This window comes from Phyllobates terribilis, unplaced genomic scaffold (genome assembly GCF_046119375.1).
Source record: "Phyllobates terribilis strain yellow unplaced genomic scaffold, ASM4611937v1 Scaffold_10__3_contigs__length_209671492, whole genome shotgun sequence".
In the NCBI taxonomy this organism is placed as follows: domain Eukaryota; kingdom Metazoa; phylum Chordata; class Amphibia; order Anura; family Dendrobatidae; genus Phyllobates; species Phyllobates terribilis.
In genome coordinates, this window is record NW_027362770.1 from 186,968,179 (window position 1) to 187,040,267 (window position 72,089).

Genomic DNA, 72,089 nt, shown 5'->3' on the forward strand with positions numbered 1-72,089 from the left:
ATGTGTCTGTGCCCCCTCTATATGTAACTACAAGTCCCAGCATGTGTCTGTGCCCCCTCTATATGTAACTACAAGTCCCAGCATGTGTCTGTACCCCCTCTATATGTAACTACAAGTCCCAGCATGTGTCTGTGCTCCCTCTATATGTAACTACAAGTCCCAGCATGTGTCTGTGCCCCCTCTATATACAACTACAAGTCCCAGCATGTGTCTGTGCCCCCTCTATATGTAACTACAAGTCCCAGCATGTGTCTGTGCCCCCTCTATATACAACTACAAGTCCCAGCATGTGTCTGTGCCCCCTCTATATGTAACTACAAGTCCCAGCATGTGTCTGTGCTCCCTCTATATACAACTACAAGTCCCAGCAGGTGTCTGTGCCCCCTCTATATGTAGCTACAAGTCCCAGCATGTGTCTGTGCCCCCTCTATATGTAACTACAAGTCCCAGCATGTGTCTGTGCCCCCTCTATATACAACTACAAGTCCCAGCATGTGTCTGTGCCCCCTCTATATGTAACTACAAGTCCCAGCATGTGTCTGTGCTCCCTCTATATACAACTACAAGTCCCAGCATGTGTCTATGCCCCCTCTATATGTAACTACAAGTCCCAGCATGTGTCTGTGCCCCCTCTATATGTAACTACAAGTCCCAGCATGTGTCTGTGCTCCCTCTATATACAACTACAAGTCCCAGCAGGTGTCTGTGCCCCCTCTATATGTAACTACAAGTCCCAGCATGTGTCTGTGCCCCCTCTATATGTAACTACAAGTCCCAGCATGTGTCTGTGCCCCCTCTATATGTAACTACAAGTCCCAGCATGTGTCTGTGCCCCCTCTATATGTAATTACAAGTCCCAGCATGTGCCTGTGCTCCCTCTATATACAACTACAAGTCCCAGCATGTGTCTGTGCCCCCTCTATATACAACTACAAGTCCCAGCATGTGTCTGTGCTCCCTCTATATGTAACTACAAGTCCCAGCATGTGTCTGTGCTCCCTCTATATACAACTACAAGTCCCAGCATGTGTCTGTGCCCCCTCTATATGTAACTACAAGTCCCAGCATGTGTCTGTGCCCCCTCTATATGTAACTACAAGTCCCAGCATGTGTCTGTGCCCCCTCTATATGTAACTACAAGTCCCAGCATGTCTGTGCCCCCTCTATATGTAACTACAAGTCCCAGCATGTGTCTGTGCCCCCTCTATATGTAACTACAAGTCCCAGCAGGTGTCTGTGCCCCCTCTATATGTAACTACAAGTCCCAGCAGGTGTCTGTGCCCCCTCTATATGTAACTACAAGTCCCAGCATGTGTCTGTGCCCCCTCTATATGTAACTACAAGTCCCAGCAGGTGTCTGTGCCCCCTCTATATGTAACTACAAGTCCCAGCATGTGTCTGTGCCCCCTCTATATACAACTACAAGTCCCAGCATGTGTCTGTGCCACCTCTATATACAACTACAAGTTCCAGCATGTGTCTGTGCCCCCTCTATATGCAACTACAAGTCCCAGCATGTGTCTGTGCTCCCACTATATGTAACTACAAGTCCCAGCATGTGTCTGTGCTCCCTCTATATACAACTACAAGTCCCAGCATGTGTCTGTGCTCCCTCTATATGTAACTACAAGTCCCAGCATGTGTCTGTGCTTCCTCTATATACAACTACAAGTCCCAGCATGTGTCTGTGTTCCCTCTATATGTAACTACAAGTCCCAGCATGTGTGTGTGCTCCCTTTATATACAACTACAAGTCCCAGCATGTGTCTGTGCTCCCTCTATATGTAACTACAAGTCCCAGCATGTGTCTGTGCTCCCTCTATATACAACTACAAGTCCCAGCATGTGTCTGTGCCCCCTCTATATGTAACTACAAGTCCCAGCATGTGTCTGTGTTCCCTCTATATGTAACTACAAGTCCCAGCTTGTGTCTGTGCTCCCTCTATATACAACTACTAGATGGTGGCCCGATTCTAATGCATCGGGTATTCTAGAATATGTATGCGGCCGACAGGGCGCAATCAGCAGAGCGGTGTTTAAATTTGGCGCCAAAATCGCTGATTGGTCGCGCACGGCTCCCTCTATATGTAACTACAAGTCCCAGCATGTGTCTGTGTTCCCTCTATATGTAACTACAAGTCCCAGCATGTGTCTGTGCTCCCTCTATATACAACTACAAGTCCCAGCATGTGTCTGTTCTCCCTCTATGTGCTACTACAGGTCCCAGCATATGTCGTTGCGCCCACTGCCTGAAACTACAAGTCCTGGCAGCTCTAGCTTAGTGTCTAATCTTATGTAATAGAGGTTGGGGGGCACATACTTCATATCAGCGCCTGTATATCCACCTCAGATATGGAGGAATCATCTATATATATATAATCGTCTTATCCCGTCTGTCTGTCTGTCTGTCCTGGAAATCCCGCGTCGCTCATTGGTCCGGCAGCGGCCAATCAGCGCCGCGGGATTTCTGAAAAAAGATGGCGGCCGTTAGCGGCTCATCTGCGGGACGGAGCTCAGCGGCGATGCAGCCGGGAGATGACCGGCGAGAGGCGCTCATCTCCCGACCGCCGGCGCCGCTGACCTCCATGCGGCTAGGGTGTCAAGGGAGGACCGGGGAGCGGCGCTGCGGGTCGGGATAGTTCTGCTGCGAACGCCCGCTCATGTCCCAGGTTCTCGCAGCGGAAGTAGCCGCACAGGCAGCGGCGCTCTCCGGTCCTCACCAATACGATTCCGCTCCCCGGTCCTCACCAATACGATTCGATGATTGGTCGCGATCTCTCGCTGCGACCAATCACCGATCTTGGCGCAACATTTAAACACCGCTGTGCTGATTGGTCGCCGACGCTGCCCGCGACCAATCACCGATTTGGGCGCCACATTTAAATAGCGCCCGCGACCAATCACCGATCTTGCAGACACATTTAAACACCGCTGTGCTGATTGGTCGCGGACGCTATTTAAATGTGGCGCCCAAATCGGTGATTGGTCGCGGGCAGCGTCGGCGACCAATCAGCACAGCGGTGTTTAAATGTTGCGCCAAGATCGGTGTTGGTCGCAGCCGATATTTAAATGTGGCGCTCAAATCGGTGATTGGTCGCGGGCAGCGTCCGCGACCAATCAGCACAGCGGTGTTTAAATGTGGCGCCAAGATCGGTGATTGGTCGCAGCTGATATTTAAATGTGGCGCTCAAATCTGTGATTGGTCGCAGGCAGCGCCCGGAACCAATCAGCGATTTTGAACACAAATGTCCGAACCTTTGTAACACCATGCGGATACTGTGGGGACATCAGCGGCTAGGGTGTGAAGGGAGGACCGGGGAGCGGCGCTGCGGGTCGGGATACTTCTGCTGCGAGCAGTCGCTGATCTCCCGGCTTCTCGCAGCGGAAGTATCCGCACAGGCAGCGCCGCTCCCCGGTCCTCACTAATACGATTCCACTCCCCGGTCCTCACCAATACGATTCAACGATTTGGGCGCCACATTTACAGTGGATACGGAAAGTATTCAGACCTTTTTCACTCTTTGTTTCATTGCAGCCATTTGGTAAATTCTAAAAAGTTCATTTTTCTTTCTCACTAAAGTACACTCTGCACCCCATCTTGACTGAAAAAAACAGAAATATAGAAAGTTTTGCAAATTTATAAAAAAAAAAAAAACTGAACTATCACATGGCCATAAGTATTCAGACCCTTTGCTCAGTATTGAGGAGAAGCCCCCTTTTGAGCTTGTACAACCATAAGTCTTCTTGGAAATGATGCAACAAGTTTTTCACACCTGGAGTTTGGGATCCTCTGCCATTCTTCCTTGCAGATCCTCTCCAGTTCCATCAGGTTGGCAGGGGAACGTTGGTGGACAGCCATTTTCAGGTCTTTCCAGAGATGCTCAATTGGGTTTAGGTCAGGGCACTGGCTGGGCCAGTCAAGAATGGTCATAGAGTTGTTCTGAAGCCACTCCTTTGTTATTTTAGCTGTGTGCTTAGGGTCATTGTCTTGTTGGAAGGTGAACCTTTGACCAAGTCTGAGGTCCAGAGCACTCTGGAAGAGGTTTTCATCCAGGATATCTCTGTACTTGGCCGCATTCATGTTTCCTTCACTTGCAACCAGTCGTCCTGTCCCTGCAGCTGAAAAACACCCCCAGAGCATGATGTTGCTACCACCATGTTTCACTGTTGGGATTGTATTCGGCAGGTGATGAGCAGTGCCTGGTTTTCTCCACACATACCGCTTAGAATTATCACCAAAAAGTTCTATCTTCGTCTCATCAGACCAGAGAATCTTATTTCTCATAGTCTGGGAGTCCTTCATGTGTTTTTGAGCAAACTCTATGTGGGATTTCATATGTCTTGCACTGAGGAGAGGCTTCCGTCAGGCCACTCTGCCATAAAGGCCCGACTGGTGGAGGGCTGCAGTGATAGTTGACTTTGTGGAACTTTCTCCCATCTCCCTAGTGCATCTCTGGAGCTCAGCCACAGTGATCTTTGGGTTATTCTTTACCTCTCTCACCAAGGCTCTGCTCCCACGATTGCTCAGTATGGCTGGATGGCCAGGTCTAGGAGGATTTCTGGTGGTCCCAAACTTCTTCCATTCAAGGATTATGGAGGCCACTGTGCTCTTAGGAACTTTGAGTAATGCAGAAATTCTTTTGTAACCTTGGCCAGATCTGTGCCTTGCCACAATTCTGTCTCTGAGCTCCTTGGGCAGTTCCTTTGAGCTCATGATTCTCATTTGGTCTGTCATGCACTGTGAGCTGTGAGGTCTTATATAGACAGGTGTGTGCCTTTCCAAATCAAGTCCTATCAGTTTAATTAAACACAGCTGGACTCCAATGAAGGAGTAGAACCATCTCAAGGAGGATCACAAGGAAATGGACAGCATGTGACTTAAATATGAGTGTCTGAGCAAAGGGTCTGAATACTTATGACCATGTGATATTTCAGTTTTTCTTTTTTAATAAATTTGCAAAAATGTCTACATATCTGTTTTTTTCAGTCAAGATGGGGGCAGAGTGTACTTTAATGAGAAAGAAAAATTTACTTTTTAGAATTTACCAAATGGCTGCAATGAAACAAAGAGTGAAAAATTTAAAGGGGTCTGAATACTTTCCGTACCCACTGTAAATAGCGCTCTGCTGATTGGTCGCGGCTGCCAGCCGTGACCAATCAGCGAGATTGGCGCCAAATTTAAACAACGCTCTGCTGATTGGTCACGACCGCCAGCCGCAAACAATCAGCGAGATTGACCCCAAATTTTAACAACGCTCCGCTGATTGGTCGCAGACGCTAGCCACGACCAATCAGCGAGATTGGCGCCAAATTTAAACAACACTCTGCTGATTGGTCGCGACCGCCAGCCGCAAACAATCAGCGAGATTGACCTCAAATTTAAACAATGCTCCGCTGATTGATCGCGGACGCCAGCCGCAACCAATCAGCGAGATTGGCGCCAAATTTAAACAACGCTCTGCTGATTGGTCGCTGCCGCCGTCCGCAAATAATCTGCATTATTGCCGCCAAATTTAAACACCGCTTAGCTGATTGGTCGCAGTCGCCGGCCGCGACCAATCAGCGATATTGCCGCCAAATTTAAACCTCGCTCTGCTGATTAGTCGCAACCACAGGCCGTGACCAATCAGCGATATTGCCGCCAAATTTAAACACCGCTCTGCTGATTGGTCGCGGCCGTGACCAATCACCATTATTGGCGCCAAATTTAAATACCGCTCTGCTGATTGGTCGCGACCGCCGGCCGCAACCAATCAGCATTATTGGTGCCAAATTTAAACACCACTCTGCTGATTGCGCCCAGTCGGCCGCATACATATTCTAGAATACCAGATGCGTTAGAATCGGGCCACCATCTAGTCCTCCATATCTGAGGAATCAATTTGGGAGGAAAAAAAGAAAAAAAAACTGTTTTATATCTATTCTATGTTGTCGTGTGGAGTTGAATTGCTTGTCCCTGTTTCCATGTGGAAGGTTTTTGGCCACATTTGGGGTTTTGGCCACATTTCTTCCATGAAGACCACTTCTGGCCAGACTTCTCCGCACAGTAGATGAGTGTAACTCGGTCCCGCTGGTCGCTGCCAGTTCTGAATTGATGGCACTGCTGGACATCTTCTGATTTCGGAGGTAAGTAACGTGATGTGTCTCATCTGCTGCACTAATTCTCCCTGGCCGACTCCTACGTCTACTGTCTTCAATGTGGTCCATTTTCTTGGTTTCCTTGATGCCGAGAAATACTGTACAGTCAGATACTTATCCATCATGTAATACCATCAGGGAGGCGTCTCATCAGCTCCAAATTTATTCTGAGACTCTCCTGTATACACTGAGACTTTGTTGTATATACATCACATAGGGGACATGAGGCTGCTATACAGGGGCGGACATAGCGCCGGTGCAGCTGCACCGGGGCCCCATGGTGGAGGGGGCCCTTGCAGGCAGGATCGTGCACATCCCCTATGGGGCCCCTGAAAGAGCCCCGTTCTCCCTGACACTGGGCCCCTCCCACTTGTAATAATTCTGGTATGCAGAGCCTGGGAGAAGACACTGGAAAAGGGGACGTGTCATGCAGGAAGTGACGGTGGCCAATGTATGCTTTCTCCACCAGACTGGTGAGAGCGCTCACTGGCTGCTGGCTGTGGTCTCCTGCATGGCGCGTCCCAATGGTGAGTGTTCACCTGTAGAGTTAGGGGGCCTGGCCCGCACAGCACACAGGGGACAATAATGGAGGAAGAGCAAGACTTACAGTGCGTCTTCTGCTCCCTGCACTGTTCCTTCCAGCAGCATCATGTCACAGATTAGAGCTTGGGGGAGGAGGTCTCACAGCACGGGACAGCAGGATAGCAGCAGGGGGCTGATATCAGTCCTAGCTGCTGTGTCCCCATCAGACAGTGGTCTCTGCAGTCATCTCCAGGTGAACTAGAAACAATGTGGCAGACCTACTACACTACTGAACACCTGATATCATACAAGATTAGTGTGACATGCAGAAGTAGTGCTGTTGCTTTAAAAGCATTCAGCAACTATTAGAAGTAACACAAGCCCATGAGACAGGAAGTGTGGTGCTCCAGAAGCATCCAGCAACTAGAGGGGTTAACACAGTCGCAGGAGAAGGGGAGTGTTTTAGCAGAGCCCCAGGGGGATTGTGGGGACGTTGTTTACTGTCTGGCTGGAGCCGAAGAGAAAGGTGGTGTATGTTCTGTATCTCACAGAAGCGCCTCTGCAAGTGAAAAGCATTTAAGTCAGGAGTGAAGCTAAGCACAGGTCAGGTAGAGTTCCTGAACTAACAGTGCAGAGTATTGTCAGGCAGAAAGATAAGAACTGTAAGAAATGGTGTCACAGGGATCATCTCCCTCAGCAAACCCTCCCCAGCTCCTCCATTTCACTGTGCTGTAAAGAATGCTGTCTTCATGAATGTGGCTTTGCATTAGAACTGTTCTGTCCTGTACTACTGGGAAGACTGTGAACTGCTGTGCTGCTAAGCAAACTGTACTGTTTGTCAGTGGAGCCTGTGCAGCTTCTTATTAAATGCTACTGTTCTACCGTTTATGAGGACGCTTGTCAAGTGTGTCTGGTCAGCAAGTGAAACAACCTACGTGTCTGTGCCTGAGGGTCAATACCCCTGTGTGCCTGAGAGAAGCTGCAGCACATGGTCTATGGTCGCCCTGAGTAACGGTTCCTCCAGGATTCCAAAGAATTCATGTAACCTGTCTCGCCCCTATCTGAACCTAGCGGTGTGCGTGTAACATTGGTGGTTCATACAGGGAATCCTGAGCGGGAATTAGCGTGTAGAAGGAGAAGAGGAAAAGTGTCTGGAAAAACACAGCAGCACAGCACCTCAACTCAACTCTGCTACACCAGGTAAAGGGGACCAGCCCTAAAGAAAACTCACTAGCAGCAATGGATGTGGAAATACAAATGGACAGAATTAGTGAGTTGCTTCTTCAGTTAACCTGTGAAGAATTGAGAACAGTAGCAGAACATATAAAGATGTCAGTAGAACAGACTTCTAAAGCACACAACCGCAGGCAACTGTTAGCGGCCATTAATGCAAAAATAGATGAGCTGGGGGAGAAAGAAGCTGAAGACATCATGGGGACATTCCTCCAGGAACTAACACAGTTTCTAACCAGGTTGAAGTTGGAGGATGGAGGGGCGGCACCAATTACCAAAAGCGGGAATCTCCGTCCACAGACTGAACTACAGGAATTGAAAGAACAATTCAAAGCTCTAACAACAGCCCTGCAGGAATCGACCAAAACCTCTGAACGGGTGATAGACTCAGACAGGACCTTTAACCTGCTCAGGTTAGATAAATCAGGGAGACAGTCCTCTCTAACATCACAAATCACCATAAGGAAAGAATTCAAGATCCTGGGACAGATTGGAGAGTGTGAACAGAAAGAGAAACTGTCTTATAGGAACTTGTTGCACCAGATCGATGCAGGCTTACAGAAAGGCTACCAGCTAGATGAGATTGTTGAGGGGGTGATGAAAGCAATCAGCCCAGGACTGAACCTCCGTAGTATGCTAGAAATGAAAAGTCAATTGACCTTGCTACAGCTGAAGATGATTTTAAAAGGGCACTCTATAGAGAAGAGAGTACTTAAGAATTGTTCCACCGACTCATTAACCTCTCACAGAAAAATAATGAATCACCCCAAAATTTCTTGTTCAGAGCAATTGAACTGAAGGATAGACTGTTGTTTGCATCCAGAGATGTAGAAGCGGAAGAGAAGTTTGATGCTGGACTAGTCCAGAAGAAGTTCTTGGGAACGGGATTAATCAGCAAAGATATCAAGTTGCAGCTGAAACTGTACCTAGAAGATCCTGGCATTCTGGATGAAGTCCTAATTGAAAAAACGAATGATGTAGCTAGTTTGTAGTCAGGGAGCAAACAGAAGTTAAAGAAAGGCTCTGCTCCTAAAATCACCAAAATTAGTCAGCTGAAGTTGGAGACCCCCGGTGGCCAATCCGAAGATCATCATAGAGACCCTCCAGTGCCACCTCCGAGAGGGAAGCTTAAATCACCAATAAAAGGGAGGACCGCCAGCTCTGACTGGGAGGAAGTAATAGGAGAACTGCGAGCCAAGTTGATTGAGGTGAAAAAGTTGATTCGTTCCAGGCCAGAACCGGTATCCCTCAGACCCAGGAGTGAGTTCCAAAACAGAAGATACCCGGCTTGTGAAGCGTGCCGTCCATCAAATCAGAGTATGGTGTGTGTCCACTATCTAAGATGTGGTAAGGAAGGACATTATGCCAAGGAATGCCAATGGTCACAGTCGTTTGGGTTAAAAGACAGGAGGTTGCCAGTGCGGGGCGACAGGTATCCGTGACATGGAGGAGGCCCCTGTCACACTGTCACAGAATACTGGAGGTAGGGGGCCTAAGCTGACCCTAAGCTGGGGCCCTGACTAATCCCTCATCCTGGAGGTACTGTTAAAGGTACAGAGGTCCAGGCCGCCAGCGTAACCCCTACCTCCTGAGGATCCCTGCACCACAGTAATCTAGTCCTGAGAAGGACCCCGATCACAACAATTGGGAACCAGCAATAATATGCCCACACACAGTATTTAGACGAACGAGACAGTACAAGGGAAAAACCAAAACCACCTTGCAAACAACTTAAACACAACTACAACAGAGGGAACACCAACGGGAAAGGAGATAAATGATAAAGCGAGGAAAGGGAAATAACACTTCCAAATACACTTATCTCTGCAACTCCAAACACCACGATCCGCTCTGTAAGTCTGAATGAAAAGCTTTCACCGACACCTCACAAACAGACCTGCAGGAATATAAAGGAGTCTCACTAACGAAGCATTGATTGCAGCTGGGCGAGGCTGGACCTCAGCTAGCCCAGAGAGAAAGAGAATTAACTCCTTCACTGCCGAGAAAACACAAAGCACCAACAAGTCAGCTGCGAGAAGTCAGGCTGTGTACTCATGACGATCTTCGTGGCAACACACCCGTGACAGTACCCCCCCTTCTACGAGGGGCCTCCGGACCCTCAGGGCTAGGTTTATCCGGGTGAGTCGTGTGGAAGGCCCGAACTAATCGGTCTGCGTTAATATCTGACGCAGGAACCCACATCCTCTCCTCAGGACCATACCCCTTCCAATGAACCAAGTACTGAAGGGACCGGCGATTAAAGCGTGAATCAATGACCCTCGATACCTGGAACTCCAAGTTACCATTGACAACCACAGGAGGGGGAGGTAAAGGTGACGGTACCACCGGCGCCACATACCTCTTAAGCAATGATCTGTGAAACACGTTGTGAATTTTAAACGTAGGGGGGAGGTCAAGACGGAATGCCACCGGATTAATAACAGAACTGATTCTGTACGGCCCGATGAACCTGGGACCCAGTTTCCAGGAGGGAACCTTAAGTTTAATATTCCTGGTAGACAACCATACCTGATCGTTCACACTTAGGTCCGGACCAGACACTCTCCTCCTATCAGCCATACGTTTGTATCGGTTCCCCATAGTATTCAGATTCTTCAGCACCCCTCTCCATACTGAAGCGAGAGATGAGGAAAATCGTTCCTCCTCCGGAACCCCCGAAGAGCCCCCCCTACTGAAAGTACAAAACTGGGGGTGAAAACCATATGCCCCAAAAAACGGGGACTTACCAGTGGACTCGCTCCGCCTATTATTGAGAGCAAACTCTGCCAGAGGTAGGAAAGAAGCCCAGTCCTCCTGGTTCTCTGACACAAAACACCGAAGATATGTCTCCAAGCTCTGGTTCATACGTTCCGTCTGACCATTGGTCTGAGGATGAAAAGCCGACGAGAATGACAAATGCATCCCCCGCCGTGCACAAAACGCCTTCCAGAACTTGGACACAAACTGAGACCTGCAGGAATATAAAGGAGTCTCACTAACGAAGCATTGATTGCAGCTGGGCGAGGCTGGACCTCAGCTAGCCCAGAGAGAAAGAGAATTAACTCCTTCACTGCCGAGAAAACACAAAGCACCAACAAGTCAGCTGCGAGAAGTCAGGCTGTGTACTCATGACGATCTTCGTGGCAACACACCCGTGACAGCCCCAGAAGCAAATCCAAATCTCACCAAGCCCCAGAACGGCTCATGAGGTAAAACGGCTGCATCAGTACTATCCCCCAAGTGTGTTCCCATCTACAATAGCTGCAAGGGAGACAGAGACATCAGTTACTTAATGCCCAGTGCAGAGGTCAAACAATGTACTCCTGGGAGGAGGATTCCTCAGTCAGTAAAGATAGCCTCATCAGCCTAATCGGTGAAAGGTGCTTTATATTGTGCCAGCTAGATGGACTTCTAGTAAAAACACTGTGGGACACAGGAGCCCAAGCGAGCCTTTTAAATGAAGAATGGAGAAGGCACTACCTGCCACACACTTGCCTTCGGTCACTAAAAGAACTCTTGAGACCAGTGGAACTCCACGGCAAAGCCGTCAACCAGACCGAAATCCCTTTCATAGGCTGGGTGGAAGTGACTTTCCAACTCAGGGCCACGAAGAACAGCAACACCATCAAGCTTTTGGTACCTTTTCTTGTGACCAGTGATCAGAACGTGGCAGAGGATCCTATCCTGGGTTATAATGTAATCAGTGAGGTCATCACGAAACACAAGACAGGGGTGTTGGTGGTGAATGCAATCGCCACATCGCTCGCCATACCCAACGCCGTGGCGGAAAATGTGATTCATAGAGTAAAAAAAGCACAGAATACAATGGACCTAAAAGAAGTCAAGGTAGGCTTGCGCCCAACCATCATCCCTGCAAACCAAATGGTGGGGGTGAGGTGTGAAGTCCGGGTATAACCAGGAAAATAAGTCCAGGAAAGACTGTTCGTGCCAAAAGACTCCTCAGAACTTCCGAAAGGCCTAATTCAAGGTGAGACTGTGCTTACGATTCCTACCGGTGGGTTTGCTCGAGTGACAGTACCGGTGATGAATACTACGAAACACAAAATTAGACTGGATCCAATGACTGTGTTAGGTCATATTGAAACCGTTAAAACGGTATATCCAGCCAGTGTGAGACCAGCCCAGGGGTCTACAGTGAATTCAGTCTCCCCACCAAGGAACAAGAGTTGCCCAGGGGAGGAAATTGCGCAACGCACTTCGGGGTCCTGGGATCCCCCAGTACCCCTGGAAAACTTGTGTGCTGAAGATCTAGTGGTAACAAAACAGATGCTGAGAGAAGAGTGTCATGCGTACTCCAAAGATGACTCTGATATAGGCTGTATCCCGTCATTGCATTTGAAAATCAATTTGAAAGACACGACCCCAGTAACCAGAAGTTACATGTCTGTGCCGAAACCATTACACCCTGAAGTGAAATAATATTTACAAGATCTCATCAACAGAGGTTGGGTCCAAAAGTCAAAGTCATCTTATTCCTCTCCTATTGTCTGTGTTAGGAAGAAGGACGGTACGTTGAGACTCTTGTGATTACCGGGAACTAAACCGAAAGTCAGCAGACACTTGATAGCATTCATCACACCGTGGGGATTATATGAGTGGATCCGCATACCGTTTGGGCTCAGTTCAGCTCCAGCAGAATTCCAGAGAAGCATGGAGACATGTTTAGAAGGATTGAGGGATGATTGAAGGATTGAGGGACGATATCTGCCAGCCGTACTTGGATGACAATGTGGTACACAGCAAAACCTTCCGGGAGCATGTTGAACACGTGAGGACCGTATTACAACGGTATCAACAACACGGAGTTAAGTTGACCCCAAAGAAGTGTGTACTGTTCAAAAGACAAGTCCGATTTCTAGGGAAAATTGTGTCCGGAGAAGGATATACCATGGACCCAGCAGAAATCGCTCCGGTACTGGTCTTAAAAGACAAGGTGTATGTGGTCGTAAGGAGGAAAGCTGATGACAGCCCAGTGTATGAAATCCGATTGGAATTGCGAGACAAGAAAACCAGAATAGTCCATCAGAATTTACTGCTACCACAACAAGACTTCCCAGAAGTAGATGGACATTGTCTAAGATCGACTAAGGGACCACCACAGACTGAAGCTACGAAGGTGGATAGTGACCTTGACAGTTCTGATGGAGAAGAACGCACCGTTGTATTTCTCGGACCGGCAAGGAGAGGGATGTAGAATCCTCAGGAGAATGAACTAAGTCCTGAGGCTCCAGAGTTTGTACCAAGGAGTACAGATGAAGTCCAATTCAGATCTGATGATCGAACACCGGCACCTGAAGAAACCGAACGACGCTCAGGAGGAGCGGAATTACCAGACTGTGCGGAAACAAGCGACTCAGGAGAAGTACAGGAACTTACAGAAGCAGCTCCAAGAGCATCTGAGGAAGCACGGGAAATGAGTACGGCGGAAAAAACTTCTGTGACCGAAGAACCCATGGTCTCTGAGGAACAACCCACGAGGAGGATGTCGAGTTGAGAAGTGAGGAGGCCCGTGATGCTGACGTATGAGACACTTGGTGAACCGCGTCAAGTGCCAAGGACAGTTGACTGGAAACATGTATCTATGCCTGCGGACCTGGTAAGCCCACTTGAGTGGTATTCACCACCGAGAGGCAGTATGGAAGATGTTGCCTGGTGGAAAGACTTGTTTTCATGCTTTGATTTTCCTTAAAAGACTTTGTAGAAACAAAGAACTGTTAAAGCATAGAGAGACAGAACTGGTTGAAGACGTACGAAAGGCTCCAGCTGAAGAGATGCTGATTGTTTTAATTGTGTTAATTGTTTATTTTGTACAGGAGTACTACAAGAAGAAGGTCGTAAGATTAGGTTGTTATCAATGTTTATGAACGTTATACCAATTTCACAATGCCAATTTGTATATAAAGTTATCCAACTTTCACCACTGTCTCAGGATTGGTCAGACTGACCAATTAAGACGAATGTCGAGGACAACATTCAAAAAGGAGGGAAGAGTGTGACATGCAGAAGTAGTGCTGTTGCTTTAAAAGCATTCAGCTACTTTTAGAAGTAACACAAGCACATGAGACAGGAAGTGTTGTGCTCAAGAAGCATCCAGGAACTAGAAGGGTTAACACAGTCACAGGAGAAGGGGAGTGTTTTAGCAGGGCCCCAGGGGGATTGTGGGGAAATTGTTTACTGTCTGGCTGGAGCCGAAGAGAAAGGTGGTGTGTGTTCTCTATCTCACAGAAGCGCCCCAGCAAAAGTGAAAAGGATTCAAGTCAGGAGTGAAGCTAGGCGCAGGTCAGGTAGAGTTCCTGAACTAACAGTGCAGAGTATTGTCAGGCAGAAAAATAAAGTAAATCAAACTTCTGTGAAATAAAACTGTCCACTTAGGAAGCAACACTGATTGACAATCAATTTCACTTGCTGTTGTGCAAATGGAATAGACAATAGATGGAAATTATTGGCAATTATCAAGACACCCTCAATAAAGGAGTGGTACTGCAGGTGGGGATCACAGACCACATCTTAGTACCAATGCTTTCAGGCTGATGTTTTGGTCACTTTTGAATGTTGGTTGTACTTTCACACTCGTGGTAGCATGAGACGGACTCTACAACCCACAGAAGTTGCTCAGGTAGTGCAGCTCATCCAGGATGGCACATCAATGCGAGCTGTGGCAAGAAGGTTTGCTGTGTCTGTCAGCGTAGTGTCCAGAGGCTGGAGGCGCTAACAGGAGACAGGCCTGTACACCAGGAGACGTGGAGGGGGCCGTAGGAGGGCCACAACCCAGCAGCAGGACCACTACCTCCGCCTTTGTGCAAGGAGGAACAGGAGAAGCACTGCCAGAGCCCTGCAAAATGACCTCCGGCAGGCCACAAATGTGCATGTGTCTGCACAAACGGTTAGAAACCGACTCCATGAGGGTGGTATGAGGGCCCAATGTCCACAGATGGGGGTTGTGCTCACAGTCCAACACCGTGCAGGACGCTTGGCATTTGCCACATAACACCAGGATTGGCAAAGTCACCACTGGTCCCATGTGCTCTTCACAGAGGAAAGCAGGTTCACACTGAGCACATGTGACAGACGTGACAGAGTCTGGAGACGCCGTGGAGAGCGATCTGCTGCCTGCAACATCCTTCAGCATGACCGGTTTGGCAGTGGGTCAGTAATGGTGTGGGGTGGCCTTTCTTTGGAGGGCTGCACAGCCCTCCATGTGCTCGCCAGAAGTAGCCTGACTGCCATTAGGTACCGAGATGAGATCCTCAGACCCCTTGTGAGACCATATGCTGGTCCGGTTGGCCCTGGGTTCCTCCTAATGCACTGCTATATATATACACTGCTCAAAAAAATAAAGGGAACACGCAAATAACACATCCTAGATCTGAATGAATGAAATATTCTCATTGAATACTTTGTTCTGTACAAAGCTGAATGTACTGACAACAAAATCACACAAAAATCATCAATGGAAATCAAATTTATTAACCAATGGAGGCCTGGATTTGGAGTCACCTGCAAAATTAAAGTGGAAAAACACACTACAGGCTGATCCAACTTTGATGTAATGTCCTTAAAACAAGTCAAAATGAGGCTCAGTATTGTGTGTGGCCTCCACGTGCCTGTATGACCTCCCTACAACGCCTGGGCATGCTCCTGATGAGGCTGAGTATTGTGTGTGGCCTCCACGTGCCTGTATGACCTCCCTACAATGCCTGGGCATGCTCCTGATGAGGTTGCGGATGGTCTCCTGTGGGATCTCCTCCCAGACCTGGACTAAAGCATCCGCCAACTCCTGGACAGTCTGTGGTGCAACGTGACGTTGGTGGATGGAGCGAGACATGATGTCCCAGATGTGCTCAATCGGATTCAGGTCTGGGGAACGGGCGGCCAGTCCATAGCTTCAATGCCTTCATCTTGCAGGAACTGCTGACACACTCCAGCCACATGAGGTCTGGCATTGTCCTCCATTAGGAGGAACCCAGGGCCAACCGCACCAGCATATGGTCTCACAAGGGGTCCGAGGATCTCATCTCGGTACCTAATGGCAGTCAGGCTACTTCTTGCGAGCACATGGAGGGCTGTGAGGTCCTCCAAAGAAATGCCACAGAACACCAGGATTGGCAAATTCGCCACTGGCGCCCTGTGCTCTTCACTGATGAAAGCAGGTTCACACTGAGCACATGTGACAGACGTGACAGAGTCTGGAGACGCCGTGGAGAGCGATCTGCTGCCTGCAACATCCTTCAGCATGACCGGTTTGGCAGTGCGTCAGTAATGGTGTGTGGTGGCATTTCTTTGGAGGGCCGCACAGCCCTCTATGTGCTCGCCAGAGGTAGCCTGTCTGCCATTAGGTAGCGAGATGAGATCCTCAGACCCCTTGTGAGACCATATGCTGGTGCGGTTGGCCCTGGGTTCCTCCTAATGCAGGACAATGCCAGACCTCATGTGGCTGGAGTGTGTCAGCAGTTCCTGCAAGATGCAGGCATTGAAGCTATGGACTGGCCGCCCGTTCCCCAGACCTGAATCCGATTGAGCACATCTGGTTCATCATGTCTTGCTCCATCCACCAACGTCACGTTGCACCACAGACTGTCCAGGAGTTGGCGGATGCTTTAGTCCAGGTCTGAGAGGAGATCCCACAGGAGACCATCTCCAACCTCATCAGGAGCATGCCCTGGCGTTGTAGGGAGGTCATACAGGCACGTGGAGGCCACACACAATACTCAGCCTCATCAGGAGCATGCCCAGGCGTTGTAGGGAGGTCATACAGGCACGTGGAGGCCACACACAATACTGAGCCTCATCAGGAGCATGCCCAGGCGTTGTAGGGAGGTCATACAGGCACGTGGAGCCACACACAATACTCAGCCTTATCAGGAGCATGCCCAGGCGTTGTAGGGAGGTCATACAGGCACGTGGAGGCCACACACAATGCTCAACCTCATCAGGAGCATGCCCAGGCGTTGTAGGGAGGTCATACAGGCACGTGGAGGCCACACACAATACTGAGCCTCATCAGGAGCATGCCCAGGCGTTGTAGGGAGGTCATACAGGCACGTGGAGGCCACACACAATACTCAGCCTCATCAGGAGCATGCCCAGGCGTTGTAGGGAGGTCATACAGGCACGTGGAGGCCACACACAATACTGAGACTCATTTTGACTTGTTTTAAGGACATTACATCAAAGTTGGATCAGCCTGTAGTGTGTTTTTCCACTTTAATTTTGGGGGTGACTCCAAATCCAGGCCTCCATTGGTTAATAAATGTGATTTCCATTGATGATTTTTGTGTGATTTTGTTGTCAGCACATTCAGCTTTCTACAGAACAAAGTATTCAATGAGAAGATTTCATTCATTCAGATCTAGGATGGGTTATTTCAGTGCTCCCTTTATTTTTTTTTGAGCAGTGTATATACAGTACAGACCAAAAGTTTGGACACACCTTCTTATTTAAAGATTTTTCTGTATTTTCATGACTATGAAAATTGTACATTCACACTGAAGGCATCAAAACTATAAATTAACACATGTGGAATTATATACTTAACAAAAAAGTGTGAAACAACTGAAAATATGTCTTATATTCTAGGTTCTTCACAGTAGCCACCTTTTGCTTTGATGACTGCTTTGCACACTCTTGGCATTCTCTTGATGAGCTTCAAGAGGTAGTCACCAGAAATGGTCTTCCAACAATCTTGAAGGAGTTCCCAGAGATGCTTAGCACTTGTTGGCCCTTTTGCCTTCACTCTGCGGTCCAGCTCACCCCAAACCATCTCGATTGGGTTCAGGTCTGGTGACTGTGGGGGCCAGGTCATCTGGCGTAGCACCCCATCACTCTCCTTCTTGGTCAAATAGCCCTTACACAGCCTGGAGGTGTTTGGGGTCATTGTCCTGTTGAAAAATAAATGGTCCAACTAAATGCAAACCAGATGGAATAGCATGCCGCAGCAAGATGCTGTGGTAGCCATGCTGGTTCAGTATGCCTTCAATTTTGAATAAATCCCCAACAGTGTCACCAGCAAAGCCCCCCCCCCCACACCATCACACCTCCTCCTCCATGCTTCACGGTGGGAACCAGGCATGTAGAGTCCATCCGTTCACCTTTTCTGCGTCGCACAAAGACACGGGGGTTGGAACCAAAGATCTCAAATTTGGACTCATCAGACCAAAGCACAGATTTCCACTGGTCTAATGTTCATTCCTTGTATTCTTTAGCCCAAACAAGTCTCTTCTGCTTGTTGCCTGTCCTTAGCAGTGGTTTCCTAGCAGCTATTTTACCATGAAGGCCTGCTGCACAAAGTCTCCTCTTAACAGTTGTTGTAGAGATGTGTCTGCTGCTAGAACTCTGTGTGGCATTGACCTGGTCTCTAATCTGAGCTGCTGTTAACCTGCGATTTCTGAGGCTGGTGACTCGGATAAACTTATCCTCAGAAGCAGAGGTGACTCTTGGTCTTCCGTTCCTGGGGTGGTCCTCATGTGAGACAGTTTCTTTGTAGCACTTGATGGTTTTTGCAACTGCACTTGGGGACACTTTCAAAGTTTGCCCAATTTTTCGCACTGACTGACCTTCATTTCTTAAAGTAATGATGGCCACTCGTTTTTCTTTACTTAGAGTTTGTATTATGGCAAGAAAAAAGCAGCTAACAGTCTATTCAGTAGGACTATCAGCTGTGTATCCATCAGACTTCTGCACAACACAACTGATGGTCCCAACCCCATTTATAAGGCAAGAAATCCCACTTATTAAACCTGACAGGGCACACCTGTGAAGTGAAAACCATTTCCAGTGACTACCTCTTGAAGCTCATCAAGAGAATGCCAAGAGTGTGCAAAGCAGTCATCAAAGCAAAAGGTGGCTACTTTGAAGAACCTAGAATATAAGACATATTGTCAGTTGTTTCACACTTTTTTGTTAACTATATAATTCCACATGTGTTAATTCATAGTTTTGATGCCTTCAGTGTGAATGTACAATTTTCATAGTCATGAAAATGCAGAAAAATCCTTAAATGAGAAGGTGTGTCCAAACTTTTGGTCTGTACTGTATATATCACGAAACAGACACTGAGACTGCTGTATATAAATCACATAGGAGACACTGATACTCTGCTGTATATACATCACATAGGAGACACTGAAACTGCTGTATATACATCACATAGACACAGACTGCTGTATATACATCAAATAGGAGACGCTGAGACTGCTGTATATACATCACATAGGAGACACTGAGACTGCTTGTACACAACACATAGGAGACACAGACTGCTGTATATACATCACGTAGGAGTCACAGAGACTGCTGTATATACAACACATAGGAGACGCTGAGACTCAGCTGTATTTACATCACATAGGAGACGCTAAGAATGCTTTATATACATCACATAGGAGATGCTGAGACTGCTGTATATACATCACATAGGAGACACTGAGACTGCTGTATATACATCACATAACAGACACTGTGACTGCTGTATATACATCATATAGGAGACACTGAGACTCTGCTATGTATACAGTTTATATCACATGGGAGACACTGAGACTTCAGTATATAAATTACATAGGAGACACCAAGACTGTTGTGTATATATATATCACATAGGAGACACTAAGACTGCTGTATATACATCACATAGGAGACGCTGAGGCTGGTGAATATAAATCACATAGGAGACGCTGAGACTCTGCTGTATATACATCACATAGGAGGTGCTGAGACTGCTGTATATACATCACATAGGAAACATTAAGACTTGTATATACATCATAGGAGACGCTGAAACTGCTGTATATACATCACATAGGAGACACTGATACTGCTGTATACACAACTCATAGGAGACACAGACTACTGTATATATATCACATAGGAGACATTGAGACTGGTGTCTATACATCATGTAAGAGACATTGAGACTGCTGTAATCACATCACATAGGAGACACCGAGACTGCTGTATATACATCACATAGGAGACACTGAGACTGCTATATACAGCTCTGACAAAAATTAAGAGACCACTGCAAAATTTTATTTTTCTCTGATTTTTCTCTTTATAGGTGTATTTTTGAGTAAAATGTACATTCTTGTTTTATTCTATAAACTACTGACAACAAGTCTCCGAAATTGAAAGCTAAAAATTTTGTATTTATTTGCAGGAAATGAGAAATCATCAAAATAATAAAAAAAAGAAACTGTGCTTTCAGACCTCCAATAATGCAAAGAAAACAAGTTCTTATTCATTTAGAAACAACAATCCTCATGTTTTAACTCAGGAAGAGTTCAGAAATCAATATTTGGTGGAATAACCATGATTTTTAATCCCAGCTTTCAAGCGTCTTGGCACACTTTCCACCAGTCTTTCACGCTGCTTTTGGGTGACCTTATGCCACTCCTGGCACAAAAATGTAAGTAATTCTTTGTTTGATGGCTTGTGACAATCAATCTTCCTCTTGATTACATTCCAGAGGTTTTCAATGGGGTTCAGGTCTGGAGATTGGGCGGCCATGACAGGGTCTTGATGTGGTGCTCCTTCATCCACACATTGATTGACCTAGCTGTGTGGCATGGGGCATTGTCCTGCTGGAAAAACCTGTCCTCAGAGTTGGGGAACATTGCCTGAGCAGAAGGAAGCAAGTGTTTTTCAAGGATAAACTTGTATGCGACTTGATTCGTACTTCCTTCGCAAAGATTAACCTGCCCAATTCCAGCCTTGCTGAAACATGCCCAGATCATCACCGATCCTCCATCAAATTTCACAGTGGGTGCAAGACACTCTCCAGGTCTCCGTCTAATCATTAGATGACCAGGTGTTGGGCATAGCTGAAAATTAGACTCATCAGAGAAGATGACCTTACTCCAGTCCTCTATGGTCCAATCCTTATGGTCTTTGGCAATCTTCAGCCTGGCTCTCCTTTGCTTCTCATTGATGAAAGGCTTTTTTCTAGCTTTACATGACTTGAGGCCTGTCTCTAGGAGCCCGTTACCAACAGTTCTTGCCGTGCTCTTCACCCCATTTGCCATTCCTTTTGTAGGTCACTTGATGTCATCCTGCGATTGTTGAGTGACATTGGAATAAGATGACGGTCATCCCGGTCAGTGGAGAGTCGCTTTCGCCCTCTGCCGGTCTGCAGCTTGTTGTCCCCCAATGTCTGCTGCTTGACCTTGTTGCAATAGACTGCCATCTTCAAAATTTTAAGGATATAGGCAACATGACGCTCACTGTATCCCTCTGCTAGTGAAGCCAGAATTGAGCCCTTCTTTTCCTCACTCAAGACTTTTCTTTTCAACTCCTTTGGCATGGTTAAAAGTTATTTTTTTTATTCAAATTACTTTTGGGCTATTCCTAGCACTTGTTTTGCCATCCAGCTTATCCTATTGCAAGAGGATTGTGAAGACCACAGCAGTGGTATATATATCACAGAGGAGGCACTGAAACTCTGCTGTATATACATCATATAGGAGACACTGAGACTGCTGTATATGCATAACATAGGAGACACTGATACTCTGCTGTATATACAGTACATCACATAGGGGACATGAGGCTGCTATATATACATCCCTTCTGAAATATTTAGACTGCTGTATGTGTAATCTATGATGTATATACAGTAGTCACAGTGTATCCTATGTGATGTTTTTAGATAACATAAGAGACATGAGACTGCTGTGTACATCATACAATACACTAAGACTGCAGTATATAGACTCACCCAGAACATGGAGATGCAAAGCTATGGAGCTACATAGCTGTGATGGTGGGAGCGGGACAGCAGAACAGAGCAAAGAAAGTCCTGAAGCTGGGATTGGTGAGTCAGAATAAATCCAGTCTTCTCTCCACAAAAAATGAAAGGCCCAGATCCTGAAAAACTGAGTCGGTGGCCCACTATGCATTTAAGCATTGCTGAACATTGGAAATCTGTCTCGGGCCGCATTAACAGCCATCTCGGGCTCGCGGGCCACAGGTTGGACACTTTTGGTGTAGACTCTGCTGTGATAAATATCGGTTATATGATTGCAGCTATTTTATTACTGTTTGTGTAAATTTGAGAATATCCTCAGGGGCAGTGTTAGGGGTGTGGCCATGGTATTCAGGGGTGGAGCTTAATTTTAAAAAGACACACCAGAGCAGAGTTAAGAAAAGTTGAACTTTGATTGCTTTATATTGTTAAAAAAGATAATATTGATAAATGAGGCTCAAAATATCCAAAAGTTGGTGCGGTTTAAATAAAACCAAGAAACGAGAAGTGAAGGGTGACAATAAAATCCAACAGAACTTTATTGTAGAGTAAAAACTACAATCCGGAGTTTTCTGTGACCGGAAGATCTCGAAAGCGATGACGGAACAGTTACAACATCTAAAAGTCACCATATTTACAAGTAGAGATGTAACCGGCCATCCTGCAGCTCCATCTCCCCCCTCTCCCCTCTTCTATATTAGTAGAGACCCAGGGTCCTGAGCATCATCCTCTCCACGCCGGTCATCTGATAGCCGTTCTTGTTAGCTGGAAATGGAAAAGATGAAATTAGAAATGTGTAAGATAAGCCTCGATATCGAGGACAGCGTGGTGGGAGCCAATGTAGCCGCCATTGCTGCTCCTACAGAGGTTACCGCTTACATGTCCATCATGGAAAGTCTGCCAGGTAACCGCTAAATCAGAAAGAATTCCCAGAATGCACTACAGCAAATATGACTCTGCGCGGGCGGCGTACACTGGTGTGATGTCATCAGGAGGCGGAGCTTGTACCGCGACTATATATCATCTAGACTTCATCAGGTCTATATATGTGACCGGAAGAGATGAATGTCTTACCGTATGCATAGCTGCTGAATCCCCACCTGTAGAGGGAGAGACACAGGATTAGATACACAGCTCATCAGATGTATCACACAGGATAGGATTAGATACACAACTCATCAGACGTATCACACAGGATAGGATTAGATACAGAAGCCACAGCTCCTATACTAACCAGTCCCAGCATCCGTTGGGGTTGGACATGTTGGACTTGGCCTGAGGATACAGGATGATGAAGTTGTTCAGATCGGCCACCTGGTTGTACCCGGTGTATCGGGCATATTTATCTCCGAGTTTTTCCCTGTAAAACAAAAAGAAATGTGTCCTGTAAGTCTGCATCATCAGCTCCGCAAACTGCTATGAAACTACAACTCCCAGCAGACACAGAGGCCGCCCCTATAGGGAATGCGGCATCAGAGAATGGTGAATATCACAATAGGTGATATCCCAGCTCACCTCCTCCTCTTCCTATACAATGACTGAAAACACCTCTATATACAGTAACACAGGATCCACAATTTAGCATAGACGATGTCACAGCTCACCTCCTCCTCCCTCACAATCCCCTTTGCCCAGATTCCAGTATGCCCAGTTTATACTTCTATACAAACATATAGGGTCTTATACTTCTAATGTCCCTGTGAAGAACATGAAGTAGGAGTCCAATATGTTCCGGCTTTTTAGTAGACCACATCCCAAGAAGTCATAATGTCAGGGCTGTTCTCACCTTCCTTGCAGGCAGCCGTGGAAGACGATGTGGAGTTTGCACTCTGAAAAAAAGATGCAAAACATTTAGAAGAAAGAATGGTAAAGAACCTCCTTGTTTAGGGGCAGAGGGACACATTTTGACCTTCAGTTATCCTGATTCTCATCTTTCTTTGACCATGGTTGACGGCAGGAGCTTCTATTATCAGGGTCCATTCTTTTCATGCTATGGACCCAAGTAACCCAATTTTATAGAAAATAAGACCTTAGAAAACTAGAAAGTAGCTCCTTAACCCATTCTACTTGCCATTTATTTTATAGTTCTCTTAATTGTATCCCACATAAAACACCATATAGTATACAGCTTCCAAGATCACCATTTAATACCAAGATCACTAGATGTTACCAGGGTCATTAAATACTGTCAAGGGGCATCATGTCCTGTTCAAACTAAACCACAGGACAGAGACTGCCAAGAACAATAAATACCAACAGGACCACCAGAATCTGTCAAGACTACCAGATACTGCCAAGACAATCAGATGCTATTGGGACCACCAGAAACTGCCCAAACCACTAGATGTTACAAGAACCACTAGAGACTGCCTAGACCACTAAATACTTCCACAACCACCAAATGCTTCCAAAACCACTAGATTCTACCAGGACCACCAGAAACTGCCAAGACCACTAGATATTACGAGGACCACCAGATGTTTTCAAGAACACTAAATACTACAACGACCACCAGAATCCGCCAAGACCACTAGATACTAACAGAACCACCAGAAAATGACAAGGCTACTGTATATTATCATGACCAACAGATGCTTCCCATACCACTAGATAATACAAGAACACCAGAAACTGCGAAGACTACTATCTACTACCAGGACTACCAGTTGCTTCCAAGACCACTACATAATACAATGACCACCAGATGCTGCCAGGACCACTAGATACTACGAGGACCACCAGAAACTGCAAAGACCAGTAGATACTACCAGGAAACTGCCAAGACCAGTAGATACCACCAGGACTAACAAAAACTGATAAGACTACTAGATACTACCAGGATCATCAAAAACGGCCAAGACCACTACCAGGACTACCAGATTTTGCCAAGACCAGTAGAAGTTAGAACGACCACCAGATACTATAAAAAGACCTAGCCTTAAAAAGACCATGACATAATGCCAAGGACATCATAAACTATCATGTTTAACAAAGACCGCTTGATATTTGCCAGAGCTATGAGGTACTCTTAGGTCTACTAGACATAACATAATATCAAAGTCAGACACTACCTGGCTCAGGAGATGTTGCCAAGATGAGTAGAGAGTACTAAGACCACCAGATACTAGGACAATGAGATGAAAACCAAGATCATCACATACTATCAGGACCACCAGAGGCACATGATACTACATAGACTACTAGATACCATCAGGATAGTCAGTTGCAGTCAGGACTTGTAGAAACTACCAAGATCACCAGATACTATGAGGACTGTGAGAAAAAAATAAGACCATCAGATACTACCAGGATAACCGGTTACTGTTGTAAGCTTCTGATAATACCAGGACAACCACATTCCACCAAGACCTCTAGACACTATCAGAGTTATAAGAAACCACAATGACCATAAGATACTCTTAAATCTATCAGATACTATCAGGACCATGCGCTAAGACAATGATCAGAAGATACAATCAGGCAACCAGATATATCCAGGATCATGAAATAACACGAAAGCCATAAGATGCTACCAGGAGGAGCAAATCCTACAAGTCAAGTAACAGCAGGGTCCGAACAATACATTTACATGTCCGCCACTATTCTAACCAGCAGTCATTGTGTCACGGCGGTAATGAGCACTTGTTCCTTGCGCCGTGCTACTAACTGCGTTTGCCGCTCTTCTTCCGATGTCAGGCTGCTGCGCTGAGTCCTCCAACCCTGCTGATGTCTTCTTCTGGCTATAGGAGGACACGGCCAGATCCTACAGGAATTTAACCCTGCTGTGTCCTGCAGGGTTGGCATTCCCCAGCCTATCCCCTGCCAGCAATGGATATGGATATATTAGGCTGCTCCTCCTCCTGTTCCCTGCCTAAACTTAGGTTCCCATTCCTGTCTGTCTCCAGCGTTCAGTCAGTTTGTTTTCTTGTCTCGTCCTCCTTGTTTCTGACCCGGCTCGTTTACCCGTTCCGTCTGACCTCTCCACTCCTGACCCTGGTTTTGAATAGTGAACCCGTGCTGCCTGCCCCAACCTTGGACCGTCTGACTACGTTTCTGTATTGCCCTTTTGTACCTCCCATAGCTGCTGCAGATCTGAGGACTGCACTGGAGTGACACCTGGCAACTACCTGCAGCCAAGCCTATCCTCACCACCAGAGACTCTATCAAAAACCAGGTAGTCACTTAGTCACGTTCCTCCAGGGTAATCCCGGCCCCTGGCGCAGTGGGTCCACACCCACCGCCATCACACACTGCCACCAAAGTCAATCACTTACGCGCTCCGCTCTGGCATGATGAAGGAACGTAGACATATCCAGCAGTGTCCATTCCGTAAGTTGAAGGAGCAGCAAGTTTAAAGAATTCGACCTGGTCATACAAGATCAGCTGCAAGAGAAAAGACAAAGAGAGAGATGTAGAATTCTGTAGAAGGTCAGGAATAACCAATGTCTACCATGGTCTCGTAGGTATGGAGCAGATCGTACAGAGGCTTTCCACCTACATGTATTAGTGTGGCAGTAAGAGACAGAAGAATTCAAGCCAAGACTCTGCCTCTGTCCACTATTTAGCACTTTTAGGTAGATATTCTAGGAGATTTCAACCAATGATGATTAATGCTAAATTTGTTGATAATGATGAAGAATAGTTAAAGCGAATAAGATTTCCAATCGGAACCAAGTAAAATTTGTATTAGAGATCAGACATCACCTGGAGACTGTGGAGATTAAAAAAATACTCTGCTTCATCTTCCTAAGGAAAGGTGTTGTCTTCAGGAGTTGCTCTTAAAGGGGTTATACAGTGACCATGGCAGCCTGGATAGATGAACAACTGTGTTTGGAAGAAGACAACCATAAACATTGCCCACCACACATGCTCCTCTCCATTTTTAGCCTCGTCAGCAATTGAGCAGGGCAGAAAGTGGTCATGGGACTTATTACTCTTTAGCCCGGACGCCTTGGAAACTGGAAGAGTCCTTTTTTGTTATGAGTTAGAGGAGGGACTGACTTAATTTTGGCTCCTAATCTGGACTTCTGTGGAGGCAGATGATAGATCCCCTTTAGTCAACAAAAAAACGGCTGGAACAACCGCAAAATTAGGAAAATGGAGTTGGCCTCTTATTCATAAATGGATTAGAAATCTCATCATCAGGGTTTTACGACTAAATCTGCAATAAACTAAACTTCCTGATACGATATATAGGTATTTTGGGTAGAGTTGTTTTCAGAAAGCTAAGTCAGACACAATCCTTCAGGTAGAACGTTTTACCTGTCCAGTGAATGCGGCTCCGCTGCTTGGTTTCTGTGACGAGAAAAAGGGCATAAATATAAGTAATACAGCTTTGTCTCAATCTAGACTTTTAAATCTTACAGAGATCGAAGATCCACTCACCTGCAGCCCCCCACCATAGATATGATTGAGAGCCTCATAGGCCCCATTGTAGTTACAGTTGTTGATGTAATCGAGGTTTGTTGATCCACAGGCCCCTCCGTAGCTGTCCGTGGGCTGTAAGCAACCACAAATACCAGACGTCACTAACTACATTACTTACCGAAGTTCAACAGTGATGAAAATAATTTTCTTCAAAAAGGAAATATGAATTCAACTTGCAGTGTCCGAGGATAGCTTCCACCCAATGTCAACCCCATTACCGCATAGCTATAGGCGGATACGACTCTCACCATTCCATGCTCAGCCGCAACGTCGTACACAGTTTTGAGAGATCCAGCACCGGTGATGTAGGATGCATAATATTCCTCCTGCTTTTTCACCACTCCTAAAATAAAAAGTAGTGGTGGAATGAATGGGACCCACCGAAACCAACGGACACCCCTTCAGTTCAATTGGCATCAACTTCAAATGAACAGCAGAGATTCTAGGGTATACACACAGCTAAAGTTGGTTACTCATGGTTGGGTCAAACAAGACTAAAAATAGATCTATATAATTCTTCTCACCTGGAACAACTACAGTATCCCGTGTTCCAGAAAAGATATACACTCTGCTGTTGGCAAGGTTGGACAAGGGGTCGAGGAGTCCAGTGTTGGCGTAAGTTTGAGTCTGCGACCTCAATGAGTCCACGTTGATGCTTCCGGGTAGTTTCATACAAGCATTCGTGGCAGTGAGCATGCTTCCTTTTGCACAATAGAATGGTCCTGTGGGGACATCGAAAGAGAAGGTATCATCAGAAAGAACTATTTAATAGCACAAAAGTGGGACATTCAATTTAAGGCTGTTAAATAAGTGAAGGAAATTTTAGGTACCTCCAGCAAAGAGGCCAGCTCCAATGATCCTCTTTGACTGAGCAACATGGAATTGGTTAGCCATGTAGGATCCCGAGGACAGTCCAGATACAGACAAAGCACTTTCGAGATTGTACTTGGCTGTCAAAAGAAATATTACGTTTAGGAAACCGTATTTAGAAGCAGAAACATTTCACTTCCGGTATTGAAATCCACAATGGATTATTCCTTCTTTCTAAATACACAAAAATATAACTTACCAAGCTTTGACTGTCCATAACAGATGCCAACCAAAGAGAGCAAGATGATGAAAGCCTTCATGTTTCCTGCCTTAGGATACTTTGAGGAGAATGTCCTGACTAATGAAAGAGATACAGGGTTTTATATAACGGTCTAAACAAGTTCCAACCTTGTCTCGATAAGGACCTGATTTGGAGGCCTTGAAAAACAACTGCGTGAGCAGCTTTAGCTTTAAATATAGGTTCATTCTGATATAAGATTGAGGAAAGTAAACAAATAATCTACTCTCATTAAAGGTACATTAAGCTTTTCTGTCAATGGGTTGATAAATTGAGTCTGAGAGCAAAGTGACCAGGACATTTTACTTTTACAGAAATTGTTATTTCAGTTGGTCAATGTATCTCAAGTTCTTTGTAGGTTGTATTAGTCTGTGAAACTTTTCCATTAAGTATTTACAGTATAAACTATTCCTTCTACTGTATATTACTCAGTATAGCTATCTACACACCAAAACAAATGCTAAATTGTATTCATAATCAGCAAATTGAGGACGTTTTTAAGGATATATCACAATTATAAAGTAGCTGGATTTGTTATTTTGTTATTGTTTTGTATATATAGCAGAAGAGGCATGTGGTATGATCCCATTGCGGTTCCATTTCAGTAATTCCTAACTTATACCTATCCATGATATCTAAAGAGGAAAGTGTAATTATATTTAATAAAATTTTAGCCAAGTATGTAACCACATGCTATAGTCATAGTGTATATTAAGTCTTGCAGTATCAATATTTCAACTCCTATCTTGGTGATACAATTATCTTGTTTGATTACACTATTGAAATTTTGTTACTAAAAAGTTCTTTCAATCAGACACAATATTTGATGTTCTTTGGGGGTTTTGGATTATAGTATATATAGCGTCTCGAATATTTTTTAAGAGCTATTCTATATAACACATTGCAGCTGCTTAAACACCATAAAACAAAGGTTATTCCAAAATGGGATTTTACTCATAATCAGTAAAAAAATACCTCTTATAATTATAAATTGCACACATAAAATGTGCAATTTATTTCTTATTTTTCTGATAGAACAGGCACATGGTTTGATCCCATTGCGGTTCCCTTTAAGTACCTCAAAACTTATATCTATATATAATAAATCTCCAGCGATGAGGGCAATATACTTAGTATTGACTGATCATTGTTCTTCATCATCTACTTACCCTTCTATCGCCTCCCATATATATAGAGCTCTTCAAGCCTCCTTTTATGCTAGTTGATTGACTCAATTGGTAATGCAACAGTCTATTACTAGCTGCCCAAACTTGGTTCTAAAAATACAATGCATTATATAGTGAGTTATATACACAAGATATACATTGATATCACAGGGGACAAACATTGTTTTTGTTACAGTTTAACTGGTCCTGCACAGATAATTATCTGATCTTTGTAATCTTATAGTAGCCAATAAGCATAAAATTTGGGTACTAGAGAGATGATCCTATCCTTGTAAATTGATCCCTATTCCATGTGCACCTTTAGGTTGTCATTGGCTTTGTCTTATGTTAGTATATGTCTTTATCAGAAGGATATATCAAGATCACCACTCTATATAGTTTTCAGGCAGGTTCAAAAGCAAAACTTTATAGAGGGTCTCCAACTGCTAATGACTAAGATGTAAAAACGTCCCTTCTTCAACCTTCCCTATAATCACTTTTGTCAATTTTGTTCGTTTTACGCTAATTGGCCAAGTGCTATAGCCCCCCCATATGTTTTTTCATGGTGGGCTTAGGCATGTGATTGGAGAATATATCCATTGGAGACCCACTAACTCACTTCATTCTAAAGCCTAGAAGCTTTAGTGAAGATTGGAGAAATAGTGGAGAATGAAATAGTTGCAGATTTACAATTTATTTTTTCTGCCTTAAGTGGTGGAGGACTCAAAAACTTAGGCTCAGTATCCCACAAAGTCAAGATTACTTGGTATTCGCAACTTGATCACAGCTGGTCCAATTGTGGTCTGAGCTGGAAGAGTGAACCAGGAGACTGTCCTATCTAGCTAAGATGGAATAGCACTGCTGCAGCCAATTATTGGCCACTGACTAGCTGCAGCAGTCACATAACATCCCCGCTAGAAGAGGAAGCGAGGAGATCAGAGGGGACATGTCAGCCTACCTCCTTGGTCAACCATGCTTAAAGCTCCAATCCCACCCAAAAAAAAAATAAAGAATATTGACTAAATGTGTCACCGTAAGCTGAAAATCATCTTCAATTTCCTCTTGAAAAATTATATTAAAATTCAGATACATTTGGGACTTGGAACGTCTTTTTTTTTACATTGTTTGTATTTTTAAATATTTTTTGTATAGAAAAGAAATTAGAAAAAAAAATCTTCCCATGTGAACCATTCCATAGAGAAACAAATACTGAGCAGGTGTAACGAGGCCACTATACATTATACCTTATCTGTAAATTACAACCTTGATGGCCTCATTAATGAGATACCAACTCCACACTTTTGACGTTTTATCCGCCTTAGAGTTAAATTTAAAGAAAAAGATATGAAAATTGTGAGAAACAAGTTGCCTGTGAAAACTTCACGTAACGAGCTGCCCTGATCGGAGGATTGCCCTCATAATCTGACTGTGATTAGCCAAAGCCATACTAACCCGATACGCGCCTCAAACCCTTGTCAAAGACTGTCCATAACTAACAAAGTTAAGTCCTATCCCAAAAACTGAACCAAGAATCCCCTTTATAACTGATTACAAAAAACTATCAGAGAAATGTTGGACGAGGAAAACATTTCAAAGCCCAGGTCATCGCCAATCTTGCCTAAATGTTATGCCATTATTTCCCTTTCTAGTGCTTTTCTTTTACTTTCTCTATCAGTTGATTTTATCGGCTCAATGGAAAGTTAGCTGCTTGTCTGCCTTGGCATAAGACCTACCAGGATAGTGGATCTAGTGGAACAAGAGAAGCACAATGTTCCTCTGGATTTCTTAAAGACTTACTCCTACCATTAAAAGCTTTCAGCTATCCAAAACATAGAAGATAACTTGCAGTCGGACCCACATTGATCCCAAGAACAGGGCTTTAAAATGCATTGTCAGAATGTTGCCTTGACCACTCATGTGTACCACACCATTCATTCCCTCTGGGACGGCTGTCATGCCGTTGACTCGCAAAGGTGTAAGTGCCGCCCTACTCACTGCGGTCATCGCTCTGCTCTCCCCAGTCGAGGGCTGTCTCGCTGAGCTGCCTCTTCTAGCATTTCCAACATTGCTGCATCCTCCTGCTGCTGGTAAGTCTCCACCTGGCTATAGGGAGGCGCATCCACTCTCTGCAGGTAGTTAACCCCATTGTGTCCTGCAGAGGTGAGATCCTCTGGCCTATTCCCAAGTGGTAGGGAATTTATTAGGCAGCTCCTCGCACCACTGCTCGCTTGACCTAAGGTTATAATTCAGTCTCTCCTGTTCTCTCACCTGGCTCTTGACCTCGGCTACGTATATTGAACATGTGCTGCCTCCCCTGACCTTGGAATGTCTTATCACGTCTTTGCCTCCATGCTCATGTACCTCGTACCTGTGTCTCTGACCCTCCGATCAGCTACTGAAGACCTGGGGCCTGCCCTAGAGTGGTAACTAGTGATTACTGGCGGCCAAGCCAATCTTCACCATAAGATGCTCTAGTGAATACCCGGTAGTCATGCTCCTCCAGGGTACGTCCAGCCCATGGCGCAGTGGGTCCTCACCGGCCAGTGTTACAGTTAGATCAGGCCATGGACAAATCGAGACCCAGAGATCCCAAGTCTAAAGTGCAAGTAATGTACGAGGAGGTGTGCTCTCAATGTGGTGTCAGGACCAGATGAAGCAGGCTATCAACATGGGGGCAACCCAGCTGCAGGATCTGTCTGCCGCCATGTTCACCCTGCTCTCCGCCTCTACCACATCTAGTCAACCCCTCCTCAGGGCTGTCAGTCTCCCCAAGGGAACCACCTAGGGCCTCAGTTTCTGGTGGAACTGCCGATCTCCAGTTTCCACTTCTGTCCCGCTACGATGGAGATTTCAGGGAGAGCCATGACTTGACTAATCAGTGTTGGATCCATTTCACACTCCATGTTCCTTTGGACCAGACCAAGATAGCGTTTATGGTCTCTGTGCTGTCTGGATAAGCCATGTCCTGGGCAAACCCCATTTGGGAGAGTGGTGGTCCGGAGATCCATGATGTTGATAGGTTCCTGGTGATGTTTCAAGCGGTGTTTGGGGTTCCAGACTGCACCTTCTCAGCTGCTTCCTCCCTTTTGTCTCTAAGGCAAAGCACAGATATCGGGGCCCAGTATGCCTTACACTTCAGTACTTTGGTGATGGACCTGGCTTGGAATGAAAAAGCCCCAGTGGCAACCTTCTGGCAGGGACTGTCCGTTTGTATAAAGGACAAGTTGGCAGGCAGAGATCTACCATCCTCCCTAGATGCTTTTATTCACCTGGTCACTAGAATAGATCTCCGTTTTCATGAGCGGGCTCTGGAACAAGCTTTGATGTCTTCTCATGTCAGAAGACGACCTAAACTGACTCCAAACTTCTAGTTCCCTTTGCTGCCGCAAGCCGCACCATCAGTCACTGAGCCAATGCAGGTTGAGCAGGCCATACTTTCTGTGCAGGAACGATAGTGGCGGTACTTTGAGAACCTATACATGTACAGAAAAGGCTGGAACAATGGCCTAAGGCAATAGGGCAGAAACCAGCATGATGAGGGTGCAGCATAGGTGGGGACAGGCATAGGGAGGGTGGGTTCAGGTGGGGGCCGCTTATAAGACCACCAAGGGAGCCGTCTGGTCTCTTTCCTCATTTTCAGGGTTTTACGCTCGCGCCTGGACTGACTGGCGTGAGCATGATTAGTGATCCCACTGTACCATGAACCGAGGAGTGCCTGGAGGGGAGTAACTAAGTATCAACCCGATCCGACCAAGGTCGCACAGCGGCTCAGTCGACTCCGTGAACCAAGGAGGAACCGAGCAGATGGACCAGGTGCTACTCCAGGTCAGACCCCGGTCACAGCTGTTGACCCACATCGGGGAATGCAGGAACAGGCAGGTTAGGCTGGCATACAGACAGGTGGGTATTGGCAGGCACGGCTGGTATGCAGACAGGTGGGTACTGGTAAGCACGGCTGGTATGCAGACAGGTGGGTACTGGCAAGCACGGCTGGTATGCAGACAGGTGGGTACTGGCAAGCACGGCTGGTATGCAGACAGGCGGGTACTGGCAAGCACGGCTGGTATGCAGACAGGCGGGTACTGGCAAGCACGGCTGGAGTGCAGACAGGGAGGTACTAGCAGGTTGGAGCGCAGGGTGGATAGGGTCCAGTACAGACTGGGAGACAGGAACAGAGTCGCAGATGTGGTAGATAAGCAGAGTAAAGCGAAACCGCCGGAGTGGAGGACAAGGCAGAACAGAGTGAAACCGCCGGAGCGGTGGACAAGGCAGAGCAGAGAGGAACCGCCGGAGGACAAGACAGAGCAGAGAGGAACCGCTGGTGCGGTGAGCTAGCAGAGCGGAGCGAAACCGCAGGTGCGGTGGACAAGGCAGAGCAGAGCGAAACCGCCGGAGAGGTGGACAAGGCAGAGCAGAGAGGAACCGCCGGAGCAGTGGACAAGGCAGAGCAGAGAGGAACGGCAAGTGCGGTGAGCAAGCAGAGCGAAACCGCAGGTGCGGTGGACAAGGTAGTGCAGAGAGGAACCGCCGGAGAGGTGGGCAAGGCAGAGCAGAAAGAAACCGCTGGCGTGGTGAGCAAGCAGAGCAGGACAGGGCTGCAGGTGCAGGCAGAGAGGACAGGGCTCTGTTCACATGGAACAGACTGAAAAATACAGGAAGATGGTTAGAACACAGGAGGTAGATATGGGGGAAGGGAAAAAGAGACAAACAGAACCAGATACACACAAGGTACTTACAATGAAGTAGCGAGTGGACACAATACTCACAAGCAGAAGTACAGAGACAATGAGTTGGAGTTAGGTGCAGGTTCAGACACTGCAGAAAAAGGGAGGGTACGGACATAGAGACAAACAGGTAACAAGCTAGGAGACAGTTCAGACAGGAACTGACACTGCAACGAGATACAGAAACGAGCCTGGGTATACAGCCCCCAGGGTGGCGGAAACAGACTAGAAGTCAGAGATAACAGGCCTGGGTATGCAGCCCCCAGGGTGGCAGAAACAGACAAGATACAGGACAAGACCTGGCAACTCAGAGGCAGAGTGCACACTGATAATTAGTGTTGCTCAAGCACCTCCTTCTAGGTGGAGGGGGTTTAAATATCCAGTGACTCACAGCAATAGGCTGGAGACGCATTAGGAGTGCGCCCACAGCAGCTATAAGAATCAGGAAGTAACCGGGCCGCCACCCTAAGCAGTCAGACAAGAGACATGCACACAGCATGAACTGGAGCAAGGTTTGCAAGCTGGACTGATGGGTAAGATTGCGGTCTTGCATGGTGGGAGGTGGTGCACTATGCAAGCACGCCGCCAGGGATGTTACACAGGGCACAGCAAAAGTCGCATCTTACCTGGACCATGTCGGCGGAACAGCTGCTTGAGGCCCTAAGGACCGCGGCCATGGAGCACCCCTTTGGCTGGCTGGCGGGGGAGCCCTTTCAGGGACCCTCCGGAATGCCACCCTCCTCCAAGCCCCTGTGCCCACGGAGACCCCCCGGCATCCACCCCTCTTGGGACCCCTGGGGCCCACAGACACCCTCCAGTGTCCCCAGCCCCTGCAAGACCCTGCACCCGGGGCCACTCCGGGAGGAATCAGCTGGCACGGCCTAAGGTTACAGCAGCAAGCGGGCCTCTGCTGGCGGGGTGGACGGGGCATGCGCACGATGGTACCGATATGGCCTTGAGCGCTCCATGAGGGGGAGAGTCTCGGTGCTGCAGCTGTGGCGGAGGAGAGGCGGGGGCAGCAAGGGTGGCAGGACCTGCGGTCACGTGGCCTTGAGGACCTGCGGTCACGTGTCGGTGGGGAGGAGCAAAGCCAAGTCCGGCCTGGGCCTTCTAGTACCTGGGAAGACGAGTGTCGGCGGGACCAACAGGACCTGTGGTCACGTGACCACAGGGAAGGACCAAACCAGCGGCGGCTTGGCACATCAACCAGGGCTTGGAATGACCACCAAGATATGGCTGCCAGCGGTGGAACGGGCAGTGGGCAGGGCTACATAGCCCCCTCTTTCTCCCACAGTCAAACACAAGGTGTAGTAGTGTAGAAAAAAACACTTCTTTCTGTATTTTTTCTCTATCGAGGACTTCTCAAAGTATCAATATCAAGATATTCTTATAAAAAAATGTATCTATTTATTGTCGTGTTGTCCATTAAAAAGAATTATTGCAGAAGGTACATACAATAATTAGTTACAAAGTGATTGTCCATTTGTCCATAATTAGCTTAATTGTTGAGATTCACCCATCTTTCCCTGGGATCCTGGATGGTGTCCAGCACGTGTGTCCGGGTAAAGAACGTGTTTCCTTGGGCCTACATCAGCAGCTGGTTTACACACAGACCCTCATCCTGTGTCCTGTGGAATGGACATAGAGCCCCCTGCCTCTATCTAACATGGGCTTTTATTGCACCTGTTATTCTGCATATGGTAATGAACTAAAAATACACACACAAATAGCGCATGGCTAGAAACGATGGCTGATGCAATTTTATGTATGGTACAGAACTCAGAATTAAGAATAAAATGAATATCCATAATTAATATTTAACAAGTAGATACCTCCCCCACCCCCGGCCTGCACTCTCCACCACCCCCCTGTGTTTTGCATAGGGTTTAGTAGCCCCTCACCGGCCCCCTTGCCTGTCAATCACAATTGCCCCCACCGCGCCTCCCCTGCCTATTGGGCTCACACAAGTTTTCCTAGCCCAGTCCCCTCTGCCCGCTAGCCTCACACAGCCCCCCCGGACTTACCCAGGGCGAGCCCGGCACCTTGGCCACCAGGGAGTTTTCTCCTCTTTCCCCCTTCAACCGTGGCGGTGGATGCTGTCACCGCAGCAAGAGCACCAGGACGGACAACACCATGCAACCGGGAAGGCCGGTTGGATGCTGGATTTCCAGCCAGTGTGGCGGCACCGCCCACGCAGCCCGGTGAGTATTACACTGTGTCGTGTCCGTTTCCAACCATACTAATGTCGTAGAGTGTAGAGCAAAGTCAGAGGGCGGGCGACTAAGAGCGGGTAGTAGGGGGTGGCCCAGCGGGGCCCACCTCAGAAATCATACCCTCACAGGAAGGGGCGGGTATCCAGAACATGCTTACAGTTCTGAAAAATTGCCTAGCCCCGCTGGAGCCACACAATCTACCACCGGCTCCAGTGTCAGCATGGGTCCCACTGGGGTACGGGGTAATGAGCAGCGAGGGGGTAGGGCAAGGGGGATATGCAGACATGAGGATATGGTTCACCTGGACAATAGGGCGCAGGGCGAGGTATACATCTGCTACGAGGGCCCCCCGGGGGCCCATTTAAAGAAGGAGGTAAAAGAGCAAATTTGGAAGGACGAGTATGTCAAAATATTTTCCCTCCTGTCGTTAGAGAAGTTTAATCCAGATAAGAATAACAGTGACGATAATCAAAAAGAGGACGAGAAAAAACAGAGATGGAGGTTAATCCCACAAACCTTCACCAATTGGTTGCTGGCTTTCACTATCCTAGCAAGTTTCATAGGGGAGAAGGCATCGGAGAACTGTTTGGCTCTGTTTAGCTACCTAGACGCTCTAGGGGAGGCGTATAGAGTTTACGAGGGGCAAGCCTGGCTTAGATACAACGGACAATTTCGTCAAAGAAAGGCAGTTAGACCATCAATCAGATGGGACCAGAAGGATATAGGGCTGTGGTTGAGGGTAATGGCCCCGGCGAGGTTCGGGCAGCCCTTTCCAGGTGGGGCCGGGTCATCCAGTCACGGAAGCAGGGGAGATAATGGACAGGCGGGACAAGCGAGCGGGCAGAAGTCAGGATTATGCTGGCAGTTCAATGAGAGCCAGTGTAAGTTTGGGGCCGGTTGTAGATACAAGCATCCCTGCTCATTCTGTAATGGATCCTCACACGAAGCGGATAGATGTTTCAAGAAAGGAAAAGAGGGGGCCACTCCAGGCAATTCCCAAAGGAGTGACGTCGGTGAAACTAGCAAAAATGCTTCACTCTCTAAATAGATTCCCAGATAGAGAAATAGCTGAGCTGCTGGCGGCAGGCTTTGAGGTGGGTTTCAAGATCCCTTCCATCTCGGTCCATGTCCCCTTTACCAATAGAAACCTGAAATCGGCCTACCAGTATCCTGCAGTAGTCACGGAAAAGTTAAAAAAGGAGGTAGCGTTAGGCAGAATGGCAGGACCATTCAAGGTGTTACCGTTACAAAATGTAATGGTGTCCCCACTTGGGGTTGTACCCAAGAAAGAACCCAATAAATTTAGATTAATCTACCATCTGTCGTATCCAAGGGGTAGTTCAGTAAACTACGGCATCGTGCCGGAATTAAGCTCTGTGGTTTATACCTCCTTCGATTAAGTGGTTGGGTGGGTCAGAAAATTGGGAAAAGGGACGCTGATGACCAAGACGGACATTCAAGGGGCTTTCAGGTTAATACCGGTACACCCTCATAGTGTTCGACTGCTGGGTTGCTTCTGAGAGGGAGCATACTTCATAGATCGCTGCCTGCCCATAGGCTGTTCCATTTCTTGCCCCTTGTTCGAGACATTCAGTTGTTTCCTTGAATGGTTCATCAGGGACGTGTCTTGGGGGGCCTCAGTCATTCATTACCTCAATGATTTTTTGTGCTTCGGCCCAAAAGACTCACCGCGATGTGAGTCCACATTGCACACCATGGAATGTGTGGCAGAGTTATTCAGAGTCCCCCTGGCACCTGGAAAACTGAGGGCCCGGCGGTGCAAACTTGTTTCCTGGGGATCGTTATCGACTCAGAGAAGTGGGAACTCCAGTTACCAGTGAAGAAGGTGGTGGCATTAAGAGCCGAAGTGGCAAGGGCTAGGCGACTTAAAAAGATGACGTTGAGGGAGACACAATCGCTGCTAGGCAAGTTGAATTTTGTATGTAGGTTCATGCCCATGGGTCGCATCTTCTCCAGAAGGTTGGCAGGGGCAACGGCAGGCATCAAGGCCCCTCATCACCACATCAGATTGTCAAAAGAGCATAAAAAGGACTTGTCGGTGAGGGCCATGTAAGAAGGAAGACTTGCCTAGGGCCAGGTGCGGAGCTCCGGCGCCGGAACTGCCTGGGTCCTGCCCAGTGTGCCAGGGGACGGGATTAAGAGTGCACGGGGGACTTCCTGGACAGTGCTGGGGGACAGAGGAGAGGGACGGAAGAGAGGAAGTCAGGTGTCTGGGCTCGCGCGAAAGAGACAGTTGGTTGTGGAGAGCAGACCGTCAGTTGGGGAGAAACAGTCGGACCTGCCGACAACGAGAGAGAGAGACGTGCTGCCCTGTCCTCGGTGAAATAGAGACGTGCTGACCTGTCTGCGGTGACGGACGAACGGGTGGCACAGCTTTCCGCAAAAACAAAGGACGTGCAGTCTGTACCGGGCCTACAGAAAGTGTTCGTTCAGTTACCTGCATCACCACAGTTTTCCAGACATCTGAAGGTGACCTACGAGTGAGGACGCACCCGGGATTAGTGATCCTAACGCAGTTTGTTGTACGCCGGGGGAGCTTGCTACGGCTCTTAAAGGAGTCATGACTGCTGTCGTGTGGTCAAAGGACTGGGGGCCCAGTGGGTGAGACCCGAGACCGCCCACTGCCGCCAGAAGACGGACACCCTCCGGAGTGAGTGTCTGAAGACGGACGTAGTTATCGCTAAAGGACAGATATGTGCAAGCCTCCAGTAATCTACCTTCTCTTATTCAGCCTGAACTTTTGGGACTGCGCCGTATTGTTCATCCTTTCCATGTTATAGTTAAACCACAATCGTTTATTGTCTGATTTTACTGTTTTATTGTTGTGTTACTTAAATTTACACTCCCTGCGTGGAGAAACCAAATCTTGAATTAAACCTCTGCCATACTCTCTGCGTGCTGTGTGCGGCATCCGAGCCTTTTAACAAAGTTGAATTTTGTATGTAGGTTCATGCCCATGGGTCGCATCTTCTCCAGAAGGTTGGCAGGGGCGACGGCAGACATCAAGGCCCCTCATCACCACATCAGATTGTCAAAAGAGCATAAAAAGGACTTGTCGGTGTGGGCCACATTCTTTGAAGGGTATAACGGGCGTTCATTGATAATGGAAGAGGTGACGGACAATGTTGACTTAGAGCTGTTCACGGATGCGGCAGGTAGCACAGGGTTCGGTGCTTATTTCCGGGGCTAATGGTGCGTGGCGGAATGGCTCGAGGATTGGGAGGAGGCAGGGCTGGTAAAAAACATAGCGTTGCTTGAAATTTTCCCGATAATGGTAGCGGTTACACTGTGGGGCCAGCAATTTCACAACAAACGGATTTGTTTCCACTGCGATAACATGGGGGTAGTCCTGGCTGTTAACATGTCGGCATCTTCCCCACCAGTAATCAGGGTATTAAGGAAACTGGTATTGGAGTGTTTATTGATAAATTCCTGCATAACAGCTCCGCACTTACCAGGCGAAAAGAATTTGAATGCTGACGCCCTTACTCGTTTTCAGTGGGATCGCTTTTGGTCAGTGGCCCCAGAGGCGGAGGAGAGGGGGCTCGAGTGCCCGCAACACTTATTGAACTTGGCATTTGTGCAGCCCAACCATTAATTAAATCGTCCCTAGCCATTAGCTCATGGAAGGCCTATCAAACAGCTTGGGGGCTGTGGGAGGGTCAGCAGTGGGGTATAGGTAACGCTTTGTCTGAAGATGACCAGGTAGGCTTGTTGCTCCTATGGTTAAGCGAAGGAGCTCAGGAGGATTGGTCAGTATCCATGGTAAATCGGCTAATCGCGGATCTGAAATTCAGCTTTAGGACTAGGGAGGTTAGAGATCTGACAAAGAACCCCTTAGTAAAACAGGCAGTTAAAATGTTTTGTCGAGGGCGGGCACAGAGGGATGGTCGGCGCCTGGTGTCATTTAAGCTCCTGGAACGTTTGGGGAAGGAGCTGGTAGGGATCTGCAGCCCTGAGTACGAGATAACGCTCTTCAGCCTAGCTTTTTTCTGGGCACTAAGAGTTAGTGAGCTGGTAGCCCCATCTAAGAAAAAAGGAGGGTGGGTGCTAGCTAGATGTGTTGGCAACAAAGGAAGGGGTGGAATTTTGGTTAAGGCACTCAAAAACAGACCAGTTGGGGACAGGGAAGAAGGTATGGTTGGGAGCGGTGCGGGGGTCAGAGATGTGTCTTTTAAAAACCTTCGAGTGTTTCAGGGGGTTTGGGGGAAATTTGGGTGGCCACTATTGTGTCACGAAGACGGAACGTTTTTATCACAATACCAATTCACCAGCATTTTTAGAAAATGTCTGAATAAAGTGGGATTGGATCCGCTTAGTTTTGCCCCTCACTTCTTCTGAATACAGAAGCGGCGGCTTGCGGTCTGAACGCGGAAACCGTAAAACGCATAGGGAGGTGGGAACCAAAACGTTTTATATCATACGTTAGACCAAAGGCGTTAGTTAACTTGTGATAAATTTGTATGGGGGTGAGCTAACCATATATATTGTTCTCTGCTTATGTTCCCCTCTACTGGTCTGGATAATGGGCCACTCCTACATCCACTGGGGAGAGTTGTGGGCAGACGTGTGACGAGATGGAAGGCAACTCGGCATCTCAAGGAACAAATCCGCTATACGCTGGCTGGGTTTTAGAGGGATGGGGTGGAACAGGGTATTGCGGGAGGTAAATAAATCTGTTTGTCTTGATCGCCCCCCGGACATACTGCTGTTACACGTAGGGGGTAATGACTTAGGAGTTCGGCCATGTAGAGAACTAATTAGAGATGTCAGGCATGATTTTTCGCAGCTTTGGGCATCTTTACCGGGGATGATAACAGTCTGGTCAGAGATTGTTCCCCGCAAGAGTTGGCGAAACGCCAGGTCGATAGAGAGACTGAATAGAGCACTGAGGAAAGTGAACAGGGCAGTTTCGAAATTTGTTTCCAGGAACGGGGGAGTGTCAATTACACATTTTGGTTTGGAAAATGGCTTGGATGATGTTTGGTTGAGTGAAGGAGTTCATTTGAACAATGACGGAATTGACGTATGTTCATCGGTCTTGCGGAGAGGCATCGATCAGGCGATTTTTATGAGAGGAAGGGGTTCTCGAGGACTTAAGATGTCAAGTACTCTCGTGGTGGCGAGCTTAGGGTCCTTGAAGTTGGTTATAAATTGGTATGGGAGTGGTCACTGGACATGGATCTCTCGGTTATATGTGTGGTATTTGGGTCTGGTGATTTGTGGGACTGACGGCAAAGGAATGTCGAGTCCTGGGTGTGGCGGTTTCAAACCGATCAGTGACACCAGTTCTGTCAGGAGGAATCGGCCCAAATTCCGACCAACTATTGTGAGAAGCTGTGGAAGGAGATCCCAAACGTGTGACCCAAGTCATTCAGTGTAAGGGCAATGGCACCAAATACTAATGAAATGGATGGAAACTTCTGACTTTGCAGTAAGTAATAAAAATGCCTTAAAACTTTCTCTCTCTCTCATTATAGAGTCCCAGCATGTGCCTGTGCCCCCTCTATATGTAACTAAAGTCCCAGCATGTGTCTGTGCTCCCTCTATATACAACTACAAGTCCCAGCATGTGTCTGTGCTCCCTCTATATGTAACTAAAGTCCCAGCATGTGTCTGTGCTCCCTCTATATACAACTACAAGTCCCAGCATGTGTCTGTGCCCCCTCTATATACAACTACAAGTCCCAGCATGTGTCTGTGCCCCCTCTATATGTAACTACAAGTCCCAGCATGTGTCTGTGCCCCCTCTATATGTAACTACAAGTCCCAGCATGTGTCTGTGCTCCCTCTATATGTAACTACAAGTCCCAGCATGTGTCTGTGCCCTCTCTATATGTAACTACAAGTCCCAGCATGTGTCTGTGCCCCCTCTATATGTAACTACAAGTCCCAGCATGTGTCTGTGCCCCCTCTATATGTAACTACAAGTCCCAGCATGTGTCTGTGCCCCCTCTATATGTAACTACAAGTCCCAGCATGTGTCTGTGCTCCCTCTATATGTAACTACAAGTCCCAGCATGTGTCTGTGCCCCCTCTATATGTAACTACAAGTCCCAGCATGTGTCTATGCCCCCTCTATATGTAACTACAAGTCCCAGCATGTGTCTGTGCTCCCTCTATATGTAACTACAAGTCCCAGCATGTGTCTGTGCCCCCTCTATATGTAACTACAAGTCCCAGCATGTGTCTGTGCCCCCTCTATATACAACTACAAGTCCCAGCGTGTGTCTGTGCTCCCTATATATGTAACTACAAGTCCCAGCATGTGTCTGTGCTCCCTATATATGTAACTACAAGTCCCAGCGTGTGTCTGTGCTCCCGCTATATGTAACTACAAGTCCCAGCATGTGTCTGTGCTCCCTCTATATACAACTACAAGTCCCAGCATGTATATATGCCCCCCTCTATATGTAACTACAAGTCCCAGCATGTGTCTGTGCTCCCTCTATATGTAACTACAAGTCCCAGCATGTGTCTGTGCTCCCTCTATATACAACTACAAGTCCCAGCATGTGTCTGTGCTCCCTCTATATGTAACTACAAGTCCCAGCATGTGTCTGTGCTCCCTCTATATACAACTACAAGTCCCAGCATGTGTCTGTGCTCCCTCTATATACAACTACAAGTCCCAGCATGTGTCTGTGCTCCCTCTATATACAACTACAAGTCCCAGCATGTGTCTGTGCCCCCTCTATATGTAACTACAAGTCCCAGCATGTGTCTGTGCCCCCTCTATATACATCTACAAGTCCCAGCATGTGTCTGTGCTCCCTCTATATACAACTACAAGTCCCAGCATGTGTCTGTGCTCCCTCTATATGTAACTACAAGTCCCAGCATGTGTCTGTGCTCCCTCTATATACAACTACAAGTCCCAGCATGTGTCTGTGCTCCCTCTATATACAACTACAAGTCCCAGCATGTGTGTGTGCTCCCTCTATATACAACTACAAGTCCCAGCATGTGTCTGTGCTCCCTCTATATGTAACTACAAGTCCCAGCATGTGTCTGTGCCCCCTCTATATACAACAAGTCCCAGCATGTGTCTGTGCTCCCTATATATGTAACTACAAGTCCCAGCATGTGTCTGTGCTCCCTCTATATACAACTACAAGTCCCAGTGACGCGCCCCCTGGGCCAGTGTTGTTAGGGATACCCGGAGCCGGATCAGATGGGGGTTGTAGTCTCCGAGTGGCTGTGACCCGGTCCGTGCCCAGGGTGTCAAGCTCAGTGTGTGGCAGTCCTTATGATGTTACTAGATGTTCTTTTGTGTCGACTACGCCACCCGTTGAATTGCGGTCAATACGGCCGCCGCTGCAGCAGGGTCCGCTGAGGCTGGTGATGTATGTGCAGCTCAGGTAGTATAACCCCCAACGGGAGGGGTATAGCCTCAGGGGGTCAGTTGCAGAGGATGGGGGTTGTGGTGGTGCAGCGGGGATGGAAATGAGACTCAGAGTCGGGCTGTGCAGTTCAGGGTTTTTACTTACTGCTTTTGTGTTGGTCACTCCGGCCTTGAGTGACCACCCGAGCCGTGCTGCGTCCACCAAGTCCTGGACTCAGCCAACCCCCAGGTGATTCTGGAGCGTGGTCCTGAGCTCCCTTTCTGTCCTGTCCTCTTCTCTGGCCTTCCCCACCAGGGATCCACCTATGTCCGGCTCCCTCGGGCCTCTTGGTGGTAAACCCTTGTCTCTGGGTTCCCTGACCCTATTCCTGGTCTGCCTTCTGGGTGGATTTAGTGGGTGATCGTGGCAGATCGGTCCTGCCCACGACCTCCGGTTCCTGGCTAAGGTGTGCTGTAGCCTCTGCCAGCTTGGGATCCGGTACCCTGTTGCCAACTCTTCACCCTCTGGTCTAATTTGGGCTCTTGGAGTTCCTTCTTTCTCCCCCTCTGGGTCTTTCTTTCTCCTCTCTCTCTCTGGGCCTTGGAGCTGCTCTCCTCCTCTGCTCTCTTCCTCTGACTCTGCAAAAAGACTGACTGACTGACCCTGATCTAAGATGGTTCCCACCTTATATACTCCCTCTATGTGTGAGCTCAGGTGACCAGCACCCAATGAGCTCCTAACTTTACCCAGACTGCTCCCCCTATCTGCCCCTACACTACTGGGATGTTCCACCCCCCTCCCACTCCAGCCAGGAACAGACACTGTCGTACCTGCACATTTCTCTAGTGGGAGTACCATCGGTCTGTTCCCCGGAAATGGGATGTGTGTAGTGCATGCAGCTAACTGAGCTCAGTTCCACACTCCATCCTTACCCGGGAGTGGAATATCACACCTCTGGGTTGAGGTGCAATACCCCTGTAGCAGCCGAATCCTCAGGGTGCTACATTCCCCCCTGGTAAATCACAGCACGTCCTTGGGCTGTAAGATATAAACATCCACAAACATACATTTTTTTTTCATAAACATAAACATATAAAACATATAAAACATCATCAGCAGCAATAAACTTTTCATATAAACATTCTTGTTTCTGGTTCCTCCGGTCACGGTGTAACTTGTGACCGGGTAAAGTGCAACAGTCTCTTGAAGAAACACGGTTTTCCTATAAAACCGGTAGGGGGCGCTTTAGGAAGCGCAACTATATACAAGGGGATATGGCCGCTCTCAGTCCTCGGCCAGGTATTAGGGAGGATTGACCGCTCTCAGTCCTCGGTCAGTGGGAATAGGGACACACGGGGTTAACAGTTCAATTGGCTGGTCCCAACGGGGACTATATTTTAACTAGGTAACAGTTCTTGGTACCCCGACGGGTAACTATTTACAGTCTCTCTCTACCGTACTTCAGCGACGGCGTCCTCCTGCTCCTTCTTTAGATTCTTCAGACCCGTCCGGGTCCTCTTGCTCCTCCTCACACCGCAGCTCCTCCTCCTTCAGGCGATGCACATGGAGGGCGTAGGGTTCTTTGGCACACTTGTGCCGGGTGAAGGTGACCTCGTCCCCTACATACAGGTCACGACCTCTGTGTCCCTCCGGCAGATGGCTTTCTACGTCTCTGCGGGTTACAAAGACGTCGCCGGGGGTCTGATGGTCTCTAATAAAGCCCCATCCGTGCTGCATATTGAATTTTATCACAGTCCCGGTGGAAGGGGGACCATGAGCTGCACGGGGATTCCTCCTGGTCCGGCTCTTCTGCTCCGCGCTTCTTATCTGCATTTGCTGTTCCCGGACCCGCCTCTCTCTCCGCTCCCTCTCGAAGACCTCGAGCTGCTGCCGGCAGCACTCTGCACGCTCTGCTGCGGCCGCCCGAGTCTCCTGAGTGAACCCCATGAGGTCTTCTCCGGTGGGGTCCCACTCGAACTGTGCCTCCTCCAGCGGGGGCGAGGTCCTCTTTACAGGCTTCGGAGCCGGAATCAGGGGCTCGTCTAGGGGTCTCTCTTTCCGGAGTCGGGGATGGTGAAACTCCGGTGGCCATATGAAGGGCTGCCCATCCGGGCACGTATGCTGGGCGAATAGATCTTCACCCAGGTGCGGCACTTTAGGTGCTATGGGCGCTGTGGTGGTAGCGGCGCCCGGGTTGACCAGGCCTTGCGACCAGGCCTGGGGCACCCTAAAGGCAAAGGGCACCGTAAGAACGGCGGCGCCCGTGGTTACTCGGCCCTGCGGCCAGGCCGGTGGCTCCGCAGAGGTAGGGGGCGCTGTTGGTATTGCGGCACCCGGAGGTACTAGGCCTTGCGACCAGGCCGGTGGTATTTCCTGCTTGGCCACGCTCGAGGTCGAGGCGTGTGACGTCACAGGGGTCGCGGCCACGGTTTCCGGTTGAGGCCTAGTCGGCGGCGGTGACGATGCAGCGACGGCACGGCAGGGGGAATTTCGGGCTCTGCGACGGGGAGCTGGGGCAGGCACGCGGTTTCCCGGCTCGGGGTAGAGACGTCCCCTTTACCTGCCTCCGTCCGTTCAGCTCCCTTCTCGGCGCCGTCTCCGGCCTTCAGTCCTCCTGCGCCATCCTCAGAGGCGGTCTGTCTCCTCGTCTCAGGTGGCGTGCTCCGCTGACGGGTTCCGGTCTGCTGGGCCATCTCTCGGCTCCACTCCGCCAACGTCTCTCGCTGCACCCGGGCCATCCTCCGTGCGAGGCCCTCCAACGCGGTCTGTGCACACTCCCGGTCTCGGGGGAGCTGTGCTAGGATCTCCAGCAGGCCTTCTGGAGTGGCGACCTGCAACAGGCTCCTGACCACTGGGTCGGTGCTGCCTGACTCTCCCTCCATCTCCGGGTAGGCTCTCTCTGGACTCTCTTCCAGACGTCTTGTCTCCGGGTGCGCTCTCTCCAGACTGCTCCAGGCGACACCCATCTTTGCTCTCTTGTTCTGTCTCTGCCCACATCGAGGGTGGTCCCGGGGCAACTTTGTGATTGTCAGTTCCAGGGGCAGTTCTCTTACGCTGATGGACACTTCCAGCATCACAGTCTCTGTTGGTGGGCGCGGTTTCCGCTTTTGGCGCCATTCTTCGACCTGGCCCACGATGGGAGGTGGCCTTTTGCCACCCTCTGGCACGCCCATAATGGCGTCCGCTCCCCCAAGGCGGGAAATCTTCGGAAATGGCGGGAATCGTCTCCCAGTGGCGGGAAACTCCATGGATGGCGGGAAAAAGCTGCAAATGGCGGACAACCGGCGGGAAACGACCTGTGATAGGGCCCGATGGCGGGGACCCTCCGGAACCGGCAGGAGACTTCTTTTTGAGGTAACGGTGAACTTTTCTTCAGGCACGCAGTACCCGGTTGTTGCGGGCACGTAATCCTGCCGACTACGCCAAAGTTGACGCGCCCCCTGGGCCAGTGTTGTTGGGGATACCCGGAGCCGGATCAGATGGGGGTTGTAGTCTCCGAGTGGCTGTGACCCGGTCCGTGCCCAGGGTGTCAAGCTCAGTGTGTGGCAGTCCTTATGATGTTACTAGATGTTCTTTTGTGTCGACTACGCCACCCGTTGAATTGCGGTCAATACGGCCGCCGCTGCAGCAGGGTCCGCTGAGGCTGGTGATGTATGTGCAGCTCAGGTAGTATAACCCCCAACGGGAGGGGTATAGCCTCAGGGGGTCAGTTGCAGAGGATGGGGGTTGTGGTGGTGCAGCGGGGATGGAAATGAGACTCAGAGTCGGGCTGTGCAGTTCAGGGTTTGTTTACTTACTGCAGTTGTTCTGGTCACTCCGGCCTTGAGTGACCACCCGAGCCGTGCTGCGTCCACCAAGTCCTGGACTCAGCCAACCCCCAGGTGATTCTGGAGCGTGGTCCTGAGCTCCCTTTCTGTCCTGTCCTCTTCTCTGGCCTTCCCCACCAGGGATCCACCTATGTCCGGCTCCCTCGGGCCTCTTGGTGGTAAACCCTTGTCTCTGGGTTCCCTGACCCTATTCCTGGTCTGCCTTCCGGGTGGATTTAGTGGGTGATCGTGGCAGATCGGTCCTGCCCACGACCTCCGGTTCCTGGCTAAGGTGTGCTGTAGCCTCTGCCAGCTTGGGATCCGGTACCCTGTTGCCAACTCTTCACCCTCTGGTCTAATTTGGGCTCTTGGAGTTCCTTCTTTCTCCCCCTCTGGGTCTTTCTTTCTCCTCTCTCTCTCTGGGCCTTGGAGCTGCTCTCCTCCTCTGCTCTCTTCCTCTGACTCTGCAAAAAGACTGACTGACTGACCCTGATCTAAGATGGTTCCCACCTTATATACTCCCTCTATGTGTGAGCTCAGGTGACCAGCACCCAATGAGCTCCTAACTTTACCCAGACTGCTCCCCCTATCTGCCCCTACACTACTGGGATGTTCCACCCCCCTCCCACTCCAGCCAGGAACAGACACTGTCGTACCTGCACATTTCTCTAGTGGGAGTACCATCGGTCTGTTCCCCGGAAATGGGATGTGTGTAGTGCATGCAGCTAACTGAGCTCAGTTCCACACTCCATCCTTACCCGGGAGTGGAATATCACACCTCTGGGTTGAGGTGCAATACCCCTGTAGCAGCCGAATCCTCAGGGTGCTACACCAGCATGTGTCTGTGCTCCCTCTATATACAACTACAAGTCCCAGCATGTGTCTGTGCTCCCTCTATATGTAACTACAAGTCCCAGCATGTGTCTGTGCTCCCTCTATATACAACTACAAGTCCCAGCATGTGTCTGTGCTCCCTCTATATACAACTACAAGTCCCAGCATGTGTCTGTGCTCCCTCTATATACAACTACAAGTCCCAGCATGTGTCTGTGCTCCCTCTATATACAACTACAAGTCCCAGCATGTGTCTGTGCTCCCTCTATATACAACTACAAGTCCCAGCATGTGTCTGTGCTCCCTCTATATACAACTACAAGTCCCAGCATGTGTCTGTGCTCCCTCTATATACAACTACAAGTCCCAGCATGTGTCTGTGCTCCCTCTATATACAACTACAAGTCCCAGCATGTGTCTGTGCTCCCTCTATATGTAACTACAAGTCCCAGCATGCATCTGTGCTCCCTCTATATGTAACTACAAGTCCCAGCATGCATCTGTGCTCCCTCTATATACAACTACAAGTCCCAGCATGTGTCTGTGCTCCCTCTATATACAACTACAAGTCCCAGTGACGCGCCCCCAGGGCCGTGGGGTACTCGGCAGCCGGGCCTCTGGATGCCGGTTGGGGGTATCACGGTGGCTGGCCCGGTCCGTGGCCCAGAGCGGTCACCAAAAAAGGGGAATTATTTATAGGGGATTTGGAAAGTTCGTGACGCCACCTGTGGAGTGCGGCTATGTGGAGCCGCCGCTGCGGTGCAGGTCCTCTGGAGCTGGTGTTGCGGCAGCAGGGATGGTGTGGCTCTCCACAGGTAGAGCTAGCTCCAGGGCAGTGTAAGTAGTGTAAGTTGTGCTGGGCATTGTAGTGCAGGGAGGGAAAGATGGCGCAGATAAAGAATGGACGGAGGCAGTGCAGTGCAGTCATCTAAGTCTTTACTCACAGTTCTTATGACAGTTCCACTGGTGTACTGTACAGGTGTCAGCCTCCCACTTCGCGCTGCGTGCACCAGGCAGGGGCTCAGCACTTCCTCTGGCAGATTAGGAGTACCTGACAGAACCCCACTTTCTTGTGTTCCTAGCTAGATCGTCTTCACGCTGGGTCTTTCTCCCTCCTGCCCTGCGCTTCCCACTCTCAATCCCGCTCGGGTGCTCTGAAGTCCCTCCTGTCTCGTCGGAGTTCCCGGACCTGCTTGACCCTCACAGCGATTAGAATGAGGCTTTGGGAGCTGGCTATATAATGCAAAAAAAAAAAAGGAGCATGGACCGCACCTCCAAAAATCATACATTTGATCTAATGCTTCTTCGGCAAAAATATATATAACTGAACATGAGGTTCTTAGTTTAACATTCTGATCAGACTGTATGAAGCCCACTGCCACGTCACGGCAAACCTCGCAGTGGGTCCTAACATTTCCTACCTGAACGGGAGCGGAGCCGTGCGCCAACCACCGCCGCAGCGACAATTCACCAGCAGGGCGGGCGGCCTGGTGCCTCACAGCACCCATGCTTCATGACCGAGTCCCCATGACTCCAGGCCACGCCGCCCCACAAGCACAAAACCACAGCAACAATGGCCGACACACTGCACCAACACCACAAGAAAGGAGCATTGTGACTCACCTTCCTTAAGCTCTCATATGAGAGAAAAATAGGCTAGACCCTCTTTGCAGTCTCCTGCTAATTAAAATCTCCTGTGCCAAATGGGAGGAGTGCTGGTCCAAGAAAGGAGAAAGAATATGCAATGCAAAAAAAAAAGGAGCATGGACCGCACCTGACGAGCCCAGGGGATGGGGATGACTCGGCGCCCGGGCCTTGTTGCCTGGTCTTGGGGGATGTCGCGGTAGCCGGCTCCCGGGCCCGTACCCTGGGCCTCTCTTTAAAAGGGTGGATAATTATGTGAAAGTTTGTGACGCCACCTGTGGTGTCTGGTGAGGGTCACCAGTGCTACGGCAGCCCACTGAGGCCGGTGTTAAGGCAGCTTGGGTGGTATAGCTCCCCACAGGTGGATGTAGGGATGCAGGACAGGGGGGAACCCAGCCGGGTCTGAAGAAGGATAGGCAAACACACAGTTCACTTCAGTACCTTTTACTGATGGAAGTTCAGGCACATTCCGGAGCACTGTAGGGTGAAGGGTGCATATCAGGATCCTCCCCAGTGAGAGGGTATAGGGCCTCCTGTTTCTTGTCTTTGTGTAGTAAGTTTCTGACAAGCCTAGAGCTAGGCCTAACTTTGTCTCTGTCCTGCACCGGCTGACTTTTTGGTAGGGCCTTCTCTCGGAGTACACACTCCCAGCTTGCGGGGCCTCTGTGACTCCTGGCTCTGGTACGTATCAGCTCTTGGGTGATTCTGGGACTTGAAGTCTTCCAGAGGTCTCTGGTTGTCTCTAAAGGGGGGCATACGGCCCTGTAGACGCGGACCATATGTTTTCTGGGGTGAGCTTGTACAGGTCCTCTGCCCCCAATGCTACTCACTCCTCTAGCCTTTGGCCTCGCTTGAGGCCCTCACTAGGCTATACACACTAGCGGCAGCTTGCCGCGCTTCACTGCTCTTATGGCGTCGGCACGCCTTGGGCTCTAACTGAGCTCCCTGAGTCTAGCTTGCAGGAGCCTCGTGCTCCACTGCTGAACTTTTAGCTGTGTTCTCTAGACTAAACTCGACTAGACTGCAAACTCCACCCTCCAGTGCCCTATAAATGTCCCTATCCGGGCTCCCTCTAGTGGTCTGAGCTGGTAGGGTGGAGGTGTGTGTATGCTGTGAGGGCCTCTTGTGGAGGAATCCGTCCATGCACCCATCTAGGATCTGTGGCTCCATTGCGCAGCAGGGCGCCACATTCCCCCCTAGCAAAGCTCAGCACTCCCGGGCTGAAGTACATTTTGAAACAACAATATAAACATGAACAATAACAATCTTCCCTTTATGGGAGGCACATTCTTAAACGTTGCATATGTGACACCCCAGGGGTCTGGTTGCCACAGTAATAGAGATATTATGTCTGAGAGCAAGTGGGAGGTTTCTCTGGTCAGGAGCCCTAAGCATGCAACACGGCCCACCCAGACCTGGGAGGGGAGGAATCTGCCCTTATAAACTGGGTCTGGGGCGGGATTAGGCAGTGAAGTCCCAGACAGAGACAGAGCCTGCAGAACAAGCAGAGCAGTCAGAGCCTAGTGAGTGAAGCTGCAGACACAGGAAAAGATACATCAGGAGCTCTGTAGGAGCAAAGGCAGAAGGCCAGGGGCTGTGAGCAGAGATATATCTCGCCCTGGATGAAGTTACTAAAACCGGACACAGGAGTCCAAGGCTGTGGGGACTGATATATACCCAGCAGCAGAAACCAGCCGGCAGGGGATTCCAGGTCCTCTGGCCATAGAAGCCCGGAGGCTCAGTCACAAAGAAGGGACCAGCGCCGCCATCCAGGAGCGGAGGCTAACAGAAGGCCCCAAGTCACCAGCCATACGGGTGAGCACCACACGGTATACTCAGGGACGTGGGCTACTTGTAACCGCTGACAGCAAGGTAGCCAGGAAGAGTGCAGATAAACGGGGAGGCCTACAACTCCACCTGGCCAGGGGAACTCCTGCTTGCTCGCAGACTGACCAGGCCCCTTATACTAGCCAGTACTCCCGGGAGGGTCTGCCTTGTACCATCAGTAAAGACCCTGAACTGCACCTCACGTCTCTGTGATTCCTTGCCGCACCAGCACCATTAGCACTGGGACCCTCACACCATCACTCCCATCATCTCTCGCATTAGCTGCCCTGAGGCAATACTTCTCCCGTGGGGAGTTATCCTATACTCGGCTGCGCAAACAACATCAGCCTCAGCGGTCGGCAGCGCAGCGGCGGTCCCCACTGACCGCAATCCACGGGTGGCGTAGTCGGACATTTGCTATACATTAAGACTGCCACTGGTTTGACCACCCTGGGCACGGACCGGGTCACCGCCACACGGAGACTACAACCCCCAGCATCCTACAACAGGCCCGGTTCCGGGTCCCCCTGCACAACACAGGCCCAGGGGGCGCGTCAACTTTGGCGTAGTCGGCAGGATTTCGTGCCCGCAACCACCGGGTACTGCGTGCCTGAAAAAGACTTTTGAACTTACCTGTGGTGAAGTTTCCCGCCGTCCGGAGTCGTTTCCCGCCATCCGGAGCCGATTCCCGCCATCAGACGCCATCTTGGACCGTTTCCCGCCGTCTTCTGCCTTCTTCCCGCCATCCGCAGCTGCTTCCCGCCTTCGGACGCCATCTTCGGGACGCCGCACGGGAAGAAGAGGGGCGTGGACGCCTAAAGCGCGCGAGATCCGAAGCTCCGCCCCACGCTTCGCCCCACGCTCTGACGCTGCGCAAGGTCCTGGAAGGGAGGAAGAGCGACGCTGACGTCATCGGAGCGCGACGCCAAGTCCTCAACCCCGACGATCGACTGCGGAGCCGCGGCCTACGGAAGAAGAGCATCGCAAGGTAGGCCACGGTCCACTAGGGGGGAGGAGGATGCCGGATACCGAGGGGAGCTCCACTGCCACAGCCACCGCCAGCGCAACCGCTGCAGCAGTCATGCCATTCACCATGCCCTATATCCCGGGGGCAACCTGGCTACCCCAGTACTCAGGAGAGTCACATACCCTGAGTGACTTTAGAGAAAGACTGGATAGCCTCTTCCAGGTGTACCCCCTCACAGAAGAGCAAAAAGTGAGCATCCTGGTGGCCCAATTAATCGGGGCAGCCCAAAGGGAGGTAAAGTCCTGGCCACCTGGGAGGAAGAGGACTGTCAGAGAAATACTAGCCCGGCTGAAAGACACATTTGATACCCGCACCTCAGCCGAAATAAAGCTCAGATTTTACGGGTGCAAACAGCGGGCACATGAGAGTATAAGAGACTATGCTCTAAACCTACAAGAGGCCCTGAGAGCCATTAAGCAGGCAGACCCTGACAGCGTGGGAAATGAAGATAAGCTGTTGACTGAACAATTTATTGAGGGTCTACTGTGCAATGCCCACCGAACCCAGTTGCGGGCAATGGCCTTACAGGACCCTGACCTGGACTTTGCACAGTTCAAGGACAGAGCCATCCGGGTGCTCCAAGAACCGGCACCAGGTGGCGCTGTGACCCACAGGCACCCTGCTATCACTTACCACCAGGAGACGGCGCCCTTGTCTGCAGGGCCTGTGGGAGCTGATGCGCAGGCTTTAAACAGTGACCCGGCTACAGACCTGCACCATCAGGTCCAAGAGCTGACTAAGAGCGTTGCCGCGCTAACCAGAACTGTGCAGTCTTTACAGGTCTCTTCTCCAGGAAAGATCCAGCTGGCATCCGGACCGGAGGACGTCCCGTGGCGCCGACTGAGGAGGACCCCACCGGCCAGAGGAAGACCCAGCGACAGATACAACGAGGACGGACGACCCATCTGCCGCCGCTGCAATCAACCCGGACATGTGGCAAGGTACTGTCCTTTAAACGGGCACAACCTGGGGTAGAGGGCCAACCCCCAGGCATAAGACCATCAGGCCCATCAAACTGGAGTGATAAATACGTAGGGGGACGTCCAATCTTGCCTGTGGTACTGGATGGCATTCCTATGAGTGCCCTACTAGACACTGGGTCACAGGTGACCACCATCCCGTACGTGCTTTTTAAACAGTACTGGAATGACTCGGACATAACCCGCTACCCAGGTGACGACCTCAGTATCATCGCCAGCAATGGTCAGCACGTGCCGCAGGTGGGATTCAAAGAGGTGACCATTAATATCGGTAAAGTCGAACTGGCGGCACAAGGACTGATTATAGTGGACATAGACCGTCATGAGAGTCACCCTAGAATAACCTTGGGAACTAATGTGATTGAAAATTGTCTTGCAGAGGTGATTCTCATTTTACAGCAGGTTGCCAAGAACGCCAGTTCCGGCCAGCAGCGTGTGCTCCAAAAAGAGATCCGGGCACTGATGAAGCGGCAACAGGTGGAACTATCTGGTGGTGAGATAGGTAGCGTGAGAATGTGTGACCCGTTCCCTATTGCCATGCCCCCAAAAAGTGAGATGATGATTTGGTGCCGGGCAGCTATTGGTCTAAGAGGTAGAGACTACCAAGCAATGGTAGAACCCGTCTACTCAGACAGTAGGCCCACCATTTTGACAGGGGGGTGGTCGATGTACGCCATGGGAGGGTGCCCGTTCGCATCATAAATATCGGGGAGAGAGAAGTACACCTGCCCCGGTATGCCACGCTAGCCAAATTGTTCACCATCAACCAGAACTCTGTACAGGCCGTGGAACCCTTGCCTCCATCTCAACCAGAGGAAGGTAACGGCTCTAAGAAACCAATGGAGGACTGGTGTTAGCAACTGCATTTGGGTACTGACTCCACTCCCTCACACCAGAAACAGGGAGTCTATCGGGTGGTTCGAGAGTACGAGAGAGTGTTTAGTAAACACCCGCTAGACTTCGGGTGAGTAAAGGGGGTAGAACACCACATCCCCACGGGAGACCATCCTCCCATAAAGGAGAGATACTGACCCGTACCCCCGGCACACTACCAACACGCCAAGGGGATGCTTAGAGACATAAAGGAGGCTGGGGTAATCAGGGACAGCTGTAGCCCCTGGGCAGCTCCACTAGTCTTAGTGAAAAAGAAAGACAACACCATGAGAATGTGTGTAGACTACTGGAAGGTCAACCGTATCACACACAAAGATGCGTACCCGTTACCAAGGATAGAAGAGTCCTTAGCTGCATTAAAATCTGCTAACTTCTTCTCTACTTTAGATCTCACTAGTGGGTACTGGCAGGTTCCTGTAGCAGAGGCGGACCGGGAGAAGACCGCATTCACCACCCCGATGGGTCTCAGCGAATTTAACTGTATGCCGTTCGGGCTCTGCAACGCACCAGGAACCTTCCAACGGTTGATGGAATGCTGTCTGGGACACCGGAACTTCGAGACGGTCCTGTTATACCTGGACGATGTCATCGTCTATTCCAAGACCTACGAGGACCACCTGAAACACCTGGCAGAAGTGTTTGAAGCTCTGGCAAACTACGGCCTAAAGGTGAAACCCTCCAAGTGTCACCTCCTGAAACCAAAGGTGCAATACCTGGGACACGTGGTGAGTGCTGACGGAGTGGCTCCTGACCCTGATAAGATCACCGTGATTAAGGACTGGCCAAGACCCTCCAGCATGAAGGAAGTGCGGCAGTTCCTCGGGTTGGTAGGCTACTATCGAAGATTCATTCCCGGTTTCACCAAAATGGCAGCCCCTATGCAGGACCTCCTGATAGGTCCATCTCGGAAAGCAAAAAACCAGAAGCCGCCCTTTAGGTGGGAAAAGCTGGAAGAGGAGTCCTTCTGCCAGCTGAAGATGGCCCTCACGGGGGATGAAATCCTGGCATATCCATACTACAGCCAGCCCTTTATCCTCCACACGGACGCAAGCAACATCGGGCTAGGAGCCGTACTGTCCCAGATCCAGCAAGGGAAAGAACAGGTAATCGCTTACGCCAGCCGAAAGCTACGGCCCACGGAGAGGAACCCTGAGAATTATAGCTCATTCAAGCTGGAGTTCCTGGCAGTAGTGTGGGCAGTGACCGAACGTTTCAAGCATTACCTTGCCTCCTCCAAATTCACCGTGTACACGGATAACAACCCGTTGACACACCTGGACACTGCAAGGCTCGGTGCCCTGGAACAGAGATGGATGGCCCGCCTGTCCAACTTTGAATTCACCATCAAATACCGGGCAGGACGCTCAAATGCCAACGCGGATGCCCTGTCTAGAATGCCGAACTTACCGGACGTAGGGGAAGATCCAGAAGATCTGGAAGAAGTTGAGCTCCCTGCGTTCCACCGTCATGGGATTACCCTGTATTCCCACCGTGTGAAGGACAGGCGCTCCGTGACATTCAATCCCTTGCCCCACTACAACTGGGCGGAGATGCAAGACAGTGATCCCGCAGTCCATTTGGTGAAGGAAATGCTGACCCAGGCCGATGCCCGTCTTGACCCAGATGCTCCGGAGGAGACCAAGCTACTGTGGAAGGAGAAAAGTAAGCTGTTCCTCTACTGGGAGAAGCAGTGCCGGAGAATGGTTAACTCTCGAACACATGAGTTGACCTGGCAGGTAGTGGTCCCAAGACGAGACGCGGCTATGGTTCTGGAGGCATACCACAACGGAGCAGGGCATTTCGGATGGAAGAAGCTGGAGTTCTTGTTGCGTGAACGGTTCTACTGGGTAGGCATGAGAGGAGCCATCGAGAGGTGGTGCAGAGACTGTGGCCCGTGCCACCTGAGAAGAAAAGACCGAGCCAGCCAGAAGACTCCCCTGCAGCCCATCATCACCAGACAGCCACTGGAACTGGTAGCCCTGGACCATGTGAAACTGGCTCCAAGCAGATCTGGGTATGTCTACGCCCTCACAATCGTAGATCATTACTCCCGGTTCCTGGTGGTGGTCCCAGTCAAGGACTTAACGGCTCAAACAGCAGCTAGAGCCTTCCAGCAGCACTTCTGCCGTCCACACGGGTACCCGGACCAAGTGTTGACAGACCAAGGACCAGCCTTCGAAGCGGAGGTCTTCCAGGAGTTCTGCAACCTGTATGGCTGCAAGAAGATAAGAACAACGCCCTATCACCCTCAAACCAATGGACTCTGCGAGAAGATGAACCAGGTGGTGATAGATCTGCTAAAAACATTGCCCCTGGAAGAACGCAGTCTGTGGCCTGAGAAACTGCCCGATCTGGTGGACCTGTATAACCACATCCCTGTAGGTTCCACCAACTGTACCCCGGATTACCTAATGAGAGCAAGACCTGGTAAGCTGCCTATTGACCTGGATATGGGAGTCCTGACGCCTGAGGACACCTCGCCAGAGGCAGACTGGGATACAGAACGGCAGCAGCAGTATCGGAAAGTACAGGAGAGCGTCGAGCGAAGTCTGTCTCAAGCTAGAGAAAGGCAAGAGAAGGCTTATAACCAGTATGCTCCAGCTGTTCCCCTTGTACCTGGAGAGCAGGTCTTGAAGAGGAAGAGGCGGCTCCACAAGTTGGACGACCAGTGGGAGAAGGACCCGTACACCGTACTGCCATCAAGCCATGAGAACCCAAAAATCTGCATAATCAGTAAGGATGGAGGAGAAACCACAGCCATTGTCTCCAGAGACCACCTGAAGAAGTGTCCCGAGCAGCTGCAAAGCCCTGAAGAAGATCAAGAAAACCCTCAACCCGCAGAGGAAAGGGAAGAAATGATCAGTACCGTACTCGGAGACTTCCCCTGGTCTTGGACACAAGTAAACGGCGCTGTCGTGGTACCCGTCCTCACCTTTCTCCAGCCAGCCCCGCAAGTGCCTACAGAGGAACCGGTAGAGCTGGAAGAGCAGCCGGCCCAAAAGGCAGAAGAGTCCACACCAGCAGTACAGGAGGATCAACCCTCTGCTAGTAGTGAGCCTGCCGTTCCCCTAGTGAGCCAAAGAGTGCGCAGACAGCTGCCCAGCTTACCCATAACACCTCCTACACCCTGTAGTGCAGAACCAGTTAGTGAGCTCCGTAGGTCCACTAGAGTTACTAGAGGTCAGATGCCCGCTCGCTGGAGAATATAACTAATGCACTGTGAATTTATCTGTTAACTGTTTATGGTTTATGTTTGTTGCCTGTTATTAATTATGTTTCTCAGTTACCCTGCAGATTTTTATGGACTAACAGGTTATGGACGCTGGATAACCGGAACAGTTTTGTAGATAGTTGCACCTTGGTGCCTCTTGCGAAGACGGCCGCGGAAGAGAAAACCTGTCTGGCGTGGCCTCCTTGCGGCCCAAAGTAGTTAGTCTACCCTTGCAGCCACGCCCAAGGCCAACGCAAGGGGTTTGCTTTGGACAGGTCCCCTACTTCGCTTAAAGCTTCACCTTGGGTGATATGGACACCCGGTTGCGGACACGCCGTGACCTTTAAAGAACTAAAGCTTCTTGTAAATATGTTATCGTATTATTGTTTATACCCTGTTATTATGTTTTAAAAATGTGTTTAGCCCCGGAGTACTAAAATTTACTAGGGGGGAATGTGACACCCCAGGGGTCTGGTTGCCACAGTAATAGAGATATTATGTCTGAGAGCAAGTGGGAGGTTTCTCTGGTCAGGAGCCCTAAGCATGCAACACGGCCCACCCAGACCTGGGAGGGGAGGAATCTGCCCTTATAAACTGGGTCTGGGGCGGGATTAGGCAGTGAAGTCCCAGACAGAGACAGAGCCTGCAGAACAAGCAGAGCAGTCAGAGCCTAGTGAGTGAAGCTGCAGACACAGGAAAAGATACATCAGGAGCTCTGTAGGAGCAAAGGCAGAAGGCCAGGGACTGTGAGCAGAGATATAGCTCGCCCTGGATGAAGTTACTAAAACCGGACACAGGAGTCCGAGGCTGTGGGGACTGATATATACCCAGCAGCAGAAACCAGCCGGCAGGGGATTCCAGGTCCTCTGGCCATAGAAGCCCGGAGGCTCAGTCACAAAGAAGGGACCAGCGCCGCCATCCAGGAGCGGAGGCTAACAGAAGGCCCCAAGTCACCAGCCATACGGGTGAGCACCACACGGTATACTCAGGGACGTGGGCTACTTGTAACCGCTGACAGCAAGGTAGCCAGGAAGAGTGCAGATAAACGGGGAGGCCTACAACTCCACCTGGCCAGGGGAACTCCTGCTTGCTCGCAGACTGACCAGGCCCCTTATACTAGCCAGTACTCCCGGGAGGGTCTGCCTTGTACCATCAGTAAAGACCCTGAACTGCACCTCACGTCTCTGTGATTCCTTGCCGCACCAGCACCATTAGCACTGGGACCCTCACACCATCACTCCCATCATCTCTCGCATTAGCTGCCCTGAGGCAATACTTCTCCCGTGGGGAGTTATCCCATACTCGGCTGCGCAAACAACATCAGCCTCAGCGGTCGGCAGCGCAGCGGCGGTCCCCACTGACCGCAATCCACGGGTGGCGTAGTCGGACATTTGCTATACATTAAGACTGCCACTGGTTTGACCACCCTGGGCACGGACCGGGTCACCGCCACACGGAGACTACAACCCCCAGCATCCTACAACAGGCCCGGTTCCGGGTCCCCCTGCACAACACAGGCCTAGGGGGCGCGTCATATATAACATTAATGAGTAATAAATAGATACAACGCTGTGCAAATTAATTGGGACAAAGCAAAAAAAACACATGTTTTTGAATATTTAATAATAAAATGTTATAATGCATTGTTACATACTAATTTTAGTAAGAGATATGTCCTCCTTTAGCAGATATGAGATTTTCAATGCGTTTTGGCATTGATTCTACCAAGTTTTTGCATAAATTCTTCAATTCTTCATCATGGAACCACACTTGTATGGCACTGTTTATCATGCGTTCTTTGGTTGTAAAGTCCATTTTGCCAAGACGTCTCTTCACAATGCTCCACAAATTTTCTATAGGATTTAAGTCTGGTGAATTGCCAGGCCAGTCCAGCACTTTTACCTTATTTTCTTCCAGGAATTTCTTCACACACTTGGAATTGTGGCATGGAGCCAAATCTTGTTGGAATGTCCCTTCAAATTTACGCATGAATGGCACAATAAAACGTTTTAAAACGACTATGTATTTGGATGAATTCATCATACCATCAACAGGAAATAAGGTTACTCAAGGGTGTACACTCACACCTGTTCAAAGCAGTTAAAACTGGTTTGAATCACTGACTGGTAACCAACTTACGATTTTACTTAAAAAATACTTTGTCCCAATTAATTTGCACAGCACTGTATATGTATTGGAATAAGCAACCTAAAAGTCCAAGTCTCTTCCAGAGAGGTTGCTCAATGGGGCACTCCAGGGAGTGCAAATATTTACAAAGAAAAGTCTTTGGGCTGCACATAGTCCTCAGCCACAGAGTTCTTAGGTACCCATACGGGCAATGGGAAGTAAATAGGTAAAGTGTCCATATCACTTGAATTGTCCATTAATGAAGGCAAAAATATAAGTTAAATGCATATAAAAGGCAATGAATACATGGCAATATACAAGATAATACAGTAATATACAATACAATGCTATATAATACCCCAGGGGCAACTATCTACACTGTCAGAGTTTCACTTTACTCTCTGTACCTGACAGAGGGTTGACCTCTCGTGCTACGTGTTGATCTGCGTAGTGCGGAGGTCTGGGTAGTATCAATGTCTGCATTATCAGTTACCCTACCAGTTCTACGAGTGACTAAGTTGTAAAACTGCCTTAACCTTTCTCTGGGACTGGCAAGTTCACCATTGGCTGGGCCTTCTTGCTCTTCTCCTGCGGGGGATCCTTTGTCCGGGGATTCTTCTTGAGCAGGCTCTTCTGCAGCACTTACAGGTTCAACTTGCTGTGGAGGGTCTTCTGACTGTTGGACAAAATGGAGTACAGGTATTATTACTGCTCCTCCTAGTTGGGGCCAATCTGCCAGGAAATCTCCTAAGTCAGTTTGGAGTACTGCTTCTTTAGGCTCCTCCAGTACGGTGAGAGGCACTTCTCCTTGGGGCTTTAGCAGATCTGGACACAACTTCAGGTGGTCTCTAGATACCGTAGCAGTTGTTCTTCCCCCGTCTTTGCTAATCAAACAGGTTTTCTTATGATCAAATCTTGAGTTTAACACAGTGTAGGGTTCTCTCTCCCACTGGTCATCAAGTTTGTGGTTTCTCCTCTTCTCCTCTCCTACTGCTCCTGGTGTGAAGGGTTCTGCTGGGGCACCTCTGTTGTATTGAGCTTCCTGCTTGTCCCTCACCCGAATGAGACTGTCTTCGACACAGGCTTGTACTCTTCTGTACTGCTCCTGTCTGGTCGTGTCCCAGTCCTCAGTGGTCACATCTGCTTCTGGTTCTACAACACCGAGCTCCAGGTCCATGGGCAACTTTCCTGGTCTTGCTCGCATGAGATATGCTGGAGTGCAATTGGTGGAACTTACAGGTATGTGATTGTACAGATCTACCAGGTCAGGTAGTAGGGAGTAGTGATCCACCATGGTCAGGCATAGGAGTATCCTGACCTGCTAGGTGACAGCTTGACTTGGTCCAGGGCCACGATCTCCAAGGGTCAAGTCGTCTTGATGGGTTGTAGGGGTGCCTTCTGGTTGCTGTAGTCTTTTCTTCTGAGGCTACAGGGTCCACAGTTTCAGCACCACCTCTCAATGGAGCTGCGCATTCCCACCCAGTAGAATCGACACTTCAGCAGGGTCTCTAGCTTTTTCCAGCCAAAGTGTCCCGCCTGATCGTGGTAGGCCTCCAACACCATCTGGATGTCTGTCTTGGGCACCACTATCTGCCATACCATCTCATGGGTTTTGGGGTTGACGTACCTCCGGCACAGCTTCTCTCTATAGATGAACAGCCGGCTCTTCTCATTCAACAGCTGCTTGGCTTGGAGAGACGCTTCCTTCACCAGGGAGGAACCTTCCTGGGTTATCAGTTCTTTGATACGGCTGACAACCGGGTCGCTGTCCTGGGTCTCCTTCCAGCTGTGGTCAGGCAGGGGGTTTAACGTCTTTCCGCGGGGCCTCCTGGAGGCTCGTTGCTCGTGGACCATTCCATTCCGATGAAAGGCAGGTAGTTCAATCTTCTCCAGGTCATCCACTTCTTCTTCAGTGTCCGACTGGTGAGGCATCCTGGACAGGGCATCGGCGTTGGCGTTCTTGCGGCCCGCCCGGTACTTAATAGTGAATTGGTAGTTTGACAGCCGAGCCATCCATCGTTGTTCCATGGCTCCTAACTTGGCTGTCTCCAGATGAGTCAAGGGGTTATTATCAGTGAAGGCAGTGAACTTACTGGAGGCTAAGTAGTGCTTGAACCGCTCGGTGATGGCCCAGACCAGGGCCAGGAACTCCGACTTAAAGCTGCTATAGTTCTCCGGGTTCCTCTCGGTCGGGCGGAGCTTCCTGCTTGCATAAGCGATCACCTTCTCTTTGCCATTCTGCTTCTGACTCAGTACAGCTCCTAATCCTTCGTTGCTGGCATCAGTGTACAGCAGGAACGGTTGGCTGTAGTCAGCGTAGGCAAGGATCTCTTCGCCGGTCAGGATCTCCTTCATCTCTTTAACCCTAGAACGCATACCTGGGGCCTCGCAGGCCCGCCCTGTTGTTTTCTATTTTCTGCAAGATTACTTTAGTTCGAATTTTGAAACTCTAGGTATTCCTCAGGTATATAGTTGTTTGTCATTTTTGTTTGAGTTATTCCATGTTATTTGCACACGGGCCTAAAAGGCCCCAGGTATGTGAAAATGTAGATTTTTATGGTCATGCGTTCTAGGGTTAAACGATTCAGCTTGCTCCTTACCCCAATGGAACTGGGGATTTCTGCCTTTGGGGGACTGTCCTACCAGGAGGTCTTGCAGAGGCGCTGCTTTCTTGGTGTAATCTTTCACAAACCTCCGGTAGTATCCTACTAGTCCCAGGAACTGACGTACCTCCTTGAGGCTCTTCGGCTCCGGCCATTTCTGGATGGCAGTGACCTTCTCCGGGTCTGGTGCTACCCCTTCCTTACTGACAATATGCCCCAGGTACTGTACCTTTCTCTTGAGCAGGTGGCACTTTGAGGGCTTCAGCTTCATCCCGTACCGGGACAGTGACTCAAATACCTCCGCCAGGTGCTTCAAGTGGTCCTCATACGTCTTGGAGTACACTATCACGTCCAGGTACAGTAACACAGTCTCGAAGTTGCGGTGTCCCAGGCAGCACTCCATTAATCTCTGGAACGTTCCAGGGGCGTTGCAGAGTCCAAACGGCATACTATTGAACTCGCAGAGTCCCATCGGGGTAGTGAAGGCCGTCTTCTCCCGATCCTCCTCAGCAACAGCCACTTGCCAGTACCCACTAGTGAGGTCAAGGGTGGAAAAGTAATTTGCAGACTTTAAGGCAGCCAGGGATTCCTCTATACGTGGTAAAGGGTATGCATCTTTATGTGTGATGCGATTTACCTGTCTGTAATCTACACACATTCTCATGCTTCCGTCCTTTTTCCTGACTAAAACTAGTGGAGCTGCCCAGGGACTACAACTATCCCTTACTACCCCTGCCTTCTTCATGTCGTGCAACATCTCCTTCGCCTTCTGGTAGTGTGCTGGTGGTATAGGCCTGTAACATTCTTTGATGGGTGGATGGTCACCTGTGGGGATATGGTGTTGAACCCCCTTAATCCTCCCAAAGTCAAGTGGGTGCTTACTGAATACCTGTGCTTATTTCTGAACCACCCAGTGTACACCCTGCTTCTGATGGGCAGGAGTGGTGTCTGTCCCAACATGGAGCTGCTGACACCAATCCTCCACCTGGGTTGCCGGGTCATTATCCTTCACTTCGTCTGGTGAATTTAAGGACTCCGCCGTGTGTATGGAGTTGTTATTTACTGTGTACAGTTTGGCAACAGTGGCGTAGCGTGGTAATCTGACCTCATCTTCCCCATAGTTGAGAAGACGAACGGGCACCCTCCCATTGCGTACATCCACTACCCCTCTGGCAGTTAAGAGTTTAGGTCTGTGCTCTGAGCTAATGGGCTCCACTACCGCCTGGTAGCTCTGTCCTTTAAGACCTATTGCTGCTCTACACCAGATTAGCATTTCACTCATTGGGGGAATCACAATGGGTATGGGGTCTGTTCCCCGCACATTACCAATCTCACCACCGGATAGCTTTACTTGCTGCTGGTACATCAGGGCTCGGATCTCCTTCTGGATTGCTCTTCTCTGCCCCGGTCTGGTGGCGTTAGCGAGCTGTTGGAGCAAAAACACCACTTCCTCCAAACAGTTACCAACAATGTTAGTGCCTAGTACCATATTTAGTCCTGAGTCATCAGAGACAGTCTCTACTACAATGAGTCCCTGGTCCTTCAGCGCCACTCTCCCACCTTTACCATCACATCCTAAACCCCGACTAGGTTAAGAGGGAGTCCGTTAGAGGCATGTACTGAAAAATCTGGATTCGGGGGTTGGAGACTGTCCATGGACCAGTATCTCTTGAAAAGGACATCAGGTATAATTGTTACCTGAGATCCAGTGTCCAGCAGGGCAGGTATCGCAATGCCGTCCAGGATTATGGACAGGAAAGGTCTTCCTCCCACGTACCTGCTGTGCCAGTGTGAGGGGCCTGCTGAGTCTATTCCTGGGTGTTGGCCCTCGGACCCAGGGTCTGCTCGTTTAAAGGGCAATCGCGCACTGTGTGGCCTGCCTTCTGGCAGCGGTGGCAGACAAACTCTCGTTGAGGGTGGCGCTGGTTGTTCGTCCTTTCACGGGGTGGCGTCGTCTTCCTCCTTCTCATCCAGGGGACATCCTCAGGGCTGTCGGCTAGCAGGATCCTTCCTTCTGCCTCGGGCTCCATCCTCAGCTGCAGGGCACTCAGTACAGTGGTCAGGGTTTTGCTCAGCTGACGCACTTCAGAACGCAGGCTGTCCAGCTCACTAGGGGACGTTGCTGGAACCTTGGCTTCAGCAGCCACCGGGGAAAAGGTGGATGCTGCAGGCACTGGGGTGGCCCCACCCTGGTAACATTGGATAGCAGTTGTTTCCAGGGACTGCAGTCCTTTTATAGCCATGTCTCCATAGGGAGTTATCCTACCCTTGAGCTGCACACCAACACCAGCCTCAGCGGTCTGCCTAGCAGCGGCGGTTATTCCTGACCGCAATCCACGGGTGGCTGTTATGTTCTGCTACCAAAGCTAAGGAAAGAGAGGAGATCTGTCCCTACTATAAGACTCAGCTGAATCCCTACGATGTAACAGGGAACCTGATCCTGCGATCAGACCTGCTAAAGTCCTAATCTAGTCTGTACGGAGACCTATAGATTTGGGGAGGGAATCCCTACAAGTACTAAGGACTGGGAGGAATATGGGACACCTCCTAACAGAAATAGCAGCAGACAGACGAACAAACAAAATAGATAGAACCTAGAGGTCCGTAGACCAAGCAAACTAACAGAGTTAGATACAGAGCACAGGCTAGCTAGAAAGTAGATATACAATGAAGTCCAGCAAAGCCAGAAGGGCGGAGCAGGATTAAATAGGCCAACAAGGTCATGTGACCAGCAAAGGAAAAAAAACCTAACAGCAAGGTTCTAACAGTACCCCCCCTTCTAAGAGGATCCTCCGGATCCCCTAGGACCAGGCTTATCAGGAAATCTCCTGTGAAACGCTCTGATAAGTCTGGACGCGGAAACATCATCTGACCTCACCCAAGAGTTATCCTCGGGTCCGAAACCTTTCCAGGCCACAAGATACTGCAAACTACCTCTATACCGTCTAGAGTCAAGGATGCGAGAAATTTCATATTCCCCGTCCTCCACCACCGGAGGAACAGAGGCAGAGGCGTCACCATCCGACACAACAGCTTTTTTTAACAGAGAGACATGAAAGACCGGATTAATTCTCCAGGAGGTAGGAACCTCCAACCTAACAGCAGATTGGTTGACAACCTGAAGCACCTTAAAGGGCCCTACAAACTTGGGACCCAATTTCTTAGAAGGAATCCTCAACCGCAGATTCCTAGAGGACAACCAAACCATGTCACCAACAGCGAACAAAACCTCCTGTCGTTTCCTATCAAAGTAGTCTTTAGATTTTCTGTTGGCCTCCTGAAGATTACCACGCACATCCGTCCAAACTCTTTCCAAATCACCGGAAAAATTCTCCTCCTCAGGCACGGCAGATCCCAACTTGGAGAACGACCCAAACGACGGATGTCTCCCAGAACAACAAAAAAAAGGCGAACAACCAGCAGAAGAAGATGTATGATTGTTCAGAGCAAATTCGGCAAGTGGCAGAAACTCAGACCACCCCTCTTGATTGTCTGCCACAAAACAACGCAAGAACTGCTCAACATCCTGGTTTTTCCTTTCTGTCTGGCCATTAGATTCAGGATGATATCCGGACGAAAACGACAAATGAATTCCCAACCTGTCACAAAAGGCACGCCAAAAACGAGCCACGAACTGAGGACCCCTATCAGAAACAATGTCAGTAGGAACGCCATGAAGTCTGACAATTTCCTTGACAAAGGCCTTAGCGAGAGTTTTAGCGCAGGGCAGTTTGACGAAGGGAACCAAGTGACACATCTTGCTAAAACGGTCCACGACCACCCAGATGACAGTAAAACCCTCAGAGGGAGGAAGGTCAGTTATAAAGTCCATAGCCAAATGTGTCCAAGGAGCACTGGGGACCTCCAAAGGACAAAGCAACCCCGCAGCAGGAGTATGTGAGGACTTAGATCTAGCACATATAGTACATTGGCGCACCCACTTAATGACTTCCTTCTGCCATCCAGGCCACCAAAAACTGCGACCCACCAGTCTCTTGGTCTCAGAGATTCCGGGATGACCTGCCAACCGAGATTCGTGACACTCAACAAACAAATCTCTCCTAAAGGTCCCAGGCACAAACAACCTCCCATGAGGAGTGTTAGATGGGGCATTCTCCTGAGCTTTAAGAATCTCATCTTCCAAAACGGAGTCTAAAGCAGCTATCACAACACCTTCTTGTAAAATGTTTTCCTCTTTCTCAGCACCGACTATGGGAGAAAAACTGCGAGACAAGGCATCCGCCTTAACATTCTTAGTACCAGGGATGTAAGTAACGGAGAAATTAAACCGCGAGAAAAACAGTGCCCACCTAGCCTGACGGGCATTCAGGCGCTTGGCAGCGTCAAGATATATCAGATTTTTATGATCCGTAAGAACCTGAACGGGAAATTCCGCACCTTCCAAGAAGTGGCGCCAGTGTTCAAATGCGAGTTTAATAGCCAATAATTCCCGATTACCAATATCGTAATTCAATTCAGTCTCCGAAAATTTTTTTGAAAAAAAAGGCACAGGGATGTAATCCATCCCCGTTATCCTGAGACAATACTGCGCCAACCCCCACAGAGGAAGCATCAACCTCAACCAAAAACGGCCTAGTAACATCAGGCTGCATAAGGATGGGAGCAGAGGTGAACCTCTCCTTGAGATACACAAAAGCTTCAATGGCCTCAGAAGACCACTGAACCGCATCAGCACCTTTCCTGGTGAGATCGGTCAGAGGTTTGACAATACTAGAAAAATTTTTTATGAATTTTCTATAGTAATTGGCGAAACCCAAAAACCTCTGTATTGATTTCAAACCAATAGGCCTAGGCCATTCCTGCACAGCCTGAACCTTAACCGGATCCATCTCAAAACCTTTGCTGGAGATAATGTAGCCCAAAAAACTAATTCTCTGTACAGCGAACTCACATTTCTCCAGCTTAGCAAAAAGCGAATTGTCCATTAATAACTGTAATACCTCACGCACGCTCCGCCAATGAGACTCCAGATCTGGCGAATAAATCAAAATGTCATCCAAATACACAACCACATTTTTACCGATCAAAGGTCTAAGGATGTCATTAATCAGATTCTGAAAAAATGCAGGAGCATTAGTAAGACCAAAAGGCATAACCAGATTCTCAAAATGACCCACAGGAGTGTTAAAAGCAGTCTTCCATTCATCACCCTCCTTCATGCGCAACAGATTGTATGCCCCCTTAAGGTCAATTTTAGAGAACCATTTGGCCCCCAATAACTGGTTAAACAGATCAGGAATCAATGGCAGTGGGTAAGGATTGCGTACCGTAATTTTGTTAATCTCACGAAAATCCAGACAAGGACGTAAACCGCCGTCCTTTTTTTTTACAAAAAAAAATCCAACCGCCACAGGAGACTTAGAGGGCCTAATGTGACCGGCGGCCAAACTTGTCTGTATGTATTCCTCCAAAGCCTTCCTCTCAGGAATAGTAAGGTTAAATAAACGACTTTTAGGAAGAGTCGCTCCAGGGACAAATTCAATAGAACAATCATAGTCTCTATGGGGAGGCAAAACCTGCGATTCTTTCTCAGAAAAAACTCTCCAAAAATCCTGAATAGGAACAGGCAATTCTCCCCTATCCAAAGCTGCAATACGCCCGTTACAACACTTGTCATAACATTTATGGCTCCAGGATTTAATTTCACTGGTAGACCAATCCAGTACAGGATTGTGAAATTTTAACCAGGGCAAACCCAATATTACTGGAGAAGGCAAGTTATTCAACACTACCAAATCCAATTTCTCATGGTGAACACCATTAATAGTGAGAGGAAATTCACTGACCTTGAGAGTAATATTCTTCAAAGGGGAGCCATCCACAGAAACCACAGCAATGGGGGATGATAAAGGTTCAGGTTTTAAATTGAGTTTTTCCACGAATCCCCCATCAATAACATTCAGTGTAGACCCGCAATCAACAAACACCCGAAATTCCATTAATTTTTCCTGAGCAATCGTGGAAGCAGCTAAAAATATACCCTTGGAATTTAAACAGGCAATACGGGCGTGACTGACCATTTTTTTTTCTTTCTTCATACGAAGCTCACAGCCTTTAATCAAATGACCAGATTTTCCACAATAGAAACACAAGCCTTCTGAAAAACGACGGTGTTTTTCTTGAGAGCGAGGTGCCACCGATCCAATCTCCATCGGTTCACCACTGTTAGTACACACATTATCATAACCAGAAACTGACATAGCAGAGGATTTGCTCTCATTAACCCTAGCACGCAGTCTTCTGTCCACCCGTATAGCTAATTGCATAGCCTGTTGCAAATCCTCAGGTGTAGGATAAGCAATTAGCAGGTCTTTAACCTTTTCACTGAGCCCAGCAAGAAATAGACTTTTCAGAGCAGAATCGTTCCACCCTGTTTGAGTGGACCAACGACGAAAATGTGTACAATATTTTTCCATATTACCTGATCCTTGTTTTAAACGTCTCAACTCAGTCTCAGCTGATGCCACACGGTCAGGATCATCATATAATAGTCCTAAAGCAGAAAAAAAACTATCCACTGATCTGAAGCATGTATCACTAGGTTGCAAAGAAAAGGCCCACTCCTGAGGCTCTTTGCGCAAAAGTGACATTATGAACCCTACGCGCTGGGATTCATCCCCAGAGGACTTGGGTCTCAAACGAAAATACAATAAGCAAGCATTTTTAAATGAAAAAAATTCTCGATGTTCACCAAAAAATAAATCCGGCAAACATACCTTAGGCTCCAAGAAATATGCTCCAGGACAGTTACTCACGTGCTGACGGAGCTCGGCCACTTCCAGAGAGAGTCCCTGCAGGTGTTTAGCCAAATCCTGAACCGACACCATGATGGAACAAAAAAAAATCTTTCCTTAGAGAATTTACAGGCTGGACTTACTGTTATGTTCTGCTACCAAAGCTAAGGAAAGAGAGGAGATCTGTCCCTACTATAAGACTCAGCTGAATCCCTACGATGTAACAGGGAACCTGATCCTGCGATCAGACCTGCTAAAGTCCTAATCTAGTCTGTACGGAGACCTATAGATTTGGGGAGGGAATCCCTACAAGTACTAAGGACTGGGAGGAATATGGGACACCTCCTAACAGAAATAGCAGCAGACAGACGAACAAACAAAATAGATAGAACCTAGAGGTCCGTAGACCAAGCAAACTAACAGAGTTAGATACAGAGCACAGGCTAGCTAGAAAGTAGATATACAATGAAGTCCAGCAAAGCCAGAAGGGCGGAGCAGGATTAAATAGGCCAACAAGGTCATGTGACCAGCAAAGGAAAAAAAACCTAACAGCAAGGTTCTAACAGTGGCGTAGTCGGACATTCACAAATCTATAAATAGACTGCCACAACATTGGTCTGACCACCCTGAGCCACGGGACCGGGTTGTCACTGTAACGGGTCTGGGAGGCGGAACCTCTGAGCTACTATACAAGGAGGCGGTCCTTGTAAGGGAGCGGGTGGCGACCAGGGAAGACGGGCTGGAAGTCTCAGCAGGTGAACGGGACAGTCTCTGAGTGAACGGGACAGTCTCTGAGTGAACGGGCTGGAGGTCACGGCAAGTGACCGGGGCAGTCTCTAGGTATAGGGTTGGTACGACCTGTGGCGGCTGAAGATAGACGTGAGCTCCCAGGTGAGCAGGCGAGAGTCTCTAGATAAACGGGTGGTCACAGCATGTGACGGCGGAGCCTCCAGGAAGACCAGCGGACAGGCGACAGATGAGCGCTCCCAGGTGAGCGGGCAGAAGTCTCTGGACAGGCGGGTGGTCACAGCACGTGACGGCAGAGCCTCCGGGTAGGCAAGCAGACAGGTAGCAGATGAGCGCTCCCAGGTGAGCGGGCAGGAGTCACTGGACAGGCAGGTGGTCACAGCACGTGACGGCGGAGCCTCCAGGTAGGCTAGCAGGCAGATAGCAGATGTGCGCTCCCAGGTGAGCGGGCAAGCTGGTCCATAGACAGACTGACAGGAGTTGGAAGGCAGACCGTCGGACCTCAGGCAAGCAGGCAGGTAGCTGATGTGCGCTCCCAGGTGAGCGGGCAGGCTGGTCCTTAGACAGACTGACAGGATTAGTAAGGCAGACCGTCGGACCTCAGACTAGCAGGCAGGTAGCAAGAAATCAGGCAGGAATCTGGCAGGTAACTGGCAGGTAACTGGCAACGGGACCTGAGGGCTGAAGCACAGGTGAGACACAGGTGCAAACAACATTGCTCGGGCACCTCCATTTTGGAGGAGGTGCCTTATATACGGTAAAGTCCTCCGGCCATTGGCCGGGGACTCCTTAGGACGGCGCGCGCGGCCCCTTTAAGAGGGAGGGAGGGCGCGCGCGCGCGCCCTAAGCACAGTGGCCGGGAAGGAGCGCGCGCTGCCAGCAGAGCGGGAGAGGGACACCGGGCACGGAGCAGAGCGGTGAGGGGAACAGCGTCCCTGCCTAGCAGAGGGCAGGGACGCCGGCACTACAGTACCCCCCCCTTTAGGCCCCCCCTTTTTTAGGCCAGATAGAAATTTAGCTAGGATGAGAGGGGCATGGATGTTCTCCCGGGGCTCCCACGTTCTCTCCTCAGGACCAAACCCCTTCCAATCTACCAGAAAAAAGGTCTTTCCTCTTACCCTTTTGGTGGCAAGAATGTTCTCTACCTCAAACTCGTCCTCAGCAGAAACCGGAGCAGGAGGCGTACCTGTAGACTTGGAAAAAGAGTTAAGCACCACGGGTTTGAGGAGAGATACATGGAAGGAGTTGGGGATCCGTAAGTTGGCCGGGAGTTTCAATTTATAGGCCACCGGGTTGATCTGACTGATGACCTCCAGAGGGCCGATGAACCGAGGCCCTAACTTGTAAGAAGGTATCTTGAGTCGAACATATTTAGATGAGAGCCAGACTTTATCTCCTGGACGAAATTGTGGAGGATCCAGGCGTTTTTTGTCAGCGTGTCTTTTCATACGCTCGGATGACAGAAGGAGTGCGGACCGGGTACTCTCCCATATGGAGGAAAATTTGCTAACGAGAGATTCCGCAGCCGGGTTGTCCACAGAGGTGGAGACAGGAAAAGGAATCCGAGGATGCTGACCAAAGACTACAAAAAACGGGGATTTGGAGGAGGATTCGCTCTCGTGATTATTATAAGAGAACTCGGCCCATAGTAGGAGATCCACCCAGTCAGAATGGTGGGCATTAACGAAGTGCCGGAGGTAACTGGTCAGGTTCTGATTGATCCGCTCCACTTGACCATTGGACTGTGGGTGGTAAGCGGAAGAGAAGTCCAGGGTGACGTCTAGTAGTTTACAAGTGGCTCTCCAGAAACGTGAGGTGAACTGTACCCCACGATCCGACACGATGTGGAGGGGCAGGCCATGAAGACGGAAGATGTGGCGGATAAAGTCTTTAGCCAGCTCGGGTGCAGACGGAAGGCCTGGCAGGGGAATAAAGTGAGCCATCTTGGAAAAGCGGTCAGCGACCACCCAAATGACCGTACAACCGGCAGAGACGGGG

The 72,089-nt window shown here is 49.2% G+C and overlaps 1 protein-coding gene across 1 annotated transcript; it reads right to left on the reverse strand.

Annotated features, from left to right (window-relative positions):
• Window positions 1–22,193: 22,193 nt before the first annotated feature.
• LOC141164792 (poly(3-hydroxybutyrate) depolymerase-like) lies at window positions 22,194–28,243 on the reverse strand. The gene is made up of 11 exons (XM_073650357.1): window positions 28,149–28,243; window positions 27,910–28,029; window positions 27,604–27,801; window positions 27,328–27,422; window positions 27,038–27,151; window positions 26,915–26,947; window positions 25,927–26,035; window positions 23,439–23,481; window positions 22,887–23,012; window positions 22,727–22,752; window positions 22,194–22,417 (listed from the first exon to the last, which is right to left on the reverse strand). The coding sequence occupies exons 1-11, from the start codon at window positions 28,207–28,209 to the stop codon at window positions 22,350–22,352; spliced, it is 993 nt and encodes a 330-aa protein (XP_073506458.1). The 5' UTR covers window positions 28,210–28,243; the 3' UTR covers window positions 22,194–22,349.
• Between the last annotated feature and the right edge of the window lie 43,846 nt (window positions 28,244–72,089).

Bases quoted from the DNA above. Each gene is read 5' to 3' on its own strand.
- LOC141164792 (XM_073650357.1), bottom strand. From the start codon at position 28,209: ATGAAGGCTTTCATCATCTTGCTCTCTTTGGTTGGCATCTGTTATGGA. The intron at 27,152-27,327 runs GTGAGAGTCGTA...GGTTGCTTACAG, and splicing joins TTGCGGCTGAGCATGGAATG to CCCACGGACAGCTACGGAGG. The intron at 22,418-22,726 runs GTAAGACATTCA...TTCCATTTCCAG, and splicing joins ATTCAGCAGCTATGCATACG to CTAACAAGAACGGCTATCAG.